We start from the raw sequence: 72089 nt of genomic DNA, 5'->3' as shown, positions 1-72089 counted from the left end.
GAATGCATTTACCATTTGTTTTGGTTGTGTTTCGGATGATGTTGTATCCAATATAAATGAATGGTAAATAATCTATTGTGTCATTTTGGAGTCACTTTTCTTGTAAATAAGAATATTGTATGTTTCTGAATATTTCTACAGTAACTTTTTACTGCAGTGGTATAAATCAGGGTCATACAGTGTTTCTTGGTAGTCTTAAACAAATCCACTTTGAAACAAAGTAGACACACACATGGTTACGAGCTTTAAAAAATGAAACACCTGTATCTGTATTCATTCCAATATTACACTTTATACACGTCACAAAATAATCTAAGGGGTTTTAAACAGCATGTTTCAAAAGATCTTCCACTTAGTAATGATAACTACTGTGCAGGGAAAGATATGATTTGTATGGCATAGTTCTGCAGTTTGATTATTGCATAAATTACACTTTAGACACAAAACGGGATTTACAGACTAAGTATTTAAGATGCACTCTCAAACTTTTGTATCACTTTAGTAAGTCGTTTTGAAAAGTGGTGCTCACAAGCCAAAAGTAATCCCCTTTTTTGGTGTACTATGTTATCCAATTGCGTACTGTCATCCATTTCATATGATATGTTACGAATCAAATTTGTGCAATATGTTACGAATTTGTTGTGCTTAAGATCCCGGAGTGCATCTTTAAGATATAGTGTAGATTACAAAAGAGATGTAATTGAATAATGATTCATAAATGCCTCCACTTTCTACAGAGTTTAAATGGGCTGTGAAAAGCGTGAAATACAAGGTCCATCCCCATCCAAGGTCTCTAATCACCACACACTTCTCTGAGTGTGTTAGTCAGGATGAATCATCCTCTAGTTTATCTTACCTGTCAAATCATTGGAATTGCCATTGAGTTCACTCAGCATTGTGTTGCTATTTGACAAAAAGGTCAATCTTGTATAAGCCTGGTTTAAATCTGGTGCTAACAGGCATCCTTTTTCCTGATTGCGTTCACATCCTGATTGTGACCACATTTGTAGACAGGTGTAGTCGACCAAAAGACACATTGTGATCTAATTGTGATCGATCTTCCTGACCACCTCTGGAGGTAGACAGGCACGCATTGTGTCTGGACATCTTACATATGTAAACGGATCTGGACGGTGGAAACATTTAAATCATCATTATCCCACCTTCTAAAATCATTGACAGGTGGCACCATTGACTTATGACATCAATATGTTGTCTTAAAATTAATAAATATTATTTTGAAAGAATATCTGTCAAATAGTTTTAATAAAAGGATGAACCAGAAAATCTGGTCACAATATGGACACAGTGGATGAGTAAGAGACATTTTAATATCATGTGTAGAAGCATATCTGAAAATGAGGGGCACAATCAGAATGTGGACAAGATCAAGACCAAAGATGCATGTTAGCGCCATGTATAAACTAGACTAAAGACACCGGACTAATTGAAGTGAAATTGGTCAGATAATAGCTTTTAAAACATTTCATCCATTTAATGAGATTATTATTTACCATGGAAAGGGATGTAGCATCTTACTTCTGGTCTCTCTCTCTCTCTAATTCCTTCCCACTCAGAGTCGTCCTGCATGCAGCCATGAATTTGAAAGACTAAAGAAATATTATCACTGCTAATGAAATAATGCTTAGCCCACTCAAATGCTCAGATAGCCCCTCAGGGCACAATGTTTCAAATCACTCTGGAAGATGACAATTTAAAGCCAAACTATACTATCATGTTATGATGGAAATTATAATTCACAGTGCAGAGGTCCTATACGGAATACAAATTAACTTTTGAACCATTTTTGTCTCAAGACACTTACACAATAATAGCCAACTAACGAGTTAGTGATGTCAGTAGAGTTTCTCACATGACAGTCCTTGATATTAAGAAATACATTACATGCAGTGCTTGAAGTGCTCGTTTAATGTCAATGACTGAATTAAGAACAGAATAAGACAATTATATGACTCATTCTATTATAGGGTAGAATCTAGAGACATGTAAAGTAGCTGCTTGTTCATTAATACTGGAGCTCTGTGTGATATGTCAAAGGCCTGCTGAATGTGTTGTCTAAAGATGACAATACATAAAATAGCCATTATGCCGTAACAGGTTATTTCCTTGACCCCATAACTTAGTATGGACTACCACAGTCACTTCTGTCTTGTTTGTCAACAATTGGCTGTCGAATGATTATTGATTATTTCACCCCTTTGAATTGGTGATCACTCTAGTTGATTGACCATGCTTGTTAGCAATCAATGCCCCTCAACTCAATTGAAGGTTATTATGAATAAAACTTGTATGGCTAACGTCTACTTTATTTACTTTACCCAAATCAGTCTTTCTACATCCATATTCTCACACTCTCCTGTGAATGTAACCAATAATGTGACCAGCAGCAGCTCTAATTTCCCCCAGTAGAGAGGTGCGGTGGAGGATGTCCCTGCCTTACTAATGAGGTGGTTCTGCTCATTCTGAACACGGTTAGGCCTCAGAGGTAACCGTGCATTTCGTGCAGCTAGAGACTTTTTAGGTGATTTTTTACTAGAAAGAGACAATTAACAGAGAGCAAACTGGCAATATTATAGACTAGATGACAAGGCGAGGGCAAAGGTGGCCAACAGCGGGCTGGACTGTTAGTGCAACTGATGGCTCCATCAGTCAAGCACAGATCTCAGTCCCAGTATGATTTAAACCATCACCATGACTGACTGCCACACCAACCCCACAACAAGAAGTGGGTCATGTGATGGATAAATGTGTGTCTGGGTGGTTGGTGATGAGCCTCATGTCTGGCCTCTACTGAAAAAAAATTGTTACTGCTGCTACTGTGCTGCATTGTTACGTTGTTTACATTTCAGGTTGTGGCAATTAGGGCGCGATAATAAAACAAGATAAACTGAGAGATTTGAGATTGAAATCAGAGGAGGTTTCTGTGTCCAATTGATTGCATTGACACAAAACTAGAAAGAGCCTGATAATCCACTCCTTCTTGACCATAGTCTAACCCCACATTGTTCTCCCTACCAACTATGCTAACATATGGAATTATTTTAAGATGATTACACCATGGATTATTTAGCTATTGATTTTGAATTTTAGGACTCCTTTAGGTATAAAAACAATATATATTGAATTTGGCCTTTACTGCTATAGCCTATAGAAACACATTCATAAATTGCAAAAACAGAGTCAAAAAATAAATCATAAGGAATAAGGTTTTGAAGCGTCTGTCCTATATCTAGGAGATATAAGAACACAGGAAAAATTTAATTTTTGGGGGACACATATTTAACCCCTTATTTTTATTGGCACAACCACCGGTGATGGCCTAACCATTCCTACACTTCCTACACTATAGATGTTTTTGTGAGAAGACCCGGATTTTCAGGATGTCTCATGGTCTGACAAACACTGCTGTAGCTTGGCCACCTTCCAGTGCAGATGTGGAAGGCTGACATAGGAAGAAAACTGATATCTCTAGCTTATACTGACAGATTTTGGTAGGGATGTTTTTATAGATTTTGATAGGGATGTTTTACAGGTGCATCAATAGACTCTTAAGGAATTGATTCATGTAATCTAGAGTGCTCAGAATACATTATAGTTACAGGCAACCTCCACTACATAATATAATCTAAATAAATATGAGTAAATAGGCATGCAGTGAAAGACAACAGAGAAACCAGGCCAGTGGCCAAGCCTGGAGTTGTGGCAGCCGGGAGGCCGGATGACAGTTTACTGCAGATTAGAGCTCGTCTTGCGCATTCTGGGCCACTTCCTCCTGTTCCAGCTCTAACCTCACACAACTTATTCATTTTTATTTATCCTCTGGCACTTATTACAGGTTTTCCTTTCCCGCTCTAACACAAAAACACTGTCTGCTTGTGAGCAATTATTGCTGGATTGTTGTTCGCCTCTTTTCTCCGCCTCTGGTGTATGCATACATAAAGGTCAGGGAAGGCGTTTATGGTCTTGTTCCTCCATTACTCATCGTAAGTGTGCTGTTTGACAATGGTGTACCTCAAGGCCCCAGGGAACACATTTTTCCTCAGAAGAGAAGAGATGCATGGATGCAAACCTGCCTTTTAACTCACCGCAGAGCAATACACTGACTGCAGAACAAATGGTTCCATTGCAGCCAGACCGTCGGTGGTGGTGCTAGCCTCTAGCATGCTAGCATGTGTGGGCATCAATGTCATTTTTAATGGGTGTATTTTTTGGGAAAGGAAGGTAGGTGGCAACTAGCTGTTGTTTATTGCTGATTTAAAAATGGATGTTTTGCAACTTGTCTGTTGCAACTTGAAGTTGTTTATGAAAAGTATATATGAACATACATGGCCTCCATTGTCTTTGCACTGATGACAGAATAGTGTATTGTTTGTGCCAAGGGATTAATTAATGTAGCATTATATAGTACACTATAGGAGAAGTATACATATTGTATTACAGAAGATTACGTTTATTACGTTTATAATTGCCACAACACAGAATACGTGCTTGATCTCAAATGGTAGGATATAATTAGTCACAAATACAATGTCCAATGAGTGTTGTGATGCCCAAATAATTTCATTTCCCTATTATAAGCAATCAAATCACTTATACTCACTCACTGTAATGGTAAGCAGCAGATTTTACATGCTGCATTACATTATTCATTTATAACATCATGAATCAAAACAGTGTTTCTTTCCCGTCTCTATCCTGTCTCGTTGAGTCATATCTAGATACAGAGAGATAAAACAACACTAATAATAGGGTATCCAAAGTTTTCAAAAAGTTTTCCTCTCAATCGCGTCAGCGCATTAAAGAGTGACTGCCTTTAAAAAGCAATGACTCCCTTTGAAAATGGTCTATGTGGCATCGGTATGAGTCAGAAACAGTTTTATTCTAGTGTCAAAAATTGACTACAAAGTGTAAATAAGATAATTTCGGACATGAAGTCAGTCTCGTCTTAAACGGAGTTTGAACATCCATGAGTCACAACCTGTAAATGAAGGTTGGGTTTTGATTTGACAATGTCCATTTGCCCGCTAACATGGGGTGAACAGCTGCAGTGACTGCTCTCTAGCCAATAGCATAGACAGTGCGACAGACTTGCTCATCAGCTCCAACTGTTAACAAAAACATATTTTTTTAACTTGAGAAATACTGCACCAAATGCCTTAGTTAGATGTGAAATTGCGCAACTAAAACATCCTCAGAAAAAAAATGAAAATGAATGACAGATTTCTCAAGTTATCTTAGATTTATTCTGAAAATTTTGAGGACGTGAAATTGTCTTTGCGTCTACATTGTCTCATAGGGGTATAAGAATGTTTTGAAGATAAATACACAACGCAGAGGACGAGAGGACTAGAATTAATGGTCAATAGGGAATTGTCAATTGAAATAGTTGGTTTTCAGTTCAACAGCTGTTTAGAATCTGTGGAATGTCAGTCCTGAACTCAGAGCTACGTGTGCCATGTTTTCATTGGTCTGTACATTGAGTCTGGAGCAGGATACTTGTTATTTAGCCATTGGCCCAGTTGTACTGCAAGGACTTCTGATTGGTCAACCTCAGGCTAGGGTGGGGGGTTATAATTGGGGGGGTGGGGTATATGATTTGTCCTTTCAAATAAATCTATTTTCTCCCCATGATTTGCTTTGGGGTCTGTGTTATTGAAGAATAACATAAACTGCTAACAGGGGACAAACATAATTAAGGGATGGATCAAAATTTATAAAACGGTTACCAGGAGGAAAATGGGGGGATGGTCATGCTTTTTCAATTTCAGACAAGGAGAGGGTTTTCATTTGTTTTTACATGTACAGTCTACACAAATTGTACAAACATTTCACTTTCTTTTATTTTATTTTTTTACAGTAGTTACATAAAGAATAAAGTAATTTGATATACATTACATCTAGATACATAGTACTTATACATTAGAATCGTGTTTTCAGTCATAACTATTATAGAACCTCAACTACTCTCAGTCCATCCCAGCAATCTCTGTTAACCGCCCTATTATGACTGTGCTGTGATGTTTGACATAACTTATGAACCTGTCTAATTGCATAGTATCTACAGATTGTAAGTTTAAGCTAAATAATTTTACTAAAAGTATTATTATATTGTTGATTGATTGACCCTGGTTTTCCAAATCTCCAAACAGTGCTGTTTGTAGGGTATTTTTTTAAATATATGTTGTGATTTTTCAGCCATTCTTGAACCTGTGACCAGAAACAACCTACATACAGTAGGTGCAATACCAACACATGTGATCTAATGATTCTGTGTCTCTTCATGGAAAAATGCTCCATATACATAACATTCTGTTAGAGGCAAGAATTTTGTCAAAAAATGTAAATAGAAAATCTCTAAGTTTTGAATCAAGCGTTGTTTAGCGTATCAGGGTCATGTAATTTGTAACTGACTAAATTTCTATATTTCTCAGTGTTTTAAAATTAGTTGTTTACAAGCCTATACAGTGCATTCGGAAAGTATTCAGACCCTTTTACTTTTTCCACATTATGTTACGTTACAGCCTTATTCTAAAATTGATTTTTTTTTTAAATTTGTCAATCTACACACAATCTACCCCACAAATGTTTGCAAATTTATACAAAATAAAAAACTGAAATATGATATTTACAGTTGAAGTCGGAAGTTTACAATCACCTAAGCCAAATACATTCCACCTCAGTTTTTCACGATTCCTGACATTTAATCAGAGTAAAAATTCCCTGTCTTAGGTCAGTTAGGATCACCACTTAATTTTAAGAATGTGAAATGTCAGAATAACAGTAGAGAGTGATTTATTTAATCTTTTCTTTCTTTCATCACATTCCCAGTGGGTCAGAAGTTTACATACACTCAATTAGTATTAGGTAGCATTGCCTTTAAGTTGTTTAACTTGGGTCAAACGTTTCGGGTAGCCTTCCACAAGCTTCCCACAATAAGTTGGGTGAATTTTGGCCCATTCCTCCTGACAGAGCTGGTGTAACTGAGTCACATTTGTAGGCCTCCTTGCTCGCACACATTTTTTCAGTTCTGCCCACAAATCTTCTACAGGATTGAGGTCAGGGCTATGTGATGGCCACTCCAATACCTTGACTTTCTTGTCCTTGAGCAATTTTGCCACAACTTTGGAAGTATGCTTGGGGTCATTGTCCATTTGGAAGACCCATTTATGACCAAGCTTTAACTTCCTGACTGATGTCTTGAGATGTTGCTTCAATATATCCACATAATTTCCCTTCCTCATGATGCCATCTATTTTGTGAAGTGCACGAGTCCCTCCTGCAGCAAAGCACCCCCACAACATGATGCTGCCACCCCTGTGCTTCACCAAGCGTAACGATGGTCATTATGGCCAAACAGTTCTATTTTTGTTTCATCAGACCAGAGGACATTTCTCCAAAAAGTACGATCTTTGTCCCCATGTGCAGTTGCAAACCGTAGTCTGGCTTTTTTATGGCGTTTTTAGAGCAGTGGCTTCTGCCTTGCTGACCTTTCAGGTTATGTCGATATAGGACTCATTTAGCTGTGGATATAGATACTTTTGTACCTGTTTCCTCCTGCATCTTCACAAGGTCCTTTGCTGTTGTTCTGGGATTGATTTGCACTTTTCGCACCAAAGTACGTTAATCTCTAGGAGACAGAATGCGACTCCTTCCTGAGCGGTATGACTCCTTCCTGAGCTGCGTGGTCACATGGTGTTTATACTTGCGCACTATTGTTTGTACAGATGAACGTGGTACCTTCAGGCATTTGGAAATTGCTCCCAAGGATGAACCAGACTTGTGGAGGACTGCAAAAAAAATTCTGAGGTCTTGGCTGATATCTTTAGATTTTCCCACGATGTCAAGAAAAGAGGCACAGAGTTTGAAGGTAGGCCTTGAAATACATCCACAGGTACACCTCCAATTGACTCAAATTATGTCAATTAGCCTATCAGAAGCTTCTAAAGCCATGACATAATTTCTGTAACTTTCCAAGCTGTTTAAAGGCACAGTAAACTCAGTGTACGTAAACTTCTGACCCTCTGGAATTGTGATACAGTAATTTCTAAGTGAAATAATCTCTCTGTAAACAGTTGTTGGAAAAATTGCTTGTCATGCACAAAGTAGATGTCCTATCTGACCTGCCAAAACTATAGTTTGTAAACAAGAAATTTGTGGAGTGGTTGAAAAATGAGATTTAATGACTCGAACGTAAGTGTATGTAAACTTCCGACTTCAACTGTACATAAGTATTCAGACCCTTTACTCAGTACTTTGTTTAAGCACCTTTGGCAGAGATTACAGCCTCGAGTTTTCTTGGGTATGACGCTACAAGCTTGGCACACCTGTATTTGGGGAGTTTCTCACATTCTTCTCTGCAGATCCTCTCAAGCTCTGTCAGGTTGGATGGAGAGCGTCGCTGCTCAGCTATTTTCACATCTCTCCAGAGATGTTTGAATGGGCTCCGGCTGAGCCACTCAAGGACATTTAGAGACTTGTCCTGTAGCCACTCCTGCGTTGTCTTGGCTGTGTGCTTAGGGTCGTTGTCCTGTTAGAAGGTGAACCTTCACCCCAGTTTGGAGGTCCTGAGTACTCTGGAGCAAGTTTTCATCAAGGGTCTCTCCATTCATCTTTGCCTCGATCCTGACTAGTCTCCCAGTCCCTGCCGCTGAGAAACATCTCCACAGCATGATGCTGCCACCGCCAGGTTTCCTCCAGACATGACGCTTGGCATTCAGGCCAAAGAGTTCAATTTTGGTTTCATCAGACCAGAGAATCTTGTTTCTGATGGTCTGAGAGACTTTAGGTGCCTTTTGGCAAACTCCAAGCAGACTGTCATGTGCCTTTTACTGAGGAGTGGCTTCCATCTGGCCACTCTACCATAAAGGCCTGGTTAGTGGAGTGCTGCAGAGATGGTTGTCCTTCTGGAAGGTTCTCCCATCTCCACAGAGGAACTCTGGTGCTCTGTCAGAGTGACCATCGGGTTCTTGGTCACCTCCCTGACCAAGGCCCTTCTTCCCTGATTGCTCAGTTTGGCCGAGCGGCCAACTCCAAGAAGAGTCTTGATGGTTCCAAACTTCTTCCATTTAAGAATGATGGAGGCCACTGTGTTCTTGGGGACCTTCATTGCTGCAGAAAGTATTTGGTACCCTTCCCCAAATCTGTGCCTCGACACAATCCTGTCTCGGAGCTCTACGGACAATTGCTTCGACCTCATGGCTTGGTTTTTGCTCTGACATGCACGGTCAACTGTGGGACCTTATATAGACAGGTGTGTTCCTTTCCAAATCTTGTCCAATCAATTGAATTTACCACAGATGGACTTCAGTCAAGTTGTAGAAAGGATGATCAATGGAAACAGGACGCACCTGAGCTCAATTTCGAGTCTCAAAGCAAAGGGTCTGAATACTTATGTAAATAAAGTATTTCGAAATACCTGTTTTCGCTTTGTCGTTAAGGGGTATTTTGTGTACATTGATGAGGATTTTTTTTTCAATCCATTTTAGAATAACGCTGTAACGCAACAAAATGTGGAAAAAGGCAAAGGGTCCTAATACTTTCCAAATGCACTGTATATCGATGTGTGCTTGATGCCGCCCCTCATCTCTGATTTTATGCTTGGCGCCCAATATCAAGTGTGTCTATAGGCTATTTAGTGTGGTCTCAGTCAAATGATCCATAGCCTATATGCTACAAAGAGCATGCTCGTAGAAGCAAAGGGCAAAGTTATTTTTCTAAGATAGCTGCTGGGATGGTGTATATACAACTACTATAGGCTGCATTACACTGCAATGGATAATCCGAGCAGGCAAAATTAATTTCAACTTCTTTATTTTAATTAGACTAGCAACAATAGGGCTTCGTGTCTTCCTATTTAAGAAATAAGAGGTAGACGTACCTGTTTGACAGATGAAATTAGGCTATAGGTTGCTATATCCATAGATTTTTCAGTCAGTTCATCCACCCACCATGCACTCTTTAACAACCCTTCTCTGACACTGAGGTAGGTTATTTAAATCCAAACCAAGACTTCTATTGAGGGGCTATGAGAGGTTATGCCATAGGCCTACCTTTCATTTAAGAAGATGGCAAAAAGCACAGGCCTACGCCTTGTTAGCTTAAGCTTCAGAAGAAAATAAAACAGAACCAATTATATAAAGTGATCTATAAGAGTGCTTAGGTCCGCAATGCTTTATGCTAGAAACAACGTGTAAAATACCCGGGAAAGACATGACTCAGTTGCATATCATTGTTTCTACTCTTTAACATTCAGAGGCTGAGCTCCTACCGTCTATAGCCGAGGAGACCAAAACATTTACTTTGCTTGGAATGTAATCTAATTCTGTCACTATCAATTGATTACGCTATTGACTTTCTGTACAAAACAAGATTTTTGCATCCAGACAGGGAAACACATGTGACCTTCTCTCATTGGGTAAAAAAAAAGCCAAGGAAGAAGAGTAGCCAGTAGTTAAAACGTACATTTTTCTGCGTTGGTAGGCCTACTCTGTCTGGGGTGGAAAAGAAGGCCTAACTTTCGAAAGTAACATTCTCAGATTTCTAATGACGTCTCTGTAAGGTTCTGTATTTATTTTCTTCGTCAACCTTGTGTTCTGTTTCCTGGTGTTCATGAACATAGCCCTGTTTCTTTATGTTCTTCAACGTAGCCCTGTCTTTCATTTTTGTTCATTGATTTAACCTGTGTTTGTTACTCACCTGGTCTCATCAGCTCCTTATTTAGCCTTTTATGTAGGCTTTTCCCAGGTCGTTTGTGAGAACCAGTTATAGCCTTCAGTCCTAGTTTTGATTCACCTGCCTGTTTGCCTACCTGTGTATGACCATTGCCTGCCTGTGACCTCGATTCCTGCCGTCTGCGAAGGCAAAATAAACACTTGTGCGCTCTGCGCGTGAATCTACAACTTTTTCTCCCTGAGTATTCTTTAGTCTTAGATTTAATTATTTGCCAACAAGGCACACTGATTTGGCATTGGAGAAATATGATAAGATGAACAGATAGGCTCCCACTCCTACTTATGTCCATGGTGGTCTGCAAATCCACAACCTTTTGGAGTGCAGCTATGTGAGCTAAAATTCCTGCGTTGCCATTTAAGACTTCAAGGAAGAAGAACGGTTTATAAAACTGCATATCTAACATGCTGACCACACTGCTCGCATTGAAAAATAAATGTACAGGTAGCCTAGTGGTTAGAGTGTTGGTCAAGATTGAATCCCTGAGCTGACAAGGTGAACATCTGTTGTTCTGCCCCTGAACAAGGCAGTTAACCCACTGTTCCTAGGCTGTCATTGAAAATAAGAATTTGTTCTTAAAAACTTCTTATGGCTGGGGGCAGTATTGAGTAGCTTGGATGAATAAGGTGCCCAGAGTAAACTGCCTGCTACTCAGGCCCAGTTGCGAATATATGCATATTATTAGTAGATTTGGATAGAAAACACCCTGACGTTTCTAAAACTGTTTGAATGATGTCTGTGAGTATACCAGAACTCATATGGCAGGCAAAAACCTGAGAAAAATCCATCCAGGAAGTGGGAAATCTGAGGTTTGTAGATTTGCCTATCCAATATACAGTGTCTATGGGGTCATATTGCACTTCCTAAGGCTACCGCTAGATGTCAACATCCTTTAGAACCTTGTTTGATGCTTCTACTGTGAAGCAGGGGGGAATGAGAGCTGAATGAGTCAGAGGTCTGCCAGAGTGGCATGAGCTGGTCACGCGCGTTCACGTGAGAGTTAGCTGCGTTCCATTGCATTTCTACAGACAAAGGAATTCTCCGGTTGAAACATTATTGAAGATTTATGATAAAAACATCCTAAAGATTGATTCTATACTTTGTTTGACATGTTTCTACAAACTGTAATATGACTTTTCGTCTGAACTTTCGCCTGGACTTGCCCGCGCATCGTGAGTTTGGATTGTGAACAAAAAGGAGGTATTTGGACATAAATGATGGACTTTTTCAAACAAATCAAACATTTATTGTGGACAGGGGATTCCTGGGAGTGCATTCTGATGAAGATCATCAAAGGTAAGCAAATTATTTATAATGCTATTTCTGACTTCTGTTGACTCCACAACATGGCGGATATCTGTATGGCTTGGTCTGTTGTCTGAGCGCTGTACTCAGATGATTGCATGGTGTGCTTTTTCAAAATCTGACACAGGAGAAGTGGATCTAAAATTCCATGGATAACAGTTGTATCTTTTATCAATGTTTATTATTAGTATTTCTGTAAATTGATGTGGCTCTCTGCAAAATCACTGGATGTTTTGGAACTACTGAACGTGATGCGCCAATGTAAACTGAGATTTTTGGATATAAATATGAACTTTATCGAACAAAACATACATGTATTGTGTAACATGAAGTCCTATAAGTGTCATCTGATGAAGATCATCAAAGGTTAGTGATTCCTTTTATCTCTATTTCTGCTTTTTGTGACTCCTCTCTTTGGCTGGAAAAATGGCTGTGTTTTTCTGTGACTAGGTACTGACCTAACATAATCGTTTGGTGTGCTTTCGTCGTAAAGCCTTTTTGAAATCGGACACTGTGGTGGGATTAACAACAAGTTTATCTTTAAAATGGTGTGAAATACTTGTATGTTTGAGGAATTTTAATTATGAGATTTCTGTTGTTTGAATTTGGCGCCCTGCACTTTCACTGGCTGTTGTCAAATCGATCCCGTTAACGGGATCTTAGCCGATCTCAGCCATAAGTTAACTGACTTGCCTAGTTAAATAAAGGTAAAATAAATAAATATACATGTTATTCAATAATTTCATCAAAGCTGCTCACATGTGTCTGCGTAGGCAGGTAAAATAAAAACCCAATGTTTATGCCAGGGCAAGATAGCTAGCAAAATGGCCATGAATGTTTCATGTGTTTCAACCTGACACAAATTCATATTGTTGGTTCGTTTTGATATTTCTGATCCCGTCTGGACAAAATCATCACGCTCCATTGGGATGCCAGGACAGAAAAGAGCTTGGACTGGGTTGAGTAGGAGGGCAGCTCCCGATCTGCAATACCAGTTTAGTGTACACTGAAAATGTTAATGTGTGGAGGTAGCCTGGCAGGTCTATCAGCCTTGGAAACAAAGCACTAGAAAATCTGATAATTGGTCATCAGTGTCTTATCTGAATGATGTTTACTGTTTACAATCCCTTACTTAAATCTCATAACAAGGCACCTATTGAGTTGTATTATTGCTGCTGTATTTCACCAGTGTGACTCCCTTATGTGCGCTGAATACATTTCATTAAACCACCGAAAACCCTCCCACTTGCTGCCCAACAGATCTTCTCATGGAGTTGGCATTCAATAGCGGTTTTTAATTGTAAACAAAAAAAATTGGGCTCCCAAGTGGCGCAGCAGTCTAAGGCACTGCATCTCAGTGTTAGAGGCATCAAATCAGACCCTGGTTTGATTCCAGGCTGTGTCACAACCGGCTGTGATTGGGAGGCCCATAGGGCAGCACACAATTAGCCCATCGTCGTTGGTTTAGAGTTTGACCAGGGTAGGCCGTCATTGTAAATAAGAATTTGTTCTTAACTGACTTGCCTAGTAAAATAAAAAAAATTGTGTGAGTTTTGACTGACAGACGTTCTGAACTTGACCACCGTGCCCAACAAGAAGTTGGCCCCATCCCAACTTTTGCACATTTTTGGATGTCTGAGTGAGGGAAATGCTTTAAATTAAAAGGACTCAATGTATTTTAAAAATGAGACATTGGGGATTGTAATAAATACCATTTTGATGTCATACAAGCAAGCCAAACACCCGTGAGCCCAAATGTGCACTTCACAATTGCATATCATAAAACTCATGTAATATACAGTGCCAATGTTTATGATCACTATGCTTGTTGTACAGTTACAAGATGACATGGCGTTATACCCTGTGTTTTCCTGAGCAGAATGAGCCTGTTTGTTGTATTGTGCAGAACATTTGAATGAACTCATGACTCCATTCAATGCGCACCAAAATAGTGATCTGCTTCTCTGAATTGTCTTGTGAAAGCCTACCACTGCAAGATCATATTTTCTAATTTAGCTAGTCATGTTGGCAATAAAACAAGCAGGGATGCAGGGTGGTGTTCCTAGCAAAACAACTACAAGTATACTTGCTCTAGTTCCTCAATGGCACAGCTAGAAGAGCTAAAGAAAAAGCACCTTATAGTTGAAGACTCTTCTTTGAGTCATAAAAGTGCATTGAAATGACTTAGGAACTGTGCACACCTTGGAGAGGTGTGTGGCCACTTGGAAACACCAATTCAAATTAAATGTATTAATAAAGCCCTTTTTACATCTGCAGATGTCACAAAGTGCTTATACAGAAACCCAGCCTAAAACCCCAAACAGCAGCAATGCAGATGTAGAAGCACGGTGGCTAGGAAAAACTCCCTAGAAAAGCAGGAACCTAGGATGAAACCTAGAGAGGAACCAGGCTCTAAGAGGTGACCAGTCCTCTTCTGGCTGTGCCTGGTGGAGGTAAGAGTACATGACCATTAAGGCCAGATCGTTCTTCAAGATGTTCAAATGTTCATCGATGACCAGTAGGGTCAAATAATAATCACAGTGGTGAACAGGTCAGGGTTCCATAGCTGCATGCAGAACAGCCGCATGCAGAACAGCAATAGAGAAAGAGAGAGACACGGGGGGGACACTGTGGCCCTGTCCGACAATACCCCCAGACAGGGCCATCCAGGCAGTTAGACCTTTCACTCAAACCCTTATCATTTGTTTGTCTTAGGGTGTACCAACCCCAAATTTTCTAAGAATATTCTTATAATTTTACTGACTATTTTCAGATTTTGTTATCCACAAATGCAGCGAAAAGTGTAGTAAATGTAAAATGCACATAACATTAATAGTGTAATGATTGGATTCATTCTTGTATCAGGTGAATTGTTGACTGTGTCTGAATACCCATACTCGCATGCTACATACTTAAACTGCATGGGATGTACTCATCAACCCATACTATTTAGCACGTACTGTTCAGTAAAAAAGTATTCACTATGCCACTGCCACAACGTACTACTTTTTAAGCTGTTCAAAGTTCCCTGTTGTCTGGAATGCACTATCAGTTGTGGTTTCGCAAATGAACCAGGGGGGATCGTATGTAGCCCCACCCAGTGACATTTCACTATAGCGGTGTGTTGTTATTTTGGGCTAACGTTAGCTAGATAAGTAGCTAGCATTTGGAAGGCCTTATTTGGAGTGAACTTGAGTTAACCGTAGGCCTAAACATGTATCAATTGAAGAGTCACCTAAAGCTTGCGATGAATGGGAGATGCAGTAGAGGAATGCAGTGCTGAGGCAGATGGCTCATAATGAGGACAACTGGCTAGCTACAACTCTGAGTGGTGAGCTTTCTGGCACCCAGAGCTGCTGAGGCATCATCCAAGTAGGTGCCATAAATTGTGAAGGAGAACTCCAGTGGCTACACGGCTTAGGCTGGTTCCCAGAGCAGCTAGCCCTCTACAAAATCGTCACCAGACTCCATCTTCCTCAACCATCTCCCTGACCACCTTCATCTGATCAAGGCATGAACTGTCCTTCTCCATCTTTGGAGGATTCAAAGACTTGGCCTCTATTGGTTGACCTGGCTAACTATAGCTAGGCTACTCATGACAATGTATTGCTTGTTTTTTTTTAATGTGCTTTGAGATTGTCATGAAAAGAGCTATATACATGTAATGTATTATTATTATTATTAATAGAGTGTCAGTCCCCCAGCGCCTCTTTCATCACTGCATATCAATTCCAGGATACGGCTGTGGCCTCCCCCTCATACCACTCCCAGGATGTGGCGGTGGCTTCCCCTCCCTCTGTGGTGACTCCGGTGGAGGGAGCTTTAAACTCCTGAAAAATATGGAAAAGGACACTTTCAGCAGCAAACATGCTACATGTAAAGCCCTGTAAAAGGTATAATGGCAATTGCAGTACATTTCTCTGGAATACTTTCTAACATGTATATCTGCACTCCTACGTGAATGTGCCGGTGAAGCATAGGAAACAGATGGGAAAGTGTTATTGCTCTCAGAGAAAAGGGGTACTTTGTTAGCTAAGTACAGCACAGCTATAAATGTCAAGATAACATGCAGTACCGTACCGTGTATTTTTTTCTTATGGTTCTCCCACTTCTTTTTCACCCATGCAGGTGACAGCTGCCTCTCCAGCTCACACTCCTTTACATAGATCATGGAAACGCATAAGATGAAGCACAACATTAACCAAAACATGAGCAAAATAGAGTTGTTGTGCCACATACTTTATCAAATTGGAGTGCCAAGGTGAAACAGTAGTGAATGTATCTTACCATTACTTTCACCATAACAGGTTATCCTTTTACTGCAGTGGGCTAAATCAGGGTCACATAGAATGTTTATTGGTAGTCTTAAACAAATCTACTTTGAAAAACAAGTATACACTTCACACACAAGGTTATGGACTTAAAAAAAGAAGACACCTGTACTATGTCAGACATAGAGAAATGTATTTAATTTTTTGTTTACATCCCAATATTACACTTTATATACATCACAGAAGACTGAAATGAGGCGATGAGTCTCAGAAGACTGAGAGGGCAATTTTGTCATTTGACTGCTAGACCCATTCAGGCTGTAAACGTTCAGGTAGATCTGGTACTGCATAACATGAATGTTACAATCAGAATCAGATCAACACAGATGAAACACCTTGACAAATCAGGAGAACTAAAAGAAAAGTGTGTTGGAACCAGCACCGCTGTGGAAAATAGGAATGTAGGCTACTGTGTTACTGATGTGAGCTATAGCTAGTGGCAGTGCATAGTGCAGTGGCAAGAGCGCTAGTTATGTCCACGTGACGTACTCAAAACCTATTTTGTGCGACATTTCTCCTGCCGTGTTTCCACTGAATGAAATGCCTGGTATTGTCATCAGACCCTACAACAGTTTAAACACAAGCCCTGGTTACAACAAGTAGCTAGCTAGCTAACTAGGCTAATGTCAAATATGAAGTTGTTGCGCAACAGGAAATAAGTAATCCTGTAGCTAACGTTACTGTTCGAACAGTTATAACTTATATTCTACTAAAACATGTAGCTAGCTAAAGGCACGGCAGGCTGCAGATCTGTTTTCAAAGATGTAACTTTATGATTAAACATTTGTGATAATTTTAAGGAGAACAGCACTGCAGAATCTTTGCTCCCAAGTTATTTTGTTTACTTGAAGAAATCTAGCTATCAAAACACACAGCCCCCCTCTTCCAATGCATTGTGGTTGTGAATGGGGGGGGCACACAATGCAAATAGTCCGGGTAGCCATTTGATTACCTGTTCAGGAGTCTTATGGCTTGGGGGTAAAAACTGTTGAGAAGCCTTTTTGTCCTAGACTTGGCACTCCGGTACCGCTTGCCATGCGGTAGTAGAGAGAACAGTCTATGACTGGGGTGGCTGGGGCCTTCCTCTGACACCGCCTGGTGTAGAGGTCCTGGATGGCAGGCAGCTTAGCCCCAGTGATGTACTGGGCCGTACGCACTACCCTCTGTAGTGCCTTGCCATCAGAGGCCGAGCAGTTGCCGTACCAGGCAGTGATGCAACCAATTCAGGACCCATGCCAAATCTTTTTAGTTTCCTGAGGGGGAATAGGCTTTGTCGTGCTCTCTTCACGACTGTCAAGATGTGTTTGGACCATTCTAGTTTGTTGTTGATGTGGACACCAAGGAACTTGAAGCTCTCAACAGGGAGTACAGGAGGGGACTGAGCACGCACCCCTGGGGAGCTCCAGTGTTGAGGATCAGCGTGGCAGATGTGTTGCTACCTACCCTCACCACCTGGGGGCGGCCCGTCAGGATGTCCAGGATCCAGTTGCAGAGGTAGGTGTTTAGTCCCAGGATCCTTAGCTTAGTGATGAGTTTTGAGGGTACTATGGTGTTGAACGCTGAGCTGTAGTCAATGAATAGCATTCTCATGTAAGTGTTCCTTTTGTCCAGGTGGGAAAGGGCAGTGTGGAGTGCAATTGAGATTGCATCATCTGTGGATCTGTTTGGGCGGAATGCAAATTGGAGTGGGTCTAGGGTTTACGGGATAATGGTGTTGATGTGAGCCGTTACCAACCTTTCAAAGTACTTCATGGCTACAGAAGCATACTAGATTTGAGGAAATTCACATACTATAAAACGTTATATTTTCACATACTGAAAATGTGTGATGCCTGATTGCGTTGCTTCCCCCTATTCGTTGATTTCAGTAGTGCATCCCCATATCTAATTGATCAGCAGTTGCCAAAGCCGAGTATGATATCCTGGCATTTCAAGTATACTAGACTTTCGAAATGTCGCATATTATAAAACAAAAAAATTTCACATACTGAAACATCCTACTATTTAGGTGTCCTCACCTTTAGTCTAATAATTTTCCCATAATCTCCAAACTGTTCCCTTTGAATTGCTACCATGGTTATGCATATGCTTTCCATATTTCTTCTGTAAGAATCATTTAAATTTAATCCTATCCCTATAGGCAATTTCCCATGAGTGTAAGTGGGTAAATATGGTAGAATATAGCGAGAACGGGTTCTGAATATTAGTGTTCAATGAAAGAAAGGCATCAAGATATGCATAACCGTCTCCGTTTGATAAATTTAAAAACCTTGTGGATTATTTAGAGTTAGGAAAGTATTTATGAATGTACCTAATTCATTTTAAAAAAACTTTACCAACAAAATACTGTAGTGAAAAAAAAATGCTGTGGATTTTCCACTTAGAGCGGACCCAATTCATTACTATTTAAATTCCTCCTCAGCAAAACGAATGAACAGTGTTTGAGATATTATTCAATTAATTGGTAAACTGGCTGTTGTCACAGTGGCAATGTGATTTTTGCGGTGTAAATTAAGAAAATACATATCATAATTCTAATGCTCAGCTGGGCAAAGAGCATGTTGTACTCACAGCAATCTTACATTTTGACACTAGTACTTTTCAGAATGTTTGTTTTGCATTGTATGAGCAATTTCATAGTTTAAAGAGCCACTGAACACGACAACTGTTTCTCATTAGAAAAATGTGATTTCAGTTTCGGAGGTGCGTTTCCTGACCAATTCTGCGTTTGCTAAGGGAGTGAATGTTATTTATATTAAGGGTTACATGGAGAAAATCAGACCTCTTTGAAATTAAAATGGATTAAAATCCCTTCAGCAAAATATATTTGACCTAAACCCTCCCTGAACATCAATTTTTTTTATGGGACCTTCCCCTAAACCCAAAATAATAATGAAACTAAGTAGATAGCAGAGAACATGTCTACCATTTTCCCTCAGTTCCTGGACAGAGCAGAGCCTTAGATATGCCGTTTTAGAAACTGTTCTTCGTCCTGTAAGCATTACATGGCAATGCAGGAATTTTGACAGCACACAGGGCTGAGGGCCAGAAGGATGCGGGATCGCAGAACACCATGGACAGGAGTAGGGGTGGAAAGATCTCCTTTATAGTAAAAGCCTAATCTTTCATCATATTTGCAGGTCTGGGAAAAAAATGCCTTTTATAAAAATGTCATGCAATTCTACATCATTATACATTTTTTGATACCACACAAATTACTGAAATTACAGGCTAAAAACGGACAGAGAGATAGGCCTACGTGTTCATCTTCTCATATTTATCCAATACCAAATCATTGTGTCTTGTTTGCAATGAATTAAATCTGAGACGTCATTTTGAATCTGAGCATGGTACTTTCAAAGCAAAGTCAATTTGTTATAAAAGATTGTAGCTCAGCCTCTGAATGCCAAAGAAACAAAAGAAAGATATTCACATATGCATCATGTCTTTCCCGTTTTTCTTACAGCTTGTTTCTAGTACAGTGGCTTGGAAATTATTCCCCCCTTAGCATTTTTCCTATTTTGTTGCCTTACAACCTGGAATTAAAATTGATTTTTGGGGGGGTTTGATTCAGTTGATGTACACAACATGCCTACCACTTTAAAGATACATATTTTTTTTGCGAAATAAACAAGAAGTAAGACGAAAAAACAGAAAACTTGAGCGTGCATTACTATTCACCCCCCCAAAGTCAATACTTTGTAGAGCCACCTTTTGCAGCAATTACAGCAGTCTCAAAAGCTTGGCACATCTGGCCACTGGGATTTTTGCCTATTCTTCAAGGCAAAACTTCTCCAGCTCCTTCAAGTTGGATGGGTTCCGCTGGTGGACAGCAATCTTTAAGTCATACCACATATTCTAAATTGGATTGAGGTCTGGGCTTTGACTAGGCCATTCCAAGACATTTAAATGTTTCCCCTTAAACCACTCGAGTGTTGCTTTAGCAGTATGCTTAGGGTCATTGTCCTGCTGGAAGGTGAACCTCCGTTCCATTCTCAAATCTCTGGAAGACTGAAACAGGTTTCCCTCATTAATTTCTCTGTGTTTAGCGCCATCCATCATTCCTTCAATTCTGACTAGTTTCCCAGTACATGCCGATGAAAAACATCCCCACAGCATGATGCTGCCACCACCATGCTTCACTGTGTGGATGGTGTTCTCGGGGTGATGAGAGGTGTTGGGTTTGCCCCAGACATAGTATTTTCCTTGATGGCCAAAAAGCTCAATTTTGGTCTCATCTGACCAGAGTACCTTCTTCCATATGTTTGGGGAGTCTCTCACATGCCTTTTGGCGAACACCAAACATGTTTGCTTATTTTTTTCTTTAAGCAATGGCTTTTTTCTGGCCACTCTTCCGTAAAGCCTAGCTCTGTGGAGTGTACGGTTTAAAGTGGTCCTATGTACAGATACTCCCATCTCCGCTGTGGAGCTTTGCAGCTCCTTCAGAGTTATCTTTGGTCTCTTTGTTGCCTCTCTGATTAATGCCCTCCTTGCCTGGTCCGTGAGTTTTGGTGAGCGGCCCTCTCTTAGCAGGTTTGTTGTGGTGCCATATTCTTTCAATTATTTAATAATGGATTTAATGGTGCTCCATGGGATGTTTAAAGTTTCTGATATTTTTTTAGAACCCAATCCTGGGTTTTACGTCTCCACAACTTTGTCCCTGACCTGTTGGAGAGCTCCTTGGTCTTCATGGTGCCACTTGCTTGGTGTTTCCCCTTGCTTAGTGGTTTTGCAGACTCCGGGGCCTTTCAGAACAGGTGTATATATAGTGAGATCATGTGCCCCTTTGATTGCACACAAGTGAACTATATTTAACCAATTATGTGACTTCTGAAGGTAATTGGTTGTACCAGATCTTATTTAGGGGCTTCATAGCAAAGGGCGTGAATACAAATACAAGCACCACTTTTCTTTTTTCTTTTTTTTTAGTTTTGTGAAACAAGTCATTTTTCTCATTTCACTTCACCAATTTGGACTATTTTCTGTATGTCCATTACATGAAATCCAAATAAAAATCTATTCAAATTACAGGTTGTAATTCAACAAAATAGGAAAAATTCCAAGGGAGACGAATACTTTTGGAAGGCACTGTATAAAGCATCGTAGACCAAAGCGCTGTTACAGATCACTTTATATAATCAGATCCATTTTATTTTCTTCAAAATCTTTAGCTAACAAGGCACAGGCCTGTGCTTTTTGCTATTTTCTTTAATAAAAGGTAGGCCTATGCCATACCCTCTCATACCCCCTCATTTTGAGTCTTGGTTTTATCATAACAGCCCTTCACTGACACGGAGGTACGCTATTTAAAGAGTGTAAAGTCTAATTAAAATGAAGAAGTTGAAATGAATTATGCCTACTCATAGTTGGCTACTTTCAGCACCATGAACTGTCCATTTCCAATTGTAAATGCCGCGGCTGCTGCTTCAAGTTTCAATACCACAACGTAAGTTAATCGAATATGGCATATTCTGAGGTCAATAAACTCTGATAAATACATCACGGGCAAGAAACATATCATTTTTTATAAAATCAATTATAGTAGTAGCAAGCTATGAAAGTTGACCTCCGGTCCTCATTCTCATCTTCCCCTTCTCCTTCTCAAACTAAACAGAACATAGCCTATATGCTAGTCCACACGTAAGATAGTGCATTTTTGGACTAGGCCTAATCAACAGCAACAAAAAATCAGAAGAAGCCTACACAGTACAGACGTTTTTGATCAGCAAGAGCAGAGCAGGCCAGGGCAGAGCAGGCCAGGGTTCAGGGTTGGAATGTCCCTTGTAGTGTGTAACGCAGCCCAGTTGTATTTACATCATCCCAGCATCTATCTTAGAATAATAACTTTGTCCTGTACTTCTCAGAGCATGCACTTCGTAGCCTATAGGCTATGGATCATTTGATTAAGACCACACTAAATAGCGTATAGGCGCACTTGACACCGAGCAGAGAATCAGAGATGAGAGGCAGCATTGGGCACACATCGATATATAACCTAATAAGCTACTAATTCTAAAACACTGAGAAATATTGACATTTCATCAATTACAAATGACAAGACCCACCCCTGGAACTCTGTAAATTCCGATCCATGACTAAAATGTAAATGTAATAAACAAGGTGAGCAATCAGCTGTCAAGTAGTCACATCATTAGGTTACATGGTTGTTGTTGTTGTGTTTTTTTTCCCCATGAGATGCTTCACTGAGTAAAGTATAGGAGAGGTGAGATCGGTGAAGGAGAGAGGATAAGGGCAGAAGTCAGTGAGCATATTTCTGGAATGAAACACAGCCCAGTTCTGCCATGGATGGATGGCAGAGACAGTGTCCAGGTGCTGAGGTGAGCTAGCTAGCAGATACTGTCTGTATGCTATCCACATGGCAGTGTTTCAGAAATGAATGCCTCAAGGTGAGAAATGAAAGGACACAAATTCAATTCCAGGTAGCATGAAAAAACGCCCCTCTCATAATTGACTCTGATTGGTTTGAAGTTGTGAACATGTCCAGGCAATGTTTCCTTTGGGGATTGTATCACTGTGTTGGACAGGAGGGCAGGGGTACCCAGGAGAACTTCTGACAACAGAGTACCTCATCGCCTAAGGGCACCTATTCTATATTAAGATGACAATACAGCAGCTAGGCTCCAGCTGTCCTAAAGATACTTTTTCGATGGTCTCATTCATGGCGTCTGACCAACAAAAATGTGTTATTGTTGTGTGGAAACCTTTCTATTCGTATTGCAAAAATGGTAAGCAAAGGCAGTAGACAGGCAGCAATTGTGACACAGCTTGTAGCTAGTGTATTTTAATTTGCCATCCTCAATTCAGTCTAATTTTCCTCATTGTATTTTCCATAATGTTAGGTTCAACTTGCTTGTCATATTTTGGGTTGTTTAAATATCACTGCATTAGCCCTTTAATTAAAACAAACAGTCACACAAACACTCTGGCTCCCTCTAGGGGCCTCGTGTAAACATGTGAATGCTTGAGTGCTACGCAGAGATCCTTGAATGCTAAGAGTGCCATGAATGCTAGCAGTCCTATTCAGAGTGGTACATTCTCGGAGTGCAATCCACAGCTGCTGGGGCAATTAGCTTCCCAGCCAGAGAAATCTTAGGCCATCATGGCGCCGGCAGAAACACACTGTCAAAGGCCACCGTCAGATTGAGGCTTGGGTAATTGTATCTGCTGTGAAGTTAATGACTTTTAAGGTGTGTGGGTTTCTTCTTTTTGTCTTTTTCTAATGACTTTTAAGGTGAAATGGCCGTCATTGTTCTTTACTCTGCCAGAGATATGTAAATGATCTTGTCCCACACACTAATTGGTGAGTGACATTGTGCCATCTTTGTGGCTAAACAACGTCCCCTGAGGATCTCTTAAGGAGAATGTGCCTCTGTGATGTTTTGAAGTCGTAAATGAAGCAGAATGCTGAATGCTAATTGTTTGTGACAGCAGCAGTGACAATCACCGCAACTAGCATTAAGGGTCTCACAGAACTTCCTAAATGTAGTATCTCTTCTGATATGTTAATCTGTAGCTCAACATTATAATGATGTTGCTCTCTGTCTGCACAGTATGCTAAAATAATATTCACTGACACTACTTCTTTCTCTTTTTGTCAACAGCTCTTTTTTCTCTTGAAATGAGTTCCATATTTTCGTTCTGAGACTGTACTTGTCATTCCATGTGCTTGCCTGAGCAGATGAGTGGGCCTGACTCAACCTGGAACCCACGCTGAACCAATATCCAATACGCTCCCTTCTTCCCCGTCACCACACTGACGACTCTGTGAGGCAAATATTCTTTCGCCCACCTGCGACGGGGAGACAAAGGTTAGTTGCAACTTATTTCATTACGGGCACCATTTTAGCAATTATGTTGCGTTCGAGAGTGAGGTCATCATTGCCAGCGCCTGTGAAAATGCCATCTGTCATTAGGATATACCCCGTGAAATGAGACGCTCTGCTTTAGCTTGACTGTTTCCTTCGGGGAATCTCTGGGATCATTCAAGTTGACTGGGTCTGTAGGAAAACAGTAAAGTGTTTGTGCTGAGAAATTATTTGGCAGGGGCTGGATGTGCTGGAGATGCTATGCCTGAGTTTCCCCTTCAAAGAGAATGTGTGAGAGACATGTCACCCACAGCTCTTTGCTTTCCATCTTGAAAGAACCGGATTATTTTGAAAACAATAGATTAGAAAATACATCGGGGTTGAAATCCATTATTTTACCACACAATTGTTATGGGTTATGGGTTAGTTCTATAGGGAGTTGCCCGTACAGCCGTAACGAACTCAATGCTGTAAAATAGGAAATACAGCAGTTCAGATTTACCTTGAGATGGAGTCCATGTGCTTATCTTTGAATCTGGTCAAGTGTATAATACTTGGCGATGTGGAAAAAGCAACATTTTCACAATAACAAAAGTAATCCGTGTGATGACTAGGGGTTACATTTCCTTCTGACAAGCAGACGTAGACAAGACATTATGGAGGTGAAGTCACAGTTTCGATGGCTAGCTAGCGAGTTTGAGTGAAGTAAATAGTTTAGCTGTGCCAGATGCTCACACTGTTGAGTAGTGCAGAGAGCAAACAGAACGTGAAGAAATCACTGAATGTTTTTCTTGTTAGACAGAAGTACAGTGCTAAATGAGTCCTGTGTGTTAACAAGACTGAACAAAAATATAAACACATGCAACAATTTCAAATATTTTACTGAGTTACAGTTCATATAAGGAAATGAGTCAATTGAAATGAATTCATTAGGTCCTAATCGGTGGATTTCACATGACTGGGAATAAAGATATGCATCTGTTGGTCACAGATACCTTAAAAAATAAGATGGGGGCCAGGATCAGAGAACCAGTCGTATCTGGTGTGACCACCATTTGCCTCAAGCATTGCAACACATCTCCTTCACATAGAGTTGATCAGGCTGTTGATTGTAGCCTGTGGAATTGTGTTCCACTCCTCTTCAATGGCGGTGCAAAGTTGATGAACTGGAACATGCTAAATGTACACGTCGATCCAGAGCATTCCAAACATGCTCAATGGGTGCCATGTCTGGTGAGTACGCAGGCCATGGAAGAACAGGACAATGTTCAGCTTCCAGGAATTGTGTACAGATCCTTGCGACAAGGGGATCTGAAGGTTTCAGAGAGGTTTCCGATGCCTCGCAAAAAAGGGGACCAATTGGTAAAAATTATTTAAAAAGCAGACATTGAATATCCCTTTGAGCATGGTGAAGCTATTAATTACACTTTGGATGGTGTACCAATACACCCAGTCACTACAAAGATACAGGCGTTCTTTCTAACTCAGTTGCCGGAGCGGAAGGAAAACGCTCAGGGATTTCACAATGATGCCAACGGTGTTTAACTTCTTATGGCTGCAGGGCGGTGCCGGTACACTTACGACAACAGCCCGTCCAAGTGCAGGGCGCGAAATTCAAAATATATTTTTTAGAAATATTTAACTTTCACACATTAACAAGTCCAATACAGCAAATGAAAGATACACATTTTGTGAATCCAGCCAACATGTCCGATTTTTAAAATGTTTTACAGCGAAAACACCACGTATATTTATGTTAGCTAACCACCAAATACAAAAAAGCACAGACATTTTTCACAGCACAGGTAGCTTGCACAAAACCAACCTAACTAACCAAGAACCAACCAAACTAACCAAGAAACAACTTCATCAGATGACAGTCTTATAACAAGTTATACAATAAATCTATGTTTTGTTCGAAAAATGTGCATATTTGAGGTATAAATCATAGGTTTACATTGCAGCTACAATCGGAAATAGCACAGAAGCAGCTAGAACAATTACAGAGACCAAATTGAAATACCTAAATACTCATCATAAAACATTTATGAAAAATACATGGTGTACAGCAAATTAAAGACAAACATCTTGTGAATCCAGTCAATATTTCCGATTCTTTAAGTGTTTTACAGCGAAAACACAATATAGCATTATATTAGCTTACTACAATAGCCAACCACACAACCGCATTGATTCAAGCCAACAGTAGCGATAACGAATAAACCAGCAAAAGATATAAATTTTTTCACTAACCTTCTCAAACTTCATCAGATGACAGTCCTATAACATCATATTACACAATACATATATGGTTTGTTCGAAAATGTGCATATTTAGCGGCACAAATCGTGGTTATACATTGGGAAAACTTAGCATCTTTTTCCCAGAATGTCCGGATATATTTCTGACACTCACCTATTCTAATCAAATAACTATTCATAGACTTTACAAAAAAATACATGTTGGACAGCAAATTAAAGATAGCTTAGTTCTTAATGCAATCGCCGTGTTAGAATTCTAAAAATAACTTCATTACGACATGCAGCTTACGTTATGGCGAGAGAGCGCCCAAAATCTGGGCGCAAACTAATAGTACACATGTTCGACAGATATATGAAATAACATCATAAATGGGTCCTACTTTTGATGATCTTCCATCAGAATGTTGTACAAGGGGTCCTTTGTCGGGAACAATCGTTGTTTGGTTTTAGAATGGCATTTTTCCCTCTTGAATTAGCAAGCACACTAGCCAAGTGGCGCGAAGCTCTCCTTCCTGAACAAACGCAGAGAACGCAACACGCCTAACCTCCCGAAAAAAATTTATATAATATGATAAAACTATATTGAAAAAACATACTTTACGATGATATTGTCACATTTATCAAAGCCGGAGATAGTAGCCGTCTATAACGACAGCTTTTCAGAAGGCAATCCCCGGTTCCTTCTCGCGCCTTCCAGAAAACAGGAAATTGGTGTCACGTCATGCCAAGAGCTCTTATTCGACCTCAGATCAAGCTATACACTCCATTTCTTCTCTCACTGCCTGTTGACATCTAGTGGAAGGCGTATGAAGTGCATGTATACTAATACATATCAAGCAAATGAATAGGGATGCCCTGGAACAGGGAAGTGGAAACTTCCTTTCCACTTCCGGTCAGGAAGTTTGCTGCAAAATGAGTTCTGTTTTACTCACAGATATAATTCAAACGGTTTTAGAAACTAGAGAGTGTTTTCTATCCAATAGTAATAATAATATGCATATTGTACGAGCAAGAATTGAGTACGAGGCCGTTTGAAATGGGCACCTTTCTTCCAAGCTACTCAATACTGCCCCTGCAGCCCAAAGAAGTTAATTGTTTGGATAGGAGAAACATGAGGATGGATAAGCAACATTGTAGTTACTCCACAATACTAACCTAAATGACAAAGGGAAAACAAGGAAGCCTGTACAGAATAAAAATATTCCAAAACATGCGTCCTGTTAGGAACAAGGCACTAAAGAAATTAACTTGTGTCCTGAATACAAAGTGTTATGTTTGGGGTAAATCCAATACAACACATTACTGAGTACCACTCTCCATATTTTCAAGCATAGTGGTGGCTGTATCATGTTACGGCTATGCTTGTAATCGTTAAGAACTGGGGTGTTTTTCAGGATAAAAAATATATGGAATGGAGCTAAGCACAGGCAAAATCCTAGAGGAAAATCTGGTCCAGTCTGCTTTCCACCAGACACTGGGAGATTAATTTACCTCTCAACAGGAAAAGAACCTAAAACACAAGGCCAAATCTACACTGGAGTTGCTTACCAGAAGACAGTGAATGAGTGGCTGAATTACTGTTTTGACTTAAATATACTTGAAAATCCATGGCAAGACCTAAAAATGGTTGTCTAGCAATGATCAACAACCAATTTGACAGAGCTTGAATAATTCTGAAAAGAATGATGGGCAAATGTTGCGCACTCCAGGTGTGGAAAGCTCTTCAAGACTTACCCAGAAAGACTCAGAGCTTAACCTTTTCACCTGTGAGTTCCAAATATCTCTAACGGTCGCCCCTATGTGAGTTTTTTTAATGCGCGTAATGTCAGAATGCACTCACTGTTCCAAAATGTGATTGTTACGCAATAGGAGAGTTAACCCATGTTGCCCTCAAACCAATTAATTATCTATTGGCTATGTTTCAACTTGTCAATTTCAAATTATTTTCGAACAAGTTTTATTTTCTAACATCAGTTTGAATTGAGGTGAGTTCCGTCTCCTCATTAATTCACATAAGAATTGCAGACAATTTATGTTTGAGGCTTTACTGAGCCGGACAAATTACAGCCAAAGCACTTCCCCAGTGTTTCCCCAGATCAAGTATGAAAACATTGTGCATCTCTAGTCAGGACAGGCCTTGCACAAACACTTTCCCCCTGGCACATTTTCTGGCTGGTGCACACATTGCCTTCATTGTTGTATTCCTTAACCTCTCTGGGATATGTGGGACGGTAGCGTCCCACTTGGCCAAAAGCCAGAGAAAATGTAGCGCGCCAAATTCAAATATATTACTATAAAAATCAATCTTTCATGAAATCACACATGAAAGACACCAAATTAAAGCTACACATGTTGTGAATCCAGCCAACGTGTCTGATTTCAAAAAGGATTTACGGGGAAAGCACACCAAACGATTATGTTAGCTCAGTACATAGCCACTGGCAATGTACTGAGCAATGTACTGGCAATCTGCCAGACCACTGACTCATTCCCCTCTCATCCGGTCCCACAACGCAGTATAAACTTCATTCAACGTTCTACCGACTGTTGACATCTAGTGGAAGGCGTAGGAAGTGCAAACTGATCCATATATTACAGGGAATTGAATAGGCGATGAGTTTAACATCAACCAGCCTCAGAATTCTCACTTCCTGTTTTGATTTTTTCTCAGGTTTTTGCCTGCCATATGAGTGCTGTTATACTCACAGACATCATTCAAACAGTTTTAGAAACTTCAGAGTGTTTCCTATCCAATAGTAATAATATGCATATATTAGCATCTGGGACAGAGTAGGAGGCAGTTCACTATGGGCACGCAATTCATCCAAAAGTGAAAATGCTGCCCCCTATATCAAAGAAGTTAAACTTTGGGCATGTGTGCATTCCTATCAAAGTAAGTGCCTTATTTTCTGTATATCGTGTTGTCGTTTCTACTGTAGCACACCATATGTATGTATGGATCATAATGTATTTACTGTTTCATTCATGTTTTCAAGTGCTGGTGACAAATCATGCATTCTGATTATTGCATAGATTGTAATGGACACATATCATGTCTGCAAAATACTTTTCTGAAGGTTGTACTGATTAAGATGTGCTAATTCTGTGGCACCATTGTTTGTTGACATCATACAATGCTTTCTGGTTGTCACATAAGCATCTGTCAGAACAAAAAATTTAAAACAAGGGATAGTTCACTCAACTGACTTGTGGTGCTTTCAAGACACCTGTGAACTCAGAAAAATACGATGTCAAATCATCACGTCAGTGGATCATGAGATTCTGTTAATCAAACAAAGAGCCATGGGCTTTAACAACTTAGCAGTAAAATGGTTTAGCTCTTATTTGCAAGGAAGAAAACAGATGGTGGATGGGACCCTGTCTAAACCCAAAATCTTGAACTGCAGGGTACCCCAAGGGAGTGTGATGGGTTTCTTTCTATTGTATATAAATGATCTAAAATCTGCCTGTTCATGTGAACTTTTCTCTCTCTCTGTGGTTTCCCACAAAGACAAAAATGTGGTTGAGAAAGCTCTCATTCCATCTTATTCGGGTCCAAAGTGAAACTGAGGAAATCCCCTGATTTTAAGGTGGTAGTAGGTGACATAGTCATCACAGCAAAAGACTGTTAATTATCTTGAATGTGTGCTAGATAACCATCTGACAGGGGAGAGCATGGCACAAAACGCTCCCTCCAAAGTGAACCATCAAATTAGGTTTCTGGCAAGAACCTCCAAATATCTGGATAAGAATGCAATGGGGGCATTGGCAGGGGCTCTTCTTTAGTGCCACTTCGACTATGTGTGCTCTTCCTGGTACAATAGTGCCCCCAAGATAATACAACATTTATTTCAACATATTTCAACAATTTGTCAGGATTATTCTTAAATTTACAGCACTTATGCATCAACACCCTTCCCACTTTGAAAGCCTTAGATGTCTCAAAGTGGAGGAGAGTCTCTCAGATTAAATTGTTTTTTACATAAGATTGTCCACAGTATGTTCCCCAGGTACCTACAGTATGTAACTACTTTAACTTCGTACGGGATAACCATAACTATTACACTAGCAGGAGTGAAACTGACGTTGTTCCTTTTAGATTTAAAAGTGGTATGGAGAAAAACTTTTTTATGTTCATCTGCCATTCTTTGGAATATTCTTCCGAAGAATTTAAAATGTATACCCTCCATAGCCACAGTGTCAGTCAAAGGTTTGGACATACCGACTCATTCAAAGGTTTTTCTAAATTTTTTTACTATTTTCTACATTGTAGAATAATAGTGAAGACATCAAAACTATGAAACACATATGGAATCATGTAGTATCCACAAAAGTGAAAAACAAATCAAAATATATTTTAGATTTTAGATTCTTCAAAGTAGCCAACCTTTGCCTTGACGACAGCTTTGCACTATCTTGTCATTCTCTCAACCAGCTTCATCTGGAGTCTTGAAGGAGTCTTCCAACAGTCTTGAAGGAGTTCCTACATTAGCTGAGCACTTGTTGGCTACTATTCCTTCAATCTGCATTCCAGCTCATCCCAAACCATCTCAATTGGGTTGATTTCAGGTGATTGTGGAGGCCAAGTCATCTGATGCAGCACTCCATCACTCTCGTTCTTGGTCAAATAGCCCTTACACAGCCTGGAGGTGTCTTGGGTCTTTTCCTGTTGAAAAACAAATGATAGTACCACGAAACACAAACCAGATAGGATGGCGTATCGCTGTAAAATGCTGTGGTAGCCATGCTGGTTAAGTGTGCCTTGAATTCTAAAGAAATCACGGGGTGCTTTGCTGGTGACACTGTCTAACACCATCACAACCTTCTCCTCCATACTACACAGTGGGAACCACACATGTGGAGATCATCGGTTCAACTACTCCGGGACTCACAAAGACACGGCGGTTGGAACCAAAAATTGCAAAATTTGGACTCATCAGACCAAAGGACAGATTTCCACTGGTCTAATGTCCATTGCACGTGTTTTTTGGCCCATGCAAGTCTCTTCTTATTATTGGTGTCCTTTTGGAATGGTTTCTTTTCAGGAATTCGACCATGAAGGCCTGATTCTTGCCGTCTCCTCTGAAAAGTTGATGTTCAAATGTGTCTGTTACTTGAACTCTGTGAAGCATTTATTTGGGCTCCAATCTGAGGTGCAGTTAATTGGCGATTTCTGAGGTTGGTAACTCTAATGAACTTATCCTCTGCAGCAGAGGTAACTCTGGGTCTTCCTTTCCTGTGTAGGTCCTCATGAGAGCCAGTTTCATCATAGAGCTTGATGGGTTTGCGACTGCACTTGAAGAAACTTTCAAAGTTCTTGAAATGTTCCGAATTGACCGACCTCATGTCTTAAATGAATGATGGACTGTTGTTTCTATTTGCTTATTTGAGCTGTTCTTGCCATAATATGGACTTGATCTTTTACCAAATAGGGCTATCTTTTTATACCACCCCTACACTGTGACAACACAAAAAAGATTGTCTAAAACTCATTAAGATGGAATGAAATTCCACAAATTAACTTTTAACAAGGCACACCTTTTAATTGAAATGCATTCCAGGTGACTACCTCATGAAGCTGGTTGTGAGAATGCCAAGAGTGTGCAAAGCTGACAGGGCAAAGGGTGGCTACTTTGAAGAATCTCAAATATAAAATAAATGTTGATTTGTTGAACACTTTTTTGGTTACTACATGATTCCATATGTGTTATTTCATAGTGTTGATGTCTTCACTATTATTCTACTTTGTAGAAAATAGTAAAAATAAATAAAAACCCTTCAATGAGTAGATGTGTCCAAACTTTTGAATGGTAGTGTAGTTTCAAGTAATATTGCTAAATAGTAGCATGTCTCAAAAGTGAGTTGTAAGATTATAGTACGTGGCTGAGAAGGAAATGCCCAGGATGGCATATGGTCTGTCTTTTTATACTCCTTTTTATGCCATTCTTTGGAATAGTCTTCTTCAGAATTTTAAACATATAACCTCCAAATCAAGTTTCAAGTTCTCGCTGAAAAAATGGCTAAATAATAGGAAAGGGGGACACCTAGTCAGTTGTATAACTGAATGCCTTCAACTGAAATGTGTCTTCTGCATTTAAACCAACCCCACTGAATCATAGAGGTGTGGGGGGGCTGCCTTAATCAACACCCATGTTTTGGCACCTGGGGAACAGTGGGTTAACTGCCTTGCTCAGGGGCAGAACTACAGATTTTTACCTCTTCAGGTCAGGGATTCGATCTAGCAACCTTTATAGTTACTGGGCGAACGCTCTAACCACTAGGCTACCTGCCGCCAACGTCTCAAAAGTGAGTCGTAAGATTATAGTACGTGGCTGAGAAGGAAAATACCCAGGATGGCATATGGTCTGTCATTTGGTGCCTGTTGTTTATCATATTGTGATTATCTTGTATATATTAGGGATTGATTGTTTTATACAGTATATTAAGGGTATGTGAGACAAGGGAGATGTACCTGTCCGTAGTTGTTTATTAGGAAAGGGAATTGTATTAATTCTCTTGTGTTATGAAACAAACTATTTTGTCTGTCATTATCGCGTAACCTTGCTGCATTCCCACTTCCCTCTTCCCTTTTGAAAAGGACCACAATGGAAATACGATTTTTTATGCTTTATTGCGTTATCCTTGATGATTTTCTTAAATTGTATGTGGAGGCGTCACCGGCTGGAGTGCCGTTATCTATGTACTTTAAAAAATGGTCTAATAAATTAAATTAATCAATCTTCATGTCGGTGCTCTAGAAAGAGGCCAGAGTTTGAATTCTGAGTTGGATGACCGTTCAAAACTATTTTCCCGAGTCAGAGCAAATTTGTTTCCCAAGTTCTGAGTGTGGAACACAACCAAAATAAAGAGCAAATGCATCCAAAAAGTGTTACGTGGAGGAGGTGAACCCAAGAGCAGACGCAGACGAGGAGACTGGGATAAGGTAACCAAGGTTTTATTGAAAAACAGGGGGAAGATGGGGTGCAGGCCAGGGAAAGCTCAGGCGGGTTGCAGGGTGCCGGGTGCTGAGGCTGAGATTGAGGCTGGAGCGAGGGGAGTTGGTTCTGGGTAAGCAGGTCCGGAAAGGAATCCAAGGAAGCAGTAGTGTGGGGTGTCCAGGACAGGGTAGCAGGACTGACGAGACGTGGGACTGGAGACAGGGACCAGAGTCAGAGCGGATAGAACTGTAGTGGAGAGGAAAACAGCATCAGGCAAGGGAAAATCGGCACAACACGAAAACAGGATCTATGCAGGCACAAACTGCTAAAACCACAGACTGACTGAGCAGAGGTTACAATCTGGCAGCATGGAAGTGGCAGGGCTGAGTATTTGTAGCGGTCTTGATTATGTAACAGGTTAAAGCTGGTGGGGATCTGCTCCGCCTCCAGCACACCTGTCTCCTCCCACACAATCACACACACACAGATAAAGAGGGAGAGAGCACTGGGGGAGTGGCGGCAGGTTAGAGAGACACAGGCTTGATGTAATCATTGCCTGCTAGGAATATGGGAATAAATGCTAAACTTTTTACAACTTTAATGAACATTTCAGTGAATTTAAACGGTTTAAACGGTTTACCTGGTATGAATGAAAATACCCTCAAATTATAGCTGACTTTCACTTTAACCTCATAGTTGTTGCATCATTTAAAATCCAAAGTGCTGGAGTACAGCTCCAAAACAACAACAAAAAAAGTCACAATAATTACTGTGGGCACTGTCGTTATTTACAGATCAATGTACTTCTGCCCAATTCCTGTATTATTGCCAGAACTGGTTAGTTCCCCCCTTTTGACTCTGACTAGTTAAAAAGGTATTCCCCCCGCCTGTTCTATGTTTCCTTGGGCTCCGTTAACTATGTTCGAACAATGGGGGGAGGGATGTGGTAACCTGAGTTATGGGTTAGTTCTATAGGGAGTTGCCCAAAATTTAATTAAAATAATAATCTACCCAACCAGCTAACGTTAGCTATTAGCCTAGCCAGCCTAGCCAACCAGCTCGGCTATGGTCGGCATGCTAGAGCGCAACATAACCGTAGATCAAAAGAGCAGAGACTTACAGATTGATGGCTGGGGCCCATCCGATGGTAAGAGTCAGGGAAAATCCAATAGCTATAGTGGAAAAACCAAAATAGATCACCAGATGTCAGTCAGCTGGCACGCTAGCACTAAGCCAAGGTGGGAAAAGTTACAAAACTCTGTAGCCTACTTCACAGAGAACATGCCGAAAAGTTGACAAAACAATAAGGATAACAGACAAGGTACCACCATTAGAGCAAGCGGGTATGCTTTTCTCTTTAGTTTTGAGCCCATTGCAAGAAGGCACCAGAGCCTGCAGTGCTAACGGGTTCCCATTAGATAACACAGCCACAAAGTCCATGAACTGCATAAGGTGTGGCTAACGTTAGCCAGCTTGAGCTAGCTACTGAGCTAGCATACAAACTCGGTAGCACAGAGTAGATCCTCCATATGACGTAGAGAAATAGTGCATTGTGGGTAGTTCCGAAAATATCTGGAAATAAGTTAATAATAAATATGTAAAAACCCCAAAACATAACTATGTTTCAAGTTAAAGGTAACCAGATCGTTACTACAACTAAGTTACTTAGTCTTTGACCACACTGTGTTGTTTTGTTTTGGTGCATAAAAACTTGCGCTTCCTACCCTTTAAAGACACAGTACTTTGATTTAAGAATCAAAAACTACTCTAAATCCAAGATGGCTGCTAACAACATACACACTGTTTCCTAGCCAGTAAAACACCAAGCCACATGGATGGATGCTCAGCACTTTGATGTAAACCTCCATCGCCCACCTACCACGCGTAACCAGCAGCCTGGCTGAAGTCATGGGCTTGCCTGTATGTTAGAACTCAGGTGTCTGAGTGTTATATGATTAGTGCCATCTCGGCACCTCCAAGCCAAGGTCCTGCCAAGGTCACTTGGCCTGAGTCACGGTTGTCGACTCCCCCTCAACCCTGACCAGATGGTCCCTCCTCTCCACACATTACCTTCCACCGATGCCACTCTGAAGGTGAGAACATTGGAAGGGACATTCAGATGCTGAGTGCCTCAGCTGTCGATGAGGTACTTGTGAAATGCAACGACAGCCATTAATACAGAGAATAGTGAAGAATATTAACATGCCACTTCAGTTACTACCTGCCTGCAGTACACAGGCTTTTAGATGCACACTCCTTGCTCCATTTCATTTCTCCAGGGCCGGAGTGGAAGCAGATTGATCCATGCTTGATTGATGACGCCTGAAAGTCAGTGTGAGGAACGATCTTTGGCCTGGTGCTGAGTTATGTCCTGTGTAGAGGAAATTAAAGGCTAATTGCAGTGCATTATCATTAGCTGTTAAAAGAACAGAATATTAGTGGTCCAGAGAAGCAAGCCTATTATCAAGGCTCTGAAAAGTGCTTTCCAATGAAGATCTTTATCATGTCTAACAATCATAAATGAATCAAATTTCAAATCATAAGATATACATTCACAGCCATACCAGTTGGGATTATGTTCAATACTCCATACAGTATGTATGCCCAATGTCAATTCTGAGGTAACAGTTACAATGCCATTAATAGTGACACTGATCTCCCTTTCGGGTTCGACTTCTTCTCAATACAAATAGCTTTAAACATTGAAATAGAGTTTTACCATTTAAATAATTATAGAAAGTTCTTGCAACCAATAGAATGTTATGTTTATGGGGGATACAACCATCCCAGCTCTGCAGATTTTGCTACAAAGAGACAGAATCATTAGATCACTTGTTTTGGTACTGCCCAAGTGTAGCTTGTTTCTGGTCACATGTTCAGGAATGGCTGAAGAACTGCATCATTTACCTGGAGCTAACTCTGCAAATAGCACTGCTGGGTGACTTGAAAAGCCATAGTCAATTGACCAATAATATTATAATAATCTTAGTCAAATGTTCATCTTTAATTTACAACCTGTAGAAACTATGAGTGAGGATAGAAAGGTTCAGAACTTTTGTGAAACATTACAACAGAGTTGAAAAATGTATAGCAATTAGAAATCAAAACTGGATGGATTTTAGAGATAGATGGGAGGAGTTGAGGGTAGCTGAAGGGTGGGAATGAAAACAAATTAAAAAATATATAACTAATGTAAAATGTACTGTGTCCGTAAATTGTGTATAGTGTGTATAATCTGGAAGTAGAAGCCTAAGTATTGTTATTCATTAGTTTACTCCAATTAGTGGAGAGGTGTTAGGGTTAGGGGAAAATAATAAAGAAGGAAAACATATATTTTTCAATATGTAATAAATATATGGGGGATTGGAAATGATGCAGACAGTGACATTGATAGAACCCACAAGCTATCAACCCCCTAAAAAAAAGTTTTGAAAAAGTGCTTTAAAAACAAAAGTTATCATAAACCTTGCGTGAGGTTCTTACAGAGTTGTTTTATTAACTGTAATCTGGAACTGAGAGTGTTGTGATAGAACAGTTTATTATTTGCAATGAGGCAGATGTAGAGCTGTGGCAGTCATGACATTCTGTCAGCTGGTGATTGTCATGCAAATAACTGCCGGTCTCACGGTAATTGATCAACAATTAACATAAATATGTTAAGTATCTCCGGCTTCCACTCATAGCCTACAAGCCACTGATGCAGACCTTTGAACATCTACATTTAAATAATCTGTATGTGAACAATTTTTGGAAAAATGATTTGTGTCATGTACAAAGTAGATGTATTGCTGGCCTTGTCTGATTTTTGGAACGTCTGAGCTTTGGGCCAAAGTGGGGTACAGTGAACTGAAGAACATTGAGCGTTCAGCAGGCAACATATACATGCCCACATCGGTTTCAAGCTTCTGGGAAAAAGCTGCATCGATCATGACGAAGGTCTGCGTATTCAAACTGCGCAACACAACGAGAAAGTTGGAAGAAACAGGGATGTTCTCAAGCGGCTTATCAACACCACTGCGTTTTTGGGTATGCAATACTTTGCTTTTAGAGGACACTGAGAGGGAAAGTTCCGCCAACAAGGGAAACTACAATGAGCTCGCAGGGGTAATTGCGCGTAATAATGCTTACTTGCTGAACATATCGAACTTTCGACTGTGTTTTCTGGGATGTTGAAATCAATTCCGAATGATTTGATAGCTTCCATCGCATCATCCATTAAAAGTTAGATTAAAGAGAGGTTGACCCAGCAAAAATTTTCATGTGCGCTCAAGTAGGCTTTCCACTTTCCTCCGGTATTTATTTAGTAAAGATGAAAACACACTCCGGACAGACACAAGCAAAAACTCATGATATAAATGTGGCAGCAGCCTAGGCTACACCTAAACATTAGAGATCTGACATGCTGTATGGGATGAAAACTAGACCATTTTTCAGTCTGATCAACTGTAGGCTACTAATAAGAGCAGATGCATACAGCCTATGTGCGCTGTCCATTTGGTCAGGGTGAAATAATTGGTAACGTTATGCATTTATAGTCCATTTGTGTGTCAGGAGGAAATGTGAATGCGATCAAATTTGGTTTATATTAAAAATTGGGCTGGCTAGGCTGCCTATACGTTTTCAATCCAACATTATTAACTGGAATTAATCAATCAACATAATAGTGGTGTGAGTAAAGTCCTACAATTGCATAGAACTGTATGATGCAAACATGCATAAAGCAAGCTCAGCCCTGTGAGTTATATTGTCTATCAGTTGTTGTCTCTGTGTCTGGGTAGAGGAAATCCCCCTCCTAATCTAGTCTAAATATAATGAATATGAACAAGTATAAGGTAGCTGCAGTTTGACAGTGTTATCATCCCCAGGGCCAGGATTTTTTGTTCAGTGTTTTAAAACCATGTGTCCTGATTAGGAAAAACTGGTCCCATCATACTCCTTTTATAACTGATTAATCACTGTCATACCTTATAGGGTCCGGAGTTTTCCTGGTTAGGTTAACATGTCAGGAAAAACTCCGGACCCCAGGGGGTAAATATTGCCCCCCACTCTGGGACCTATGGTGCCACCAGTCTGCTTGCAGTTGTCAGTTATCATCAGGTATGTGGATGGTCAGGGCGCTATTCACAAATGTTTCTTGGGATACTTTGATGTGTATAGTGGGCGAGATGCCAACTCTGTGTTTAACTTCACGAAGAAACTTGTCCAAACCTGTGATGGCGCAGCTGTAATGGAATGAATCTGATATTTGTATTTCCAGCTAAGTCCCCTCCTGTTCCCTGATTAAGAGGTGATGACCACTCCATTCCACTACCATTGTCAACTCCGTCCTGACATGAACTGAAGCCACGTCTCATGTGCCCGCTCATCTACTGGCACAATGAATGTTTCCTCTGTTAACACTGTGAGTACCCCTATCAATTTTCTCTCTTTACTCTATGTAGAGTCAATCACATACACAAACACAATTACATTACTACACATAAATGATTTTACTCCTTGCTTGGACTAAGTCATTCTTAGCTCTTTGGTCAAACTGCGTAGTGTGTTATTGTTTTTTGTCTTCCCAGACAAATCCTGTCCTGCACTGAAGTCAAGCCTTTGAACACCTCAACTCATGCCTCACCCTCATTCAGTCACTGCTGTGATCCCTTCCAAACACTGTGTAAGTAGCCCTCTCACTCCCATTCCCCATAATATTGTACTAGAAATGTCTTTATTAAATGCTTTAGGTTAAAATAATTACTATTTGACAATTTTTGAAACACACTTTGACATCTCTGTGCGTTCAGCGCCTATACCGTGGGTCTCCCATCCTCCTACATTTTGCAAGTCACCAGCCCCCTCTGCTCCCTACCTGTTCATGCATGCCACCGCTGATACCATTGTCACTTCTGACCAATACAAGATCGCCCGACAAAAACAGGGGGATACGCCTGAGTGCCAAATACTCCGGGTAGTTGACATGCAGTGCACTCCGCACCAGTGCCCATACCCGCTGAATTGCGGGATACAACTCAGCCAATGGGAGCCCCGTCACAATAGCAGAGGGTCCCAACATTGGGTCATGGCTCGTAGGCTTTGCTAAACATAAATAGTTAATTGAAACAGGTCTATATATAATCTCAGTTATGATGACTCCATATCCTCCAAAATGCATGGCCATCCACCAGAGATGATTAAAAACAGGTCCCAATGACCAAAGACAGGGGAATTAACTAAAAGTCTTTAATTATATTTCATGGACATTAATCACACTGAGAGATGAGGTTAGTTTCCTGCCCTTCTTAATCATTGTCATTGAGTGACCAAGAACAGCCTGAATATACTTTACTCTATAGGTCTATACTGTATGGTGCCTGTCTCGATAGACAGGGTCCCAGCAGAACACCAGCCATGTACCAGACCCATCAAAGTCTACTCAGTAGACATACTTTTAAGGGATGTTCTTTACCGAGTTACAAAGATGCTTTAGGTCATAACACAATTCAAGACAGTGAAACTCAAGTGTTGTTGTCTTTCTACAGAGTTGTTTTGTCTACACTTTGTAATAACCATCCCTTCACATTGTCCTCAGGAGATAGCTATGGCCGAATGTATTCTTTTGAGCTGTATGCTTTATCAGGATATACTGAATATTGTGTTTTACAATGTAATGTGTTTGGCTTTGGGTATGCTTTAGGTAAGAAATTGATTCCACCTTGAGATCTCTTTGTCCTTACAAATTTGATTGTGTAATTGCAGGAGCTTTGTTCCTATTTATAGAACAGAGTTTTATGAATGCCTCTGATATTGTGAGCCAACCACTTTCAGTGTGGTAGTTTGAAAGGTGTTTATGAAATCCTTTCAAAGATCATATAATAGCAAATAATCAGAGGTTTCATCAAGTTAGATCGCTTCTGTCAATATACAACATACAATCAACTGTGAAACTTTTTTTGGGGGCTTGAAATAGGTTTTTCTAGGTGCTCTCTCAGCATGAGATACATACAGTATTGTCTCTCTGATGAATACATGTATGAACTTCTTTCCTCATGTACTCCAGTCTCTAATTAGTACTGATTAACTTATATTGGAGTCAATTAATGAGCCTCTCCCATTCCCAGCTGAATGTATTGCCCCCCTAACCAGCAGTGACACACAGGCATATCCTCCGCCTCAAGGCATAACCATCTCATTACCTCAACTGGCATACACACCGTCACCAGGATTAATCCTCTCTGGCATCAGCAAAGCGCTGCTGAGGGACACTGCCGTGGACTCCCTTCACTCTTTATAGCACGCATATATCATTACTGATGTGCTGTAAATTACAAGGCAAGTTCCTATAGGTCTAACTCTTGATGTATCGCGTTTGTAAGTAAAAAGCTACCTGTTATCAGATCAGAGGATGTTATTGATTAATAGATTCGTTTAGTTGTGATTAATAAGTGAAAGAGAGTGGGTGTAAGAGTAGATGTGTTAACAATTTAAGTATGTTTTTCTTTTTTTCTTCTCTGCCTAGAAGGCCTTCATCCCGGAGTCGCCTCTTCACTGTTGGCATTGAGACTGGTGTTTTGCGGGTACTATTTAATGAAGCTGCCAGTTGAGGACTTGTGAGGCATCTGTTTCTCAAACTAGACACTCTAATGTACTTGTCCTCTTGCTCAGTTGTGCACCAGGGCCTCCCACTCCTCTTTCTATTCTGGTTAGAGCCAGTTTGCGCTGTTCTGTGAAGGGAGTAGTACACAGACTTGTACGAGATCTTCAGTTTCTTGGCAATTTTTCACATGGAATAGCATCATTTCTCAGAACAAGAATAGATTGACGAGTTTCAGGATAACGTTCTTTGTTTTTGGCCATTTTGAGCCTGTAATCGAACCCACAAATGGTGATGCTCCAGATTCTCAACTAGTCTAAAGAAGGCCAGTTTAATTGCTTCTTTAATCAGAACAACAGTTTTCAGCTGTGTTAACATAATTAAAAAAGGGTTTTATAATGATCAATTAGCCTTTTAAAATTATAAACTTGGAAAAAGGCTAACACAATGTGCCATTAGAACACAGGAGTGATGGTTGCTGATAATGTGGCTCTGTATGCCTATGTAGATATTCCATTAACAATTTGCCGTTTCCAGCTACAATAGTCATTTACAACATTAACAATGTCTACACTGTATTTCTGATCAATTTTATGTTATTTTAATGGACTATTTTTTTTGCCTTTCTTTCAAAAACAAGGGCATTTCTAAGTGACCCCAAACTTTTGAACGGTAGTGTAGATATCTGAGGACTAATACAGTACTGGTCATCGTCAAACTATATTGGGTTAAATAGTGAGCTATAATAGCTCACCAATATTAGTTGTACATTTTCAGATTAATTCAGAGATTCTCCCTATAGTTATTAAATCCCAGCAGGGTAGGCCTACAGACCACCTGAACTCCATTAACATTAATCACATTCTCCTTCTCCACCCAGTGTTCTGTCTTTCTCTCACACGTTGTTATAAAAAAAACCACCTGAAACACCTGAAGCCATAATCATAATGCCTAATTCTCAAAAAGAAATATGTATATTTTTCTGCATAGGTTATCTAAGCATACCTTCACCATCACCGGCAGCTAATATAAAATAAAACGTTGTGTTCGTCTCTCTACACTCTCACTCCTCTTCTACTGATGGTACTGCGCACACTAGAGTATCTAGTGTCCAGCCTAGGCATCTCTTCCCTCCATGCACCTCTTGAAGGAACCACTTACTATCACTACTCAGGATATGACCCAGATGCAGACACGGGAGGCACATAGTACAGTTCTCAGATGATTTATTTAAAACACGGGGCAGGCAAAGGGCAGAGGTTCGTGATCAGGTCAGAGTCAGGCAGGTACAGGACGGCAGGCAGGCTCGGGGTCAGGGCAGGCAGAATGGTCAGAACCGGGAAAAACTAGGAAACATAACTAGAGAAAGAGGAATGTGGGAAAGAACGCTGGTAAGACCTGACAAAACAAACTAGCAACAGACAAGCATAGAACACGGGTATAAATACACAGGGGGTAATGGGAAGATGGGCGACACCTGGAGGGGGGTGGAGAGGTGGAGACAAGCACACATGTGAAACAGACCAGGGTGTGACACTTACTAGGGAGAATGGGGGCGTGGACTCTTTGCCTGGTCTAGTTAGTTTGCCCCCTCTGCAAAATACAGCTGACTGATATTTTTATAAATAAATGTGATGAAATGTGAGCTTTAAAACAACAGAACAAATCTTGTGTGTGTGTGTGTGTGTGTGTGTGTGTGTGTGTGTGTGTGTGTGTGTGTGTGTGTGTGTGTGTGTGTGTGTGTGTGTGTGTGTGTGTGTGTGTGTGTGTGTGTGTGTGTGTGTGTGTGTGTGTGTGCGCGTGAGAAATCCATTACACTATCAAAAGTGAAAATGTATGTATTCACCTCCATATTCAATTAGTCACGCAGGAACAACTACAGTAAAACATTTGAACAGCTACAATATATTTTTTTCAGTCAGCCATTTTCACCGTGGCAGATTTCCCCCATCTCCATGACTGATACAGTGTTATGGCAGACTGAAATTGGAGATCAAAATGAGCGCTGGAGACCAAAACTGTAAGTCATCCTCAGTAGTGAGATCTATAATAGCGCGGCTCATCAGTAAAAAGCTCTAATCACCTCTCTCATCAGAGCTGCTCCACCCGCCACTGAGGCTGCTGCTGCCACCGCCACAATTCAATTTAATTTGGGTCATTGCAAATGACACAAACTCGTCCATGTCAGAGAACTTTTTAATGTCTTGAATTTCATTTCAAACAGAAGTTATTATCGCTGTTTTAATGAACAGACTGGGCTGGGCCGGTGGTGAGTAGCAGTGGGGGCAAGGCTAATTTTGAGATGACAATAAATCGTTATGTGAACATCCTGTGTGTTAAGAACTGACTTTGTATGTGATAAATGCAGCATTTCATACTGTAGCAAAGTGCAATTTTAATGTCATATGTTTTTTCAAGGGCCCCAGGACCAGTGGAAGCAAAATAGCCCCATGACATCAAAGATCCATTACCATATTTTACAGTAGGTATGGGGTTATTGTCTGCTTATGCATTCTTATTTTGACAATAGAGCTCTTTGGCCACGCATATCAGTGGTGGTTTTGGAGTTGAAATAAGGATGCATAAGCAGAAAATATACTTACTGTAAAATATGGTGGTGGATCCTTGATGTTATGGGGCTATTTTGCTTCCACTAGTCCTGGGGCCGTTGTTAAGGACAACGACATCATGAACTTTACCCAGTACCAGGACATGTTAGCCAAAAACCTGGTTGCCATTGGTGAAACTTGGCTGCAAGTGGATCTTCCAGCAAGACAATAAGCCCAAGCACATATCAAAAACTACAAATTGACCACAAAATCGACATTTTTCGGACTTGCACCCCATTGAAAACCTGTGATTTGAATATCAAGGGTCTGGAAAGACTCTATATTGATGAATGCATGGTCTAATATCCCTCGCAGTGTATTCTCCAATTTCATAAAGTGAGGTTAACAAGTCATAGTCACACAAGTCATAAACTGTTCTCTCTGTTGTCACAAGGCAAGTGGTACCAGAGTGACAAGTCAAGGTCCAAAAGGCTCCTTAACAGCTTCTACCCCCAAGCCATAAGACTGCTGAACAATTAATCAAATGGCCACCCGGACTGTTTGCATAGTTTTTACTTCAGTTTATTTTGTAAATATTTTCTCAACTACATTTTCTTAAAACGGCATTGTTGGTTAAGGGCTTGTAAGTAAGCATTTCACGGTAAGGTCTAAACCTGTTTTATTCGGCGCATGTGACATTTGATAGGTATTGAAAATGGGTGCCTATATTTTTGAGAAAAATAAATATCACTTGTTAAACAACATCTTTTTCTCTGAACAATTGTATTAGCATAAAATAATGGACTAAATATATATATTTTTAAGAATACTATATGGCTCAGTATTTGTATTATATGTTTTATACAGTATTTTTCACTTCAAGAGTGCCAATAATTTTGGACCTGACTATTTCCTCTTTGGGGATCTAGTGATTCGTGTGGAACATCCTGGGCCCAGGCCTGGACTCCAATAAGCCCCCCCCCCATCATCATGACCTCACATCAACTACACACTACTTTAGAAGTGGAACAGTAGAGTTAACCCCTAGTACCACCCCTTGTACCATGGTGAAATTACAATCAGGCCCACACAGCTTGTTCGATCCAAGCTTGTTCCCTCTTTTATACACAGAAAACACACACACACAAAGACCACTCAAACATCCTTTAGTCTCCACAGTTGTTCCTTAATTCAACATAAAGCTTGTTTCTGTTTACATTACTCTGAAGACACAGACCTACTGAGCAGAAAACACCAATTCATCTGTGGTGTGATATCCCTCTGATTGACCTCCAAAGTAAATATTTGTACTGTAGGACTAAGCTTTTCCTATCAAACAAGTACTTCACGATAAACAACATGGGGGGACAATTTTGCCCCAATCACTGGGTTTCCCTAATTCAACTTAAAGGTGTAATCATCTGGAGTGTATCAACACTGTGTGTTCTCTCCATGGTGCTCAGTGGGAAGGTGAAAATGAATGGGCACAGAGCAGAAAAAGCCTCTCGAGTTCTTTGATTAGACAGGCTGTAATTGCGTGATAAGTTTTCTGAGGCTGATAGATAAGACTTGGAGTCACAGCTGGAGGATCGTTGTATTTTTTAAATTATATTTTCGGTTTATAGAAGTGTTGGTAAAAATGTGAGTTTGTTGTTGAGTTTTGTGTTTTACCTGGTAGCACAGGCTGATCTTCGATATGTGCTTATAGAAGCAAAGGGTTTTCTGGAGCTCTGGTATTAACTTGAAATTAGAAAATTCTGCCATGCATCACCTTGAAGGCCTGATTGGTGGAGGATGCTTTAGATTGGTGGTCAGGCACCAAATAACAACACATTTTTGTTGATTAAAAGTTCACATTTTCAGTGTTGTCGATGATAAATATAATTACACATGATTCTGCAGATGAGGAACAGTTTAATTTGCTGAAAATCGTCTGCCTGTTCCAGAGCTGAGAAACAATCAGGCCAAGGTGGACAGCGAGAACAGGGAACAGGGTAGCCTTTAAGAAAAAGGTCTCATGCTCAATAAAGCATGTCCTGCTGAGGCAGAAAACTAATTGTTGAATAACCACACTGTGGACAGTCTCTAGTGGCTGGCGATCTCATGCATTTGTAAGAAATAATTCAATAAAATGAAGAAATGGAGGTTCAGGAAGCTAAATTCAACATGAAAACAATGTCACATTTTGGTTTTAGTTGTCACCCAAATATCTATCACTGTGCTTTCAAACGTTTAAAAGCACAGTAAAGTTCAAATGGGAATACAATGTCAGATATTTTGTTAATTTATACAACAGATTAAGGTGTTACTTATCATTGTGCTTCATCTAAATAGCAGAATAAAATGACCTAGATTGCAGTTGAGATTACATTGAAACCACATGGTGCAAGTGATCAATGCAGTTCGGGCTCTCCACAGACCTGCAACAACCTATGCATGCTATCTTGAACATGCACACTTTATATGATTACATAAGAACACATTTATAGTTATAGTAACCTCAATTACTCATGTTAAGGTTGAATGTTAAGTTAGTTTGTAAGATGGCCTTAAGTTTAGGCTATTTACTGTATTACAAAAGTAATATTGAATTGTCTTTGGTTGACAACACAACCAAATATTTTCATTTAAAGAAGATGTATCTACTGCATGGATAGTTCCATCTGAGACACTGGCTTAGTCCCATTCTTTAATTCTTTCTTTTATTTTGGGTTGAGTTGGGGAAGTGAATCCAACATATAATTTGTTAATTTATCAACAAGTTAATAGGCTGTTTATTGTATTTCAAAAGTGATATTGAATTGTTTTTGGTCATTAATTGTGTTTGGAGATGTATCTTATGCTTGGATAATTCCATCTGTGTCACTGGCTGGCTTTAATTCTAGGTTGTCTACAAATTAATAATTTATATGATGTTGGATTCACGTCTTCATCTCAACCCCACAAAATAAGTTAAACTATAGGACTAAATCAAATCAAACTTTAAATGCGCTTTAAATAAAGTTTAATTTGATTAAATCCTATTCTTTAACTTCGATTTTGGTTGAGATGGAGACGTGAATCCAACATATCAATTATTAACTTGAAAAAACAAACTGTAATTAAAGCCAGACTATGTCAGTGGCACAAATGGAACTGTGCAAGCAGAAGATACTGTACATCTCCTTCAAATGTTGATATTTGGTTGCGTTGACCACCAAATACAATTCAATATCACTAAATATAATTACATTTCAAATCAACTGGAGCTTGAAGTCATAGGCCAACAGCACATTCGGAAGGTATTCAGATCCCTTCTCTTTTTCCACATTTTGTTACGTTACAGCGTCATTCCAAAATGCATTAAATAAAACAAAATCTTCATCAATCTACACACAATACCCCATAATGACAACATGAAAACAGGTTTTTAGTATTTTTGCAAATGTATTACAAATTAAAAACAGAAATACCTTTATTTGCATAAGCATTCAGACCCTTTGCTATGAGACTCAAAATTGAGCTCAGGTGCATCCTGTTTCCAGTGACCTTCCTTGAGATGTTTCTACAACTTGATTGGAGTACATCTTTCAGTAAATTAAATTGATTGGACATGATTTGGAAAGGCCCACACCTGTCTATATAATGTCCCTAAGCTGACAGTGCATGTTAGAGCAAAAAACAAGCCACGAGGTTGAAGGAATTGTCCATAGAGCTCCGAGACAGGATTGTGTTGAGGCACAGATCTGGGGAAGGGTGCCAAAACATTTCTGAAATACCATCCAATCTGACAGAGCTTGAGAGGATCTGTAGAGAAGAATGGGAGAAACTCCCCAAATACAGGCGTGCCAAGCTTGTAGCGTCATACCAAAGAAGACTGAAGGCTGTAATTGCTGCCAAAGGTGCTTCAAGTACTGAGTAAAGGGTCTGAATACTTATGTAAATGTCATATTTCAGTATTGTATTTTTAATAAAAATGTGCAAAAATGTCTAAACCTGTTTTTGCTTTGTCATTATTGGGTATTGTGTGTAGATTGCCACAGCAGCCAATCCCTAGTGGCGCAGTGATCTAAGGCACTGTATCTCAGCGCTAGAGTCGTCACCACCTACCCTGGTTCGATCCCGGGCTGTATCACAACCGGCTGTGATTGGGAGTCACATAGGGCAGCGCACAATTGGCCCAGTGTTGTCTGGGTTAGGGGAGGGTTTGGCCAGGGTAGGCCTTCATTGTAAATAAGAATTTGTTCTTAACTCACTTGCCTAGTTAAATAAAGGTTAAATACAAATAAATAAACAATTAGAGAATTTTTTGATGTTGTTTTTACAAGGTAATACAAACTGACCACAGTACTTAAGTCTTTCTCCAATGTATGTGCAATGACATAATCCACAGACTGTTGGTACATTAGGTGAGGAGTTGGAGCTTAAAAGCCCTAAAAAGGCATAGCGCTTCAAAGTACAAAGAAGTACTTGGCTTAATTTTTTTGTGTGTTCTCTGTTAAAAATGTCTGCTCAGTCAACATGCTCACATGCTCTACACTGAGTGTACAAAACATTATGAAGACCTGCTCTTTCCATGATATAGAATGACCAGGGGAATCCAGGTGAAAGTTATGATCCCTTATTGATGTCACTTGTTAAATCCACTTTAATCAGCATAGATTTTTTAAATGTTTTATTTATTTCACCTTTATTTAACCAGGTAGGCTAGTTGAGAACAAGTTCCCATTTGCAACTGCGACCTGGCCAAGATACTGCTTTATAAAGCAAAGCAGTTCGACACATACAACAACACAGAGTTATACATGGAATAAAGAAACATACAATCAATAATACAGTAGAAAAATATATATACAGCATGTGCAAATGAGGTAGGATAAGAGAGGTAAGGCAATAAATAAGCCATGGTGGCGAAGTAATTAAAATACAGCAATTAAACACTGGAATGGTAGAATGTGCAGAAGATGAATGTGCAAGTATAGATACTGGGGTGCAAAGGAGCAAGATAAATAAATAAATACAGTATGGGGATGAGGTAGATTGGATGGGCTATTTACAGATGAGCTATGTACAGGTGCAGTGATCTGTGAGCTGCTCTGCCAGCTGGTGCTAGTGAGGGAGGTAAGAGTCTGCAGCTTTAGTGATTATTGCAGTTCGTTCCAGTCATTGGCAGCAGAGAACTGGAAGGAGAGGCGACTGAAGGAAGAATTGGCTTTGGGGGTGACCAGTGAGATATACCTGCAAGAGCACGTGCTATGGGTGGGTGCTGCTATGGTGACCAGTGAGCTGAGATAAGGCGGGGCTTTACCTAGCAGAGACTTGTAGATGACCTGGAGCCAGTGGGTTTGGCGACGAGTATGAAGCGAGGACCAGCCAACGAGAGCGTACAGGTCGCAGTGGTGGGTAGTATAAGGGGCTTTGGTGACAAACGGATGGCACTGTGGTAGACTGCATCCAATTTCTTGAGTAGAGTGTTGGAGGCTATTTTGTAAATGACATCGCCAAAGTTGAGGATCGGTAGGATAGTCAGTTTTACGAGGGTATGTTTGGCAGCATGAGTGAAGGATGCTTTGTTGTAGAATAGGAAGCCGATTCTATATTTAATTTTGGATTGGAGATGTTTAATGTGAGTCTGGAAGGAGAGTTTACAGTCTAACCAGACACCTAGGTATTTGTAGTTGTCAACATATTCTAAGTCAGCACCGTCCAGAGTAGTGATGCTGGACGGGCGGGCGGGCAGGTGCGGGCAGCGATCGGTTGAAGAGAATGTATTTAGTTTTACTTGCATTAAAGAGCAGTTGGAGGCCACGGAAGGAGAGTTGTATGGCATTGAAGCTCGCCTGGAGGTTAGTTAACACAGTGTCCAAAGAAGGGCCAGAGGTATACAGAATGGTGTCGTCTGCGTAGAGGTGGATCAAAGAATCACCAGCAGCAAGAGCGACATCATTGGTGTATACAGAGAAGAGAGTCGGCCCGAGAATTGAACCCTGTGGCACCCCCATAGAGACTGCCAGAGGTCCGGACAACAGGCCCTCCGATTTGACATACTGAACTCTATCGGAGAAGTAGTTGGTGAACCAGGCGAGGCAGTCATTTGAAAAACCAAGGCTGGTGAGTCTGCCAATAAGAATGTTGTGATTGACAGAGTCGAAAGCCTTAGCCAGGTCGATGAATACGGCTGCACAGTAATGTCTCTTATCGATGGCGGTTATGATATCATTTAGGACCTTGTGCGTGGCTGAGGTGCACCCATGACCAGCTCTGAAACCAGATTGCATAGCGGAGAAGGTACGGTGGGATTCGACATGGTCGGTAATCTGTTTGTTAACTTGGCTTTCAAAAACCTTAGAAAGGCAGAGAGCTTGAACAGGCTAGTAATAGGGGTTGCAACAATTTAGGCAGATAATTTTAGAGAGGGTCCAGATTGTCTAGCCTGGCTGATTTGTAGGGGTCCAGATTTTGCAGCCCAAAAAGATGAAGGGGAGGAGACAGGTTAACTTCTTTCAGCTAGGGGGCAATTTTTATGTTTGGAAAAATAACGTTCCCAAGGTAAACTGACTATTTCTCAGGTCCAGATGCTAGAATATGCAGTTAATTGACATATTAGGATAGAAAACACTCTAAAGTTTCCAAAACTGTCAAAATATTGTCTGTGAGTATAACAGAACTGATTTTGCAGGCGAAAACCTGAGGAAATCCAACCCGGAAGTGCCTTTTAATTGGAAAAATCCCTGTTCCGTTGCCTGCCCCTCCTCCATTTAAAGGGGTATCAACCAGATTCCTTTTCCAATGGCTTCCTCAGGCTGTGACCAGGCCTTAGACATAGTTTCATAGCTTTTATTTTGAAAAATGAGCGAGATTTCTCAAACTGCGTCAGGTGTCCTTTGATTAGTTCCTCCGCGCGAGAGATGTAGCTCGACATTTTCTTTCTCTGTAGTATTGAATAGGTTACCGTCCGGTTGAAATATTATCGATTATGTATGTTAAAAACAACCTGAGGATTGATTATAAAAAACTTTTGACATGTTTCTACGAACATTACGGATACTTTTTGGAATTTTCGTCTGCCTTTCAGGACCGGAACGAGCCTGTGGTTTTCTGAACATAACGTGCAAACCAAATGGCGGTTTTTGGTTATAAAACAAATCTTTATCGAACAAAAATAACATTTATTGTGTAACTGGGAGTCTCGTGAGTGAAAACATCCGAAAATTATCAAAGGTAAGCAATTAATTTTATTGCTTTTCTGACTTTCGTGACCAAGCTAATTTGGGGCTAGCTTTTCTTACTGTTTTGTCTATTGATTGATAAACTCACAAACGCTTGGATTGCTTTCGCTGTAAAGCATATTTTCAAAATCTGACACGATAGGTGGATTAACAACAAGCTACGCTGTGTTTTGGTATATTTCACTTGTGATTTCATGATTATAAATATTTTTAGTATTGTTTTTGAATTTGGCGCTCTGCAATTCAGCGGTTGTTTCGGAAAATTATCCCGCTAAAGGGATCCGTGCGGCAAGAAGTTAAAAGATTGATTTTTCTGGAGTTCCTTCACCTCGAATGGATTGGGAGTCTACAAACTTACCCGATGCATGGCGTAAGTACAAACAGCATGTGGAGCTAATGTTCACGGGTCCTCTGAAGGAAAGAGGAGAAGAGGAAAAGTGTAGCTACCTGCTCCTCTGGATCGGTGAAAAAGGGAGAGATATTTACAACACATGGACACTTACCGAGGTTGAATCAAAGGTACTGAAACCATACTACGATCGTTTTGAAGCATATGTTGTGCCGAAGACCAATACGATTTTCGCTAGGTACAAATTCCATGAGAAAGTACAGGGAGCTAGCGAGTCTTTTGAACAGTTTGTGACAGAGCTGCGTCTGCTTGTGAAAGACTGTGATTATGCAAACAAGGATGAGATGGTCGGGGACCGTATTGTATTTGGAATACACTCACCGCGAATGAGAGAGAAACTTTTGAATGTTGGGTCTGAGGTAACGCTGGACAAAGCTATCGACATAGCCAGATCTCACGAGCTAGCACTGGCTCAGACGAAAACCATCAAGTGAACAAGCAGTGCACGCAGTCAGGTAGACATCAAAGCACACCTCCGGTGCACAGAGAGCGCGTTTTAGAACGGAGAGAGACATAACTCCAAAACAGAGCGACACAGACTCAAAACGCCCCAAAACATGTGGATATTGTGGATACAAAGTGCATGGCGAACAAGGAAATTGCCCAGCTAAAGGCAAGCTGTGTACTAAATGTGGAAAATGGAATCACTTTGCAAAAGTGTGCAGAGCTTACAGTGTAAAAACAGTACAGTTTGATTGAAATGTCAATCAAAGAGTCAAACGCTGATGAACTGTTTATTGATTCAGTGACACAGAAAAGTAAAATATCAGAGACAGAGCAAGCCTTTGCTGACATTGAGATAGGAACACAAGGCACAGAGCTAAAGTTCAAACTAGACACTGGTGCACAAGTAAACATTATTCCTCTGAATAAGTTCCACAGCTTGACATCTGAATGTGAGCTACAGCCATGCCGACTGACTGGTTATGGTGGTGAACAGCTCCCAGTAAAAGGCACATGCACTTTCAAATGCAAAATACCAGGAAAGTGGCATGATGTTGGACTTTTACGTTGTTGACACTAGAGCACCTGCAGTGCTAGGTCTTAAAGCATGTTTAGACATGGACCTCATCAAGCTAGTTTTATCAGTGACAGCACCAGTAGAGACAGAAAATGTACTGGAGGAGTTTGCTGATGTTTTTATAGGAATAGGATTATTCCCAGGAGAATGTACCATTCACCTTGACCCAGACGCAACCCCTGTGGTCTACCCACCGAGAAAGATTTCCCTTGCTCTCCGTGCCCGTCTGAAGAAATAGTTGGAGAACATGGAGCAATCTGACATAGTCACCAAGGTTACAGAACCGACTGACTGGGTAAACTCGTTAGTGGTGGTGGAGAAACCACGCACAGGCAAGCTCCGAGTATGCCTCGACCCAAGAGACTTGAACAAGGCTATCAAACGCCCCCATTATCCTTTACCGACGCTAGATGGCATCACACACAAGCTAGCGGGAGCACACTACTTCAGTGTCATGGACGCTAGATCAGGCTACTGGGCTATCAAGCTCACAGAAAAGTAATCTAAGCTCACAACATTCAACACACCGTTTGGACGCTACAGGTTCCGTCGCCTACCTTTTGGGATTATCTCAGCCCAAGACGAGTTTCAGCGAAAGACCGACGAAGTGTACAAAGGCCTCAACGGAGTTGTGGCAATTATGGACGACATCCTTGTCTATGGTCGAACCCAAGAGGAGCACGACCAAAACCTCTGTGCGATGCTGCAAAGGTCCCGCGAGAGAGGAGTCCAGCTCAACCCCGAGAAGAGCACAGTCGGCGCTACAGAGGTCAGCTACTTCGGACATCTTCTTACAGCGACTGGAATCAAGCCAGATCCACAGAAGATCTTAGCCATAAAAGAAATGGAGCCACCAAAGAACCGTGCAGAGCTAGAAACAGTGCTTGGCATGGTCAACTACTTAGCCAAGTTCGCACCCAGCCTCTCCAATGCTAATGCACCCCTGCGTCAACTGCTAAAGCAGTCCAGTGAGTTTCTCTGGGACAAGCAACACGACATTGCTTTCCAGAATGTGAAAGACTTGATCACGAGAGAACCAGGACCAATCCTTGCCTACTACGACCCCGACAAAGAGCTCAGACTCCAAGTGGACGCGTCGAAGTATGGACTATGTGCAATGCTACTGCAAGAAGGAAAGCCCATCGGCTACGCTTCCAAATCTCTCACAGACTGAAATCAACTACGCTCAAATCGAAAAGGAGCTCTACCCTATTCTGTTCGGATGTAAACGTTTCCATCAGTACATATATGGACGACAAGTCATTGTGGAATCCGACCACAAGCCCCTTGAGTCAATTATGAGGAAACCACTAGCCGCAGCCCCGCCAAGGCTACAGAGAATGATCCTTCAACTACAAAAATACGACTTCACAATCACTCACCGTCCAGGCAAAGACATCCCTGTCACAGACACACTCTCCAGGAAGTTTCTTACCTATAAGGACAGCAGCCTCAGTGAAGGCATGGACATGCAAGTGCACACTGTGTACAGCAACTTACAAGTTAGTGACACAAAACTGAAGGAGATCCAAGCAGAAACAGAAAAGGACTCGCAACTCGCACAGCTGAGGAAAGTCATACAGGATGGATGGCCTGAGGAGAGGAGAAAATGCCCTCAGAGCATCTCAGAATTCTGGAACCATCGTGATGAACTATCACAGATCAACGGAATAATTTTCAAAGGAGAGATAATCATTATTCCTACCAGTCTCGGAGATGAGATTTTGACAAAGTTCCATGCTGGACACATGGGCATGGAAAAGTGCAAACAGAGAGCACGGGACATTTTGTTTTGGCCCGGAATGTGCAAACAAATAGAGGACATTGTTGGTAAACGCGCCATATGTCTTGAACGACGCCCCTCAAACACCAAAGAGCCAATGTTACCTCACTGTGTCCCAGACCGACCCTGGCAGGTCGTGGCAACCGATCTGTTTACCTGGAACAACGAGGACTACATCGTAACAGTGGACTACTACAGCAGATACTTCGAACTCGACAAGCTTCACAGCACCACATCTGCAGCTGTGATACACAAGCTGAAAGCATCCTTTGCCAGGCATGGCATTGTAGAGACTTTAATATCTGACAATGGGCCCTGTTACAAATCAAATGAGTTTGAATCCTTCACAAAAGCATGGGAGTTCACACATGTCACCACAAGCCCGCATTACCCTCAAAGTAATGGCTTTGCTGAAAAATCTGTGCAGATTGCTAAATCACTCATGGATGAAGCAAAAGCAGACAAGAGAGACCCCTATCTCAGTCTCCTTGAATACCGCAACACTCTAGTTGACAACTTCAAATCACCAGCCCAGCTGTTGATGAGCCGCAGACTTCGCTCAATCCTTCCCAGCACCAACCAGCAGCTGCAACCTGAGGTCGTCAGCTACAAGGAAATGCATGGAAAACGTGCACAGAGACAACAACAACAAAAGCGATACTACGACAGGTCAGCTAGACCACTGCCACCACTGATCGACGGAGAGTCAGTTAGAATCCAAGAGCATGGCCTCTGGAAGCCAGCAGTCGTCATCCAGCCAGCTGACACTGCACGTTCATATCACGTCCGCACCGCAGAAGGAGCGGTGTACCGCCGCAATCGTCGTCACCTACTGAACACAAAAGAACAACACACTGATGAGATGAACTGTTCGCCTGAAAGAGAACGTGATGGACTAAACACACACACAGCACAACATACACCATACTTACCTGCAACACCACAAGAACTGTTGACTGACACAGAAGCATGCTCAGCATCATATCGCACAAGGTCAGGAAGAGAGGTCAAGCCCAGAGCTGTCCTAGACCTGTGAAATGTCAAAGGGTGTAGGCGGATTGCTGCCCTAAAAGAGTTCCAGACTGTAAACTTGTTATTGAAAGTTCACTTGAAATGCTTTGGTATTGTATTTGTTTGAAATGTTAAGATGTATTTCTACTGTGAAAGCTGAGTTGCTGAGAATCCCTTGTTCGAAAAGTAACAGTATGTTGGATCATTGTTTCAGAGTCTATGTTGATTCAGTTGGTGTAGTATGCAATATAAATGGGTACTTACCTTGAGTTCAAACTGCAGAGCATGTTTTCAAAAGAAACGCTTAGAATATGTAAACATTTTTCTTTTGTTTTAAAAGAAGGGGGATGTAATATTCATATGTGTAAACATACTGAATTATAATTGGATGCATTTTACCGCCATATCATACTGTGCCATGATTGGTTAAGACCACCCAAATGGTTAGGTCATGGTCAGTTTGATCCTGGCTGGCGATACGTGAACATGCCAGTTATAGCTAGCTAATAAAGAGCTACGTTAAGAAATATCCTGTAGTACTGCATTTTATTATTTTGTACAAAGTGTGCAAAACAAGACACCAATATTTAGCCAGCTATAAACTTAAACTAACGTTTTTGTAGTGAGTAAGTTCTCTATTTGGCTCAAATATTATACTCAAGCTTGTTTTGATTATGTGGACACTGGATTAGTTCTCCCGTTAGTAATCATAGCTACTTGTCTTAGTGTCCCCTTAAGCAGTTTCAATTTAGACTGTTCTTGTAAATACTGCTAATTTAGCTCACACACAGAACTTGGACAATAGAAAAGAGGCTTATCGCATTCTTTGTTTTCATGGAAATTAAAGCAGATTAATATTAAAACAAATCATAGATGACCCAAGCAATGTATTTGAAATCAGAGGATAAATGCAACAACTTTATCCTAGAAGCTATGGAATGTTGTGCCTCAGATTCATTCATTATAAAGGCTAAATGAGAATACCTAGTGGGATCTGGAGAAGCATTTTAAAATGTGACAATGATCTTCACCAGTGGTGGAAAAAGTAACCAAATTTCATAGTTGAGTAAAAGTAAAGATACCTTAATAGAAAATTACTCAAGTAAAAGTAAGTCACCCAGTAAAATTCTACTTGAGTAAAAGTCTAAAAGTATTTGGTTTATAATATACTTAAGTATCAAAAGTAAAAGTATAAATAATTTCAAATTCCTCATTAAGCAAACCAGATGGCAACATTTTCTTGCTTTTAAAATTTACGGATAGCCAGGGGCGCACTCCAACGTTCAGACATTATTTATAAACGAAGCCTGTGTGTTTAGTGAGTCCATCAGATCAGAGGCAGTAGGTATGAGCAGGGATGTTCTGTTGATAATTGCGTGAATTTGACAATTTTCCTGTCCTGCTAAGCATTCAAAATGTAACAAGTACTTTGGGTATCAAGGTAAATGTATGGAGTAAAAAGTACAATATTTTCATAAAGAGTGTAGTAAAGTAAAAATATTCAAAAATATAAATAGTAATGTACAGATACGCCAAAAAATTACTTAAGTAGTACTTTCAAGTATTTTTAGTTAAGAACCACTGATCTTCACCCACGGGATTATTCAATTGAATTTAAGTGGTTGATATTGTAGAGTAAAATCCCCCTCACTGTATTCTATATCTATGCAAAGTACAGTAATTGACTTGGGCTGGGGTAGAGGCATCACTTTTTCACAGTCTTTAAGTGTACAGTGTATATTCTAATTACCCTTCACGAGGCAGCCTCTGATTAGCAACATGACGGTGCGCTGCTGAAATTAAGGACTAGTTCCTATCACCAACGTAGCTGCAGCGAGCGTCTCCAGTGTCTCTAATGACATAAGTCCCTGAGCAAAAACTGGGTGACCCACACATAAATCATATCAGTACAAAAACATTAAGACTTGGGGGACAGCGAAACTATGGATATGGACAGTCTATAAATCTACCAGGAAACTATATCTAGGGGCACTGACGGGACCACAGATGACAAATGATGGATACTGTAGTCTTATCTACCCATAAACACCATGTAGGGGGAATTAATTGCTGTAGCTCATCACATTTGAAAGCAAGGTAGGAGGAAAAACAGCTCATTATGAAAGGATACCCAGCTAGCCCATTTGGTTCTATGGAAGTTGTGGGAACGTAGATTTTTTGTTGACATTGGTTATGGAAACGATGCAATACATTTACTGACCAGTAAAACAAAACCTTTTTTAAACGTTATGGGAACATTTATTTTTAGGTTGCTAAAAGGTTCTAAGAACATTTTACTCTGGTTTTCTGGGAGGTTTTATTAATGCTAAGAATGAAAATGATAGGTTATTTTGAGGTTTTTGAATAACTTCCTTATAACTTTCAAAGAATGTTTTAATAAGACTTTTAATAACACTGCTAGCTTATTTTGGGTTAACTTCATTATACTCCAAGCACAGATACTGTAGGACACATGTCAATTAATTTCCTTAGGTATTAATCATGCGAACAAATTCCTTTTGAGAAAAGACATCAGTGAGGTTCAAACCTATGATTTTCTGTTCTCTATCCATGGAATTAGTCCACTGCGCCACCAGGATGAATCTAGCATGCCATGTTTTTTACGTATACAGAGCTATTAATTTTTGTCTATTAAAACAGAACCTATTGCAAAGGAAACAAGCACTCATTAAGATCAGATGTGGCCAATTAGTGGGTGCAGCTAACACACCTGAATACACTTAAATCAAATCACATTTTATTATTTTATTATTTGATTCAAGTGTCATCAGGTGTGTTGGCTGCGATAGACGATATAAAGACTTTTGTTGATGCTGAGAACAGAATGTATATGTATTTAAATAACATTCGTAGAATGTTCTCAGAAAATGACAAAAGTTTTCTTGTGTTTTTTCTTTATGTTCTGAGAACGGAAATTAGAGCGTATTGATGTTAATGTGTACAATTCCATTTTTTTGAATCTTTACATAATTTTGCAAAATGTGTCATAAAAAATCTTAGTTGACCCTTGTATTTTTTCTTCTTCACTGTCTCTATGCACACTCACAAGGCCCTACACATTCACCCATACTGACACTCCAAAACACTCAAACACTCACTCCATCGTTTGCTCACACACACATAATATGCACATACATTTATATACACGCATGCACACCCACTCACAATCATCATATACGCTGCTGCTACTCTGTTCATCATATACCCTGATGCCTAGTCACCTTACCCCTATACATACAGTGCATTCGGAAAGTATTCAGACCCCTTCACTTTTTCCAAAGTTTGTTACATTACAGCCTTATTCTAAAATTGATTAATTTGTTTTTTTCCCTCATCAATTTACACACAATACCCCATAATGACAAAGCAAAACAGGTTTTTAGAAATTGTCGCAAATTTATAACAAATACAAGAATGAAATATCACAGCGATATACTATAAGTATTCAGACCATTTACTCAGTACTTTGTTGAAGCACATTTGATAGTGTATGCTGAGCACTGGTTGGCTGCTTTTCCCAAACCATCTCAATTGGGTTGAGACCGAGTGATTGTGGAGGCCAGGTCATCTGATGTCGAAAAAACAAATGATCGTCCCGCTAAGCGCCAAGCAGATGGGATAGCGTATCACTGTAGAATGCAGTGGTAACCATGCCTTGAAATCTAAATAAATCACCAACAGTGTCACCAGCAAAGCACCCCCACACCATCACACCCCTTCCTCCATACTTCACGGTGGGCACCACAGATGAGGAGATCATCCGTTCACCTACTCTGCGTCTCACAAAGACATTCCACCGGTCTAATGTCCATTGCTCATGGTTCTTGGCCCAAGCAAGTCTCTTCTTGTTATTGGTATCCTATAGTAGTGGTTTCTTTTCAGCAATTCGACCATGAAGGCCTGGTTCACGCAGTCTCCTCTGAACAGTTGATGTTGAGATGTGTCTGTTACTTGAACTCTGTGAAGCATTTATTTACCACAACTACCTTGTCACAACACAACTGATTGGCTCAAACGCAGTAAGAATTAACACACATGTTAATTGAAATGCATTCCAGGTGACTACCTCATGAAGCTGGTTGAGAGAGTGCCACAATTGTGCAAAGCTGTCATCAAGGCAAAGGGTGGCTACTTTGAAGAATCTCAAACATAAAATATATATTTGTTTAACACTTGTTTGGTTACTACATGATTCCATATGTGTTATTTCATAGTTTTGATGTCTTCACTATTATTCTACAATGTAGAAAATAGTAAAAATAAAGAAAAACTTTGGAATTAGTAGGTGTGTCCAAACTTTTGACTGGTACTGTCCTTGCAGTCTGGGAAAAACAATGATATTGTACTGCCATCAAACATAAACAACAATATATGACTTGGTAGTTTTTCATTCACGCTGAATGAGATTAGACGATTACAGAAGGATATCTGTGTCTCTGTCTCATGTGTCTCTCCATCTTACAGAAACATTAGAATACAGAATGGAGTATGGGAGACGGCTGTGTCAAAATATTTACAGTGTTGTCCCAGAGAGGGGCACTGGCGAGATGCATACAGCTCTGTGAATGGGATTATGCTTTTGCAGCATGCAAACACACACAGCACAGTTCATGACAATATAGGCAGCATATCAATTATATGGGGATATCCACAGATACATTATTTTAACAAAATTAAAGAAGCCCAGTTGATTGTCATCCACAGTTTAGGAAAAGTAACAATAAGCAGTAAGTATAAAGTTCTGATGTCTTCACTATTGTTCAACATTGTAGAAAATAGTAAAAATAAAGGAAAACCCTGGAATGAGTAGGTCTGTCCAAACTTTAGACTGGTACCGTATGGTTCTCGAACGTTATGCGCTAGCTGGGTTGTGTTTATTGTATGATGTGATAAATATTCAAAAGAAACTGGCTGTGGTGGCTGTGGTGGGAGAGTGTCTGGAATGTAAAACAGGCTCTAATGGGCCATTATGTTAGAACATTAAACCTTAGGAATGGATCCACCTGCCAAGTGCCTGCCAAGGAATCACATTCATAACTGGAACTGTGCCGGAAGAATATTATATGATTCAATGCATATCATTTTGACTAAGAATAGTGCTTTATTCCAATCAAAATAAGTCACACCAGGGTTCTTCCAAAGCCTTGGCAACAGAATGTAATCTTTTGCCTGTCGTTTTTCAGCTGATAATCTCTTTCCCCAATCTTCTGTCTGGATGCCTCTGAAGTACCAGCAGCACATCCATATGCTTTACCACATACCAGACAACTCTCTCTGTTCTGACTTTGTGAGCGTTCACTAACTTGTGATTGAACCTGCGGCCGTCACATTGCATTCAGGGGGAGGAGGTAGAAGCGGAAGCGTCCCGCTAGGCATGTCTCCTGCTCCTACAGCAGGGAGATGCAGCTCGCTGCTCAGTTTGATGGACCCATGCAGTGAAGCCCGATGTTAAGGTTGCACACAATGAACACTGATAGAAACACATCGGAGGATGTAATTGACAATGATTCATCTTCTTGTATTGGGACAGAGTAATGTGTTTGAATGTTTGCATGCAAAGAGCTGAGCTATCTTCATTTAGTGGCAAAGACTTGAGTCCTCTCAGCAGTATAATATAATACACTCCCCCAAAAGGACCCAGACTTGGTGATGAGAGGTGAGAATGTATTTTGCTGACCCAAAGCCTGCTAACAAGTTCACAGTCTATCTTCTGCTGCCAGGACTCCATTTGGACAGTGAGGATATGAAGAGGAATAAAGTGAAATAAAGTCTTGCATCTGTGCATTTGGTTAACGCTAATATGTTTCTCACTATGCTAGTGGGGCCTTTGAGGTGAGATGTGTATGATGGGGAGCCGTTTTCTGTCAAATCCAATGTATACATCTTCAAACGTAAATATACAGTATATACCTGAAGAATACTCTGAATTGATGTACAGTAGAGTTCACAGACTTTGTTTTTTATTTCACCTTTATTTTAGTAGGGCGTCCCATTAAGAACAATGTAACTTTTACAAGGGAGTCCTGCATATACACGATTCAAAAATACAACATAATACAAATATACAGAATTACAAAAACACAATCAAGAGAAATATATCACATTCCTCAGCAAATAGCTCCCCAATAAACAATTTGAACTGCCCGAGAGGCACCAATACAACTAGTTTTAGGGAACTCTGTAGATGTTTCCACACATGGAGTGCAAAGAAACTAAAAGAAGATTTACCTAACTTTGTGGAGACCGAAGGTGTCTCCAGAGTTAGCCATCCCTGAGACCGGGTATGGTAACTCGTATGTCAAAAGGTTAATAATGATGTTAGGTACTGCGTAAGCTTTTGTAAGAGAGGTTTATAAATAAAAAGAGAGCAATGAATCGACCTACGTGTCTTCAAAGAGGGCCAGCCTACTTTCTGATAAATAATGCAGTGATGTGTGCTGAACCTGTCACCTGAAATAAACCGTAGTGCGCTATAATAAACTGATCATCAAGCTCACAACATATCATCATATTATTTTAGCTTTGGATGTTGCTGTTATGCAAATACCTCACAATCTTCTTTTCCAAACTTCAATAAAATAAGTCCTTGAATCCAAGGATAGGATGTGTCAATTTTAAGACTTTTAAAAAGCAGACCTATAGTAGAAATATGGTCATACATTTACATTTCAGTTAGATGTGGTAATTTTAATAAGCTTGGGTCCAGTTCCTGGGATCAAAGTAGTTAATGAATAGCGAACTGGAGCAGTTCACAGCGGTGATGGCCTCTCTGAACCTTTCTCTGCTAATCAAGCTATTGGCTAAGGTACTTGTCGCATTAGCTAGCACTTCCCACAGTTCTAATTACCCAGCTTGGGTGCAGAGGAACTTTTAACTTTACTCTGAAATGTTACTCACTGTGTAGACAAAGGGTGGTGGTGGGAGTGGGTTGCTTAATAGGAATATTACAATCATGTAATCATACAATCATGTAAACAATCATTGCATTGACTGTAAAGTTCTAGTGGGCTTAAAAACTGGATGCTACTTACTAAGGGGTCAGTGGGGTGCTGTGTGTGGCTGAAATGTAAATTGATATAATGTACGTTGTATGCCAATCAACCTACTTCTGTGACCAAGAGATGAAGAGCTTAGATGTCAGAGAAAAGTATTTTAATCGTCCTCTTGCATAAGATGGCCCATTAAGAGGCAGTAGGATTCTGCTGAGCTATAAACGCGTCACTAAATCAAATCACATCGTATTGTATTTGTATTTGTTAGCATCTGCTTCATCTGACCACTTTTTTATTGCCCGAGTCACTCGTGCTTCCTGCTTTAATTTGTGCTTGTAAGCAGGAATCAGGAGGATAGAATTATGGTCAGATTTGCCAAATGGAGGGCAAGGTAGAGCTTTGTACTTGTCTCTCTGTGTTGAGTAAAGATGGTCTAGAGTTGTTTTCCCTCTGGTTGCACATTTAACATGCTGGTAGAAATTAGGACAAGCGGATTTAGGTTTCCCTGCATTAAAGTCCCCAGCCACTAGGAGCGCCGCCTCTGGATGAGCGTTTTAGATTAAAACTTTCTATGACCTAAAGGCAGTCTTTGGAGACTACTGTCCATTCTACTCTTCATTATACACTCCCTTGATAACATCAAATAGCAATGTTACCTACAAGCTATCTTTGTAACACCATTACATTGAGTATGTCATTGTTCATACATTGTGGTATTCCTCTAAATATTTTACTATGACATCATAATTAGACAGTTCTAATTATGATGTGTTGTGTAAACAAGTACACACAGCAATCATTCAATTTGGTTGATTTAATAGTCAATCAACAGTTAACGAAACTGATTGAGTAACTGACACTGTGTTGTAATGTCACTCAGCATTTATTGTCATATCTGATAGCAAACATGTACGGAAAATATGTGTTTTAGGCACAAGCCCTTAACCAACAGTGCAGTTCAAGAAGAAGAAAACATTTACCAAGTCGGCTAAAATAAAAAGTAATAATAAATAGTAACACAATAAGAATAACAATAATGATGCTATATACAGGAGGCACCGGTACCGAGTCAGTGTACAGGGGTACAGGCTAGTTGAGGTAATCTGTACATGTTGGTGGGGGCGAAGTGACTAGGTAACAAACGTACAGCGAGTAGCAGAGGTGTACAGGGGAGGTGTAAATGTAAATTGTCTGATGGCGATTGTTATGAATTGTTCAGCAGTCTAATGGCTTGGGGGTAGAAGCTGTTGAGGAGCCTTTTGGTCCTAGACTTGGCGTTCCGGTACCGCTTGCCGTGTGGTAGCAGAGAAAACAGTCTATAACTTAGGTGACTGAAGTCTCTGACAATTTTATGGGATTTCCTCTGACACCGCCTATTATATAGGTCCTGGATGGCAGGAAGCTTGGACCCAGTGATGTACTGGTCCATACGCACTACACTGTGTAGCACCTTACGGTCGGATGTCAAGCAGTTGTCATACCAGGCGGTGATGCAACCAGTCAGGATGCTCTCGATGGTGCAGCTACATTTTGACAAAAGAGATTACTATCAGTAATGAGTATCAGTGTCACAGAAAACAATCACATAAATCAATGATATTACAGCAATACATAATACAATTAAAGCTTTGCATATACACTGCTGCCATCTAGTGACAAAAATCTAAATTGCAACTGAACTGGAATAATACATTATGGCCTTTCTCTTGCATTTCAAATATGATGGTACCAAAAAAATACACGTTTTTTCTTTGTATTATCTTTTATCAGATCTATTGTGTTATATTCTCCTACATTCATTTCACATTTCCACAAACTTCAACGTGTTTCCTTTCAAGTGGTACCAAGAATATGCATATCCTTTCTTCAGGGCCTGAGCTACAGGCAGTTAGATTGGGGTATGTCATTTTAGGCAAAAATTGAAAAAAAGGGGCGGATCCTTAAATCACTTACATTACAGATATGAAAATCAAAATGTACCTTTGAATAGAACCAGTTGCTCATCCACTGTTATTTCAGGCCCAGGGCAGACGCTCCACCCACTTCTCCCTGACCTCTCTTATGGCCACCATTTTGTCTCTGACACATCTTGCAGGTCTTGACTCATGGTTATCAAATCATAGTATTCTTGAGAAAGTGTGAAAGACTTTCAGTGGCATCGTGGCATGGAAAATCGCCCTTCCACTCTGCATCCCAGAGTTTACATTTAGCCTCGCCTCGGGACGTATACACACCCGCTAAGATTAGCAGCCCTATGTAGGCACGCAGGTCAATCTCACCCTCGAAATTTGTCATCTCCAGGATGATTTTATCGATGGCTGGTGTGATGAACATGTAGAATGTTGAGGCGATGTCCTGGGCATGGGCAACTATATGTCTTGTGGGCCCTGGGGTCATCCTTATGACATTTTGTGCTGCCATCCTGCCATGGTTGTCATATGGTGACAAGGACCATGTTATTTTGCTGTTCTTTGACAAAAATGTATCTCTTTCAGCTTGGGGGATTTCTTCTTCATCTGAAGATGATGCATCGTGCTCTGGGTTGTAATCATCCCCATCTCCTTCTTCAAATACCTCCTCCTCTTCTAAACCATTGTTCTCTAGTTCCTGCTAGAAATATGAAAAAATCAGATCTACGACCTGTTGGGCACTGAAACGAGTACTCATGGCTTCAGCAAAGAGAGAACTGGGGGGACTGTCATCTGCAGCACCGTTGTAGCCTCTGACTGCATTCCCCATGAGTAAACAATGCTTTCAAGAAATGTTTATTTTGTCTGAAATTGTTTTTATTTTGTCTGTGAACTTGAGTCATGTGTGGGGTCATGGAGGGGAAATGCTGCACTTGCACAAGAAAGTTTTAGTTTTGTCTGAGTTCAATCAGTATCACACATTCTCAATTTTTCATTGTGTGTGTGTGTGTTTTTGTGTTTTTTTTTGTGTGGTGCGTAAATGATTTTAAAACTGCCAGGTCAAAAATTACCCTAAGACTATCTTTGTACCGTGGTGGTGTACAGCTGTCATGGAAATATGAACAAAGGCGATGTTTCACTTTTTCTAATGTGGTCACTAGGAAAAGTAATCAAATTTCAAGTTGAAAAAATATAATTTAGGGGGTTTTCTCTGCTGTTAAACATAGTGGCAGGTAATTTTTGATCCTTAAGACAACACAATGGTTAAGCTACACATCAAACCCACAACCTGATGTTGCAAGCGCCATGTTCTACCAACTGAGCCACACAAGACCAACTGAGCTGATATGACCCCTCTGTGTAGAGGTGAGACTCTCACGAACAAGTACAGTACATGTCGGTTGTTTTGCCCACAGCCCTCACTTGTCTGAAGGTCCCCTGGTACCAGTTGAAAAATTTATGTAAGTATATATGGAGACAGTTTAGTGCCAAAAATAAGGGGTTAAATACATGTACAAATATATATATATATATGTTTCCTGATCTTTCTCCTATATCTCTCAGATATAAATAGCAGTAATGCCAAAAAACAATTTTTCAGCAAATAATTTTGAATATATTTTTTATACTTCAAGGAGTCTTAAAATTCTAAATCATTCTAAAATATTATTTAAAAAATAAATACATCTTAAAACAATTCCATATATCTCAGTATAACCCCCCCAGCTTACACTCTTATGGGTTAAACAGTAATGGTCCCCAATAACTGTTTTAGAACGTTGTGTCATGGTCCCCTGGATTGCTTGGGACTCAACCTCACTTGGGATTTAAATGTATAACCTCTTCGTTGCTTGGTACTTGAAGTTTCTTCTGCGCCACAAGGTCTGTGGACTTAACAGAGATTGGCTATACATAGAGTATTTTAACAAGAATACATTTTTGCAATTTGTCTGAGGTATATACAACTTGAAGGTGTTATTTCTATGAAATGACAGTATGCTGCTGTATTCTCATTTCAAATCATGTAAAAAAAAGTGTCCACACTTGGAACTCAGCGTTCAATCAGGCCTTTATGGTAGAATGGCCAGACGGAAGCCACTCCTCATAAAAGGCACATGACCGCCCGCTTGGAGTTTGCCAAAAGGCACCGAAAGGACCGAAAGGACCATGAGAAACAAAATTCTCTGGTCTGATGAAACCAAGATTGAACTCTTCGGCCTGAATGCCAAGCTTCACACCTGGAAGGAACCTGTCACCATCCCTACGGTGGTGGTGGCAGCATCATGCTATAGCTATGTTTTTTAGCGTCAGGGACAGGGAGACTAGTCAGGATTGAGGGAAAGATGAACAGAGCAAAGTACAGAGAGATCCTTGATGAAAACCTGCTCCAGAGCACTCAGGACCTCAGACTGAGGCGATGGTTTACCTTCCAACAGGACAACGACCCTAAGCACACAGCCAAGACAACGCAGGTGTGGCTTTGGGACAAGTCTCTGAATGTCTTTGAGTGGCCCAGCCAGAGCCCAGACTTGAACCCGATCGAACATCTCTGGAGAGACCTGAAAATAGCTATGCAGCGAAGATCTGCAGAGAAGAATGGGAGAAACTCCCCAAATACAGGTGTGCCAAGCTTGTAGCGTCATACCCAAGAATACTCGAGGCTGTAATCGCTGCCAAAGCTGCTTCAACAAAGTACTGAGCAAATGGTCTGAATACATATGTACATTTATTATTTCTTTTTTTTCCTCTAAGATAAATGTTTTTGTTTTGTCATTATGGGGTATTGTGTGTTGATTGATGAGGGGAAAAACTAATTTAATCAATTTTAGAATTAGGCTGTAACATAACATAATGTTGAAAAAGTCAAGGGGTCTGAATACTTTCCGAATGCACTGTACACGTCCTGCTACACCACCAGATGATAGGACAGGGCATTGTTTGGCCGAAAGAAAATAGCATAACATATATTTATTGGAAAGAACACATTCTTGCACTTTGCTAAAAGCTGCCCAGAATCAAATAAATAATTGTCCATCTATTACCACCAACTTAAAACTGTTAGTTCTCAAGGACACTTGATATAGAAAACACATGAATGTTGCAGGGATATAAACGCACAACCACTTGGTTGAGTGCGTAAATGTTTCTGTATTACCACCACGTTCAAACCTATTGCTTGGAACATGTATTAACACACTCTCAAATAGAACGGTATGGTATTAGCATATTTGGGGACGTGGTCAAATATACAGTACCCGTCAAAAATTTGGACACACCTACTCATTCAATGGTTTTTCTTTATTTTGACTATTTTCTACATTGTAGAATAATAGTGAAGACATCAAAACTATGAAATGACATATATGGACTTATGCAGGAATCAAAAAAGTGTTAAACAAATCTAAATATAATTTATATTTGAGATTCTTCAAAGTAGCCACCCTTTGCCTTGATGACAGCTTTGCACACTCTTCGCATTCTCTCAACCAGTTGTTTTGTAATCAGATTACATGTAACTTGTTACATGTAATCAGTTACTCCCCAAACCTGGTAGTAATGGAGGAATGCAAATCACTAGAGGAAAACTGTCTGGTCGGGCCAGTTGTTGTGTGTAGGCTACATCTCCCTGTTTAATAATAAGTTCGCACATTTGCATTATAATTCTTCCTCATATTCTTGCAACAGTTATTTTACAACAGTTTTATTTGAGTTAAATGATCAATACATTTCCTTAAACATCCTGTGTTGTGTGCTTATTATTTTATCATTGGTATGTTCTAGGCTATTTTGAGATCTTAGCATGTTACTGTACAGCCATTGCATTCCAATTTAGGCGCTTATCAATTACAAAATATGCCGTTTTCAACCCATATATGGGAAGAATGGGGCTCTGAGTATAAAGTTTTTTGTAAGATGTGTACACTTAGGCTATTCATTGTAAAGATGGAGCACTCTCCGTGTTCAGCAGAACAGAGTGAAAGCTCTTGGTCATTTTGAACTACCTTTTAAAAAAAATTCGAATTTGCTGCAGATCTATATGACATGCCTGTCAAATCATTCACACATAATGGTGGTCACACCAGAGAGGACAACACTTTTCACGGTCTCCTCTCTTCACTCTCTCCTCTCTCTCTTCTTTTCTTTATGTCTGAAACCTCAGGCGATCTTCAACTCTGTGTTTCCATAGCTCACATTGTGACTGTAGGAGCGTGTAATGTAACACACTATTCTTAATACCTTGTATCAATACAGCATGTACTATATTCTCTCTGGTCTATTATTACAGTGTTTGAAGAATAAGAGATAATGATAATGAAAGCCATTGATTTCCAGGCGTGGCTAAGTATGACTGTTCAACGATCACCAAGGGACTGAGTTCAATGACCTCTGTAACAGCTATGATGGTCTGAAAAGACATCAAAGCAGTGATGTTTTTTCTCCCTCCTCTCTGCATCTTGATTTATTTAACAACCATAATTGTCTCATCATTGGTGTATCTTGTTTAATGAACTGATCTAAATGATAATGTCAACTTAATGACACGCCTAAATAAATATTTAATTTCACCACAGCATGCTCTGTCACCTTGAGAAGTCCAAGACATAAATGAGAATGTATTCAATTAAGGCTGGCTTGGATGTACTTGATTCTGTTGGTGTAATTGATTCTGCTGTATAGTAATTAGCCATACTTTTGTAATATAGCTCGGACTTGTTGATGACTGTGTAGGTTGGAATCGGAGGGATAGGCATGCATTGTTAGCTCTTAATGGCCACATTAGCTCTTTGGCAATAATAGTTTCCTTATATAATCACAGTCATTACGCTGGTTCGTTGTTGCATCGTGATCTCAAGGTCAGCCAGTAACGAGGCTATGGACCAGTCACATTACACTTGTACACAACTAAACTTTATCTAAAACAACGCTAATTTGATTACCGGTACTTTATTTTAGTATTTAGACTTTTTTTGTTGTTGCAATTATTCAAACCTTTTGTACTATCACTTAACATGAAAGACTAAATAAACCTGGTAGGTTCTGTTTTAATGACCTAGGGGGTAATGAGATGTTTCTCTGACATTTATTAAATGGTACGATGTTGAACATGCCACATGGATTAGATCATTGCTCAACAACATGACCTCTAACCTTTGGCTTTCACCCAGCTGTGGGATGATTAGCTGAAACACTTTTAATTATGCCTGTGCTGGTTCATTAGACCACTGCTTGTTTTTTATGTCAGCCTGGGATACACAAGAAATGTGACAAAATTGCAATGAATTAGCCTCATCCAAAATAAATGACGATCTTTATTCTCTATGAACTGTGAGACAAAGCGTAATTAACATTTTTACTTTGCTCAGCAGTCTAAAAATGTAATATATAATTCAGGCAGGAACATCCCTATTAAATCATTAACTACACACTTAGAAAAAAAGGTGCTATCTAGAACCTAAAAAGGTTATCTGGCTGTCCCCAAAGGAGAACCATTTGAAGAACCCTTTTTGGTTCCAAGTTGAACCCTTTTGGGGTTCATTCCAAAAATGTTCTACGTGGAACCAAAAAGGGTTCTCCCTGGAACCAAAATAAGTTATCCTATGGGAACAGCAACCTTTTTGCTAAGAGTGTATGCACCTTTGCTCTGAGAAATAGCGTATTCTGAGGAGAGGTGTCTATACATTATCCTCTTTATAACTCTGAACCTTATTTATTTCAATCCATTATGAGTGTCCATAAAACACTCCCAACACTGTCAAACGCTTTCTGTTGCATGTCTTGCCTTTTATGACTGTATTTAATTTTGCCCTATTTGGGCCTTAATTTTTTGAGTATTTTTGGTGAGATGCTTGAAGGCACGCAGTCTCCTCTGAAGTTCAGCCAAGCCCGGGCTGTCCACATGGTCGGCATGACTCAAGACCCCCACAGGAGAGTGTTGATCGATAATGTGCTGAATCTCAACTGCTCCGAGAAGATGCATCATCTGGTGCCAGTATTTTTTTCTCTGGACTTTCCCATGCTTTGTCATGCTGTGCCGGCCCGTGAAATATGCGGGGGTAAGCAGATATGAATGTAAATTTCTCATCACTCATCGGTGGTTTGACATGAAAAATCTGAATTTCAGTTAACCTTTGAGCAACCTTTTCAGAATGATTCAGTATTCCAACCATGTGCTAAGTTGAGAATGAGGCAAAAGTGCTTAAATTAAATTCAAACTTGGAATGAGTCAGACACTTAATTTACTGGAACAAAGTTTTACTATTATAACATCTGACTGAAGAAATAGTCTGTCCCAACTACAGAAGTACCACAGTTGATAACAGCGAATGTGGCTTCAAATCCTATCTATTCCACAGTGGTGAAGTGGTCTAAGGCACTGCATCTCAGTGCCAGAGTCATCACTACAGTCCCTGGTTCAAATCCAGACTGTACCACGTCTGGTTGTGATTGGGAGTCCCATAGGGTGGCACACAATTGGCCCAGTATCGTCTGGGTTTGGCTGTGGGTTAGGCCAACATTGTAAATAAGTATTTGTTCTTAACTGACTTGCCTAGTTAAATAAAGGTTATATATTATGCATTTTTTAAATCCAGTCCTATAACTCAGCTATCAGTCATTTTGGAGTACAATCAACTTATTTTAAGTGTAATAAGATTCAGTTGAATATCAATGGAGAATAACTCAAGAGTTCAACAAGAAGGCTTTGTTTCACTGCTTGGTGATGACTATGATTGGTCAGTTTATCCTTTCAACAACACATCAGTATGGGGTTGAGGCCAGGATTCAATCTGATCACACTTTGTACCTTTTAAAAGGCAATGTTCCCTCATTCACGGTAAACGCTGCATATGTATTTATCTTTAAATGTCAAGCGCGCTATAACGTGGATCTAACACTGATTGGACTGAATACCGGCCTAAGTCCTTGTTACATAAGGTTTAAACAACACTTAATGTAAACTTAGAGGTGTTGCTGTATTTGGGAGGGGTTTTAAGCTTAATCTTATTATATCAAGGGAATAGATAAAGATACAAAAATATATTTGTAATGAACAACTTTGAGAATATGAATGCAAGAGAAAAGTTTTAAAGTTGAATAATAGATGTTGGCACATCAATTACAAGTAAAAACAATAGCTTTTGAATTAGTGTATGTGTGTGTGTGTGTGGGGGGAGGTTGATCAATCTTCAACAACAAGACTCCTTTATCATGGAGGGGAATGGCATGGTATTACATTTTCAAAGACAACATTAATCAGCAGAGTATTTCTTTTACTCAAATTACTCAGTATTTCATTTACTCAGATGTCAGTAGGTTACACGAAGAGTGTGTGCTTGTTACCTTTATAGACACAGCATTTTGTTTTAAAATTAGCATGTACAATACAGTGGGGATGATTCCCTAGGCCACAACCAAAGCTGTTCAGCCCAATGTTCAGCGCAAATTTTTCCTGTAGTTAGAAATGCATAAAACTTTAGAAAACACTAGAGATAAGTACTTTGAAAAAAAGAAGATAATAATCAAATTCATATCAGATACATGTTGTTTTAATGGCAAACAGGATGTGTAGACTTGGGCAACAATGATGTGCTTGTGATGGTTAATATGTTATTCTATTTATATGAATGTGGCTGTTTTGAGCTGCATTTTGAGCAGCACGGAAAGTAATAGCTGATAAGTACTGTATACAGTTATTTCTATATGAGTTTCAAATTGTATGTTTTATTACTAAAGCTAAATCCGGTATTCAATCCGATTGCTGGTTATAGGCATTGCAGCTTTTGAAGGCAATGTTTGTGAAGATTACATTCACAGTAAATGCTGCACATGTCAGCTCAATCGGAAGTATCCTTTAAAAGCTACCATGCCTATAACCCACAATCGGAGTGAATCCCAGCCTAACTTACTTTGTCTGTGGTGTTTAGGCAAAGTAGTAATCCAAACGTTTACAGAGATAGTAAATGACTGGACATGAAGACTGTTGGATAACGGTTGTCATTTACAGTACTCTGAATGCAAAGGACAGCATGCCATGCATGTTTTGCTCCACTTGGTATTCAAGCCAATCCGGAACCCACCTTGTAGCATTACAAGAACCCACTCCCCCTGATTACAAGCATTACTTGTTACCGTTGAAAAGCGTTTACTGTCAAGTAATCACTAGAGATGTGAAAGATTGCAGATAACAAGGAATAAAAATAA

The sequence above is a fragment of the Salvelinus alpinus genome, chromosome 6, assembly GCF_045679555.1.
Source record: "Salvelinus alpinus chromosome 6, SLU_Salpinus.1, whole genome shotgun sequence".
In the NCBI taxonomy this organism is placed as follows: Eukaryota; Metazoa; Chordata; class Actinopteri; order Salmoniformes; family Salmonidae; genus Salvelinus; species Salvelinus alpinus.
The sequence above is the reverse complement of the archived record's forward strand: the minus strand, read 5'-3'. Positions refer to the sequence as shown.